The sequence below is a fragment of the Euprymna scolopes genome, chromosome 45 (assembly GCF_053919585.1).
Source record: "Euprymna scolopes isolate OS-2025 chromosome 45, ASM5391958v1, whole genome shotgun sequence".
Classification (NCBI taxonomy): domain Eukaryota; kingdom Metazoa; phylum Mollusca; class Cephalopoda; order Sepiida; family Sepiolidae; genus Euprymna; species Euprymna scolopes.
Window position 1 is genome coordinate 47,125,538 of NC_136526.1, and position 72,089 is coordinate 47,197,626.

Sequence of the window (72,089 nt, forward strand, 5' to 3'; positions counted from 1 at the left end):
TTGATTGTTTATCCAAAGGAGATGAAGCCATATATCATGAATATACTAGTGATAACTACTCCAGAACAATAACTTGAAGGAGAAAAACAAACAAAATACACATTCTAAATGATTCATTTAAAGGCGCTATTCTTTAGCACCCATATCTGTTGAGCAGGAAAGTTTCATACCTTTACAAAGATCAATAGTGTATACATGAAAGTATTAAATCATACGAGGTTGGGGTACATCTAGGTGTATCAGAATTTTCTGAGAATTTTTGACACCCCTAACATGAAACTCCGAAGAAAATATAAAAAACTCGAATTTCTCTGTTAAAAGTGGGTTTTTTATTTGATTTATGGATTATACTTCCAAAATAAACTATTAAAGTTGTATAAAAAGTAATAGAAATATTTTTTTTTATAAAACATTTTTTTTACGTCATGAAATCAATTGAATTTTACGAGTTAAATATTTTTCAATTTTTAAACTTCAAAAATCTATCAAAATTTTTCTATTGATTCAATTTTTACGATATTTTCAGGGTCAATGTGAAATTTTATACTCTTTCCAATAAACCGAATATAATATTTTAGCCAAACGTTTTTTTTTAAATTCACGCCCCCCCCCAGTTTGAAATTTCTATTAAAAAATAAATAATTAATTTACTCACCAAAGTTTTATATATATCACAAATTGAAGATAAAAGATCAATAAATAATATATTCAAATTTAAGACAAAAAAAAGAAGTGTTTTTTAGAAATTTACCTGTAAAGTCCAAAGTTTAAAACCTTTTTTTTAAAACCACGTTGATTTTTTTAAAATGAAACCTTGCTCCTTTAATTGAAAATAAATAGGGTTTGAATTACATTTTTCGAGTAGTTACAATCTTGGAAAGACGGGGTTGAATTATTCAATATTTTTTCACGCATTCGTAAGGTCAGTTTCTGGCACACCTAGGGTACATCGTGCAGATACTAAGATCTGTGTGGATAACAACTTGCACTTTTTTGAAGTAGTTATGTTCCTTTGCTATAACTCTGAACTTGAAAAGAGTTATTGCCCTTAGTTATTGTTAATTATTTTCTTGTAATGGCGTCTTCAATAAAGCATGTGTTTACCTAGCTCTCATCTTATCTGTTTATTTCCGCAACCAACCTATCCAATGAATCTCATAATGTAACACCCTTCCCACATGACTTGACGCAATTTGTTTTTGTTCCTCGCTGTCTTTGTTTATGAATAAGCAAAGCAGCAGCAGGTTTTAATATAAAATGATAATGACAAGCTCTGATTATTTAACAAGTTTCAACATACATCACCACTTTGAAAAAATAGTGAGAGTATCTTACAATTACCTCCCCTTAGATAACTCTAAAAAAAAAAAGAGGTCTAGAAAGGAATCTTTGCCTTGGACACGATAATGAAATGATTTCGTTTTGGTGTTCTTCCCTCCTAAATAACAGATCATATTTCATGGTGGATGTGAATGTAAATTAAAAAAGTCTACAAAAGATGACACTCCAATATATATATATATATATTATAAGGTAAAATTAAAAGCCAAGAACAATGCGAGATTTTTTTTTTATATAGAGTAAAATTAAATGAAAAAAAAAGAAATAAATTTCTTTTTTTTGTTGTTTGTTTTTTCTTTTTCACACAAATTTTAACTCTAAACAACAGTCATTTTTTTTCTGTTGTATTCAATGGTGTTATAAATCTCAATAAATACAACAGAAAAAAAATGACTGTTGTTTATAGTTAAAATTTGTGTGAAAAAGAAAAAACAAACAACAAAAAAAAAGAAATTTATATCTTTTGTTTTCATTTAATTTTACTCTATATAAAAAAAATCTCGCATTGTTCTTGGCTTTTAATTTTACCTTATAATTTTCTTCAACAATGCTTCAAGCAAACTACAATGGTAATTAGTAAAAACCTGAAGAGAGTGTTCAATAATATTGCAGAGCAAATTTGTTTTATTTTTTATTACCGTTTTATCTGTTTACTTACACATGTTTCGGATGCTGAACCATATCTATGATCCAGCAGCCTCGCCAGACCTTACAGAAAAATTTATATATATATATATTGATTGAGATTGTCAATTACCGTTTTATCTGTTTACTTACACATGTTTCGGATGCTGGACCATATCTATGATCCAGCAGCCTCGCCAGACCTTACAGAAAAATTTATATATATATATATTGATTGAGATTGTCAATTACCGTTTTATCTGTTTACTTACACATGTTTCGGCTGCTGGACCATATCTATGATCCAGCAGCCTCGCCAGACCTTACAGAAAAATTTATATATATATATATATATTGATTGAGATTGTCGGACTGACTTCCTCATCTTGGTTGTTATCGTCACAACGTTTCGGCCGTTTTGCCTTCTGGCCTTCATCAGGTGTTTTGTATCGAACTGGGGAACCGAGACTCCTAACAAACGGTTCCCCAGTTCGATACAAAACACTGGATGAAGGCCGGAGGGCAAAACGGCCGAAACGTTGTGACAATAACAACCAAGATGAGGAAGTCAGTCCGACAATCTCAATCAATGATGAAAACACTTCATCTAAAAAATACAGACAATATATATATATATATATATATATATATATATATATATATATATATACACACACACACACGAGGTGCCTTTAATAAGTTTCCTGCTTTGTTTTCATACGGGCACTTTTATTGATTTTACCCACATGAAACTTGAGACCCCTTCGATGTAATCTCTGATTCCAATGCACTTGTACCATTCCAACATCTTCTGGAATGCCTCATGAAAGTTCTCTTGTGTGAACATGTCAATGAACCTCACCACAGCCTCTTTCATCTCCTGAATATATAACGATAGCCTCTAAGATTTGCCTTGAGCTTAGGGTGTAACCAAAAGTCACAGGGAACAAGGTCTGGACTATAGGGAGGGTGAGGAACTGTCTTAATCCCAATCTTGGTCAAATAGTCTGTGACAAGGATGGAGCTTTAGACTGTTGCCTTGGGACAAACCTTGCACAAATCTTCTGCATGTTAATGTTAATAATTGTGTCTACAAATTCCCATCAAATTGTGCACTTATTGTCTCTACAGACACACGACATTCTTTATCCATGAAATTCTTTATTTAGCCAATAAAATCGTGTGTTCTGACCTCCTTACTCCTCCCATACCTCTTATAATCCCTCATAAAATTCCTTCCTTCAATCTCTTATACCAGTCAAAGACTGATGCTCAATTCATACAAGATGGTCCAAAATACGTTTCTGTGGCATTTTTCCAAATTTGGAACAGAATTTTATTGCATTTCGTTCTTCTAAATTGTCCTAATGTCCAGACTGCATTTTTGAAATTCACCAGCTGCGACAATCGAGTTTTAGTACGGTGTATTCCAATTCCTGTTGTAGCTGTTCATTTAAACCTGAAATCATAAAATTGGCCAGTTATATCATCAGACTAGTGATGGTCCCTGGCACTGTCTGCATGAAGAGGTTATGTAGTAAGGAACCCCGAGGTTGGAGAGAGGTTAAAAAAATGGTAGTAGTGGAGGGGGGGGGAGATAAAAACAGTAGGCAGCCCGGGTGGAGAGGGGTGTTAAAACAAAAGCGGTAGTAGGCTAGAACCCCTAATGCAAAAGAGAAAATGATGAAAAAAACTAACATTTTAGCTGATGCGCCCACTGCGAAACCAGAAATTGTTAGCATTGGAATTAAGGGTAGTCAATCTAACGGAGATGATGACTTGCAAAAATGTCGACCAAAAAACTGAATCCCTCCTTGTAGAAAAGTGTGAAAGTTGAGAGTGAAGGAATTAATGTTTTGGGCCAATTTTTAGATATTTGTCCTCCAAGAGACTGAACTTTAAAATAATACCAATTTTGTCACATTCTGATGTAGTTGTCGAAATTTTTTACAAGACATACAAACACACACACACACACACATTTTGCCTTTCATATATTTGATGTATAGCGATAACATACAACATTTCCAAGAATCTACAACAATTTTAAATGCCTATTCCAAAAAATCTGGAAACTTATTTAAGGTACCTAGTATATATATGTATGTATGTATATACAATTCAGAATAATGAATACCTTTAGCAAATTAGGTGCAAACCTTTTATAATATTTGCTTATAGTTTTCCTCCGAGGAGATGTATAAACATCGAAAACTCATGGGTTAAGGAAATATATTTTACTATACTGTATTCTTTGTTTTACACACAATAAAATTTCTATATTTGAAATTTAACTTTTTCAAATCACAAATTTTAAATTCCTAAATTATGATATATATATATATATATATATATATATATATATATATATATATATATATATATGTATATATATATATATATGTATATATATATATATTCGCGCATATTTTATTGAAGAGGATCTTCGTTATTCTTTTTATGATCTTTCTTTCGAATTTTTCTTGTTTTCGTACAAGTATTTTTGTTGTGGGATCCAAAGTTCTTATAAAGTCCCCTAGTTTACCGAACGTTTTCGGTCTCGATTGACCATCGTCAAGGTTGTTCTTCCTGTGCATCCTACTTATTGATTGATTTGTTCTCTGTCGTTTTACTGCTTTTATTACTAATTTACTATGTGTAGTTTCGCCTTATTTGAAATTTTTTTAAATATATATATAAATATATATACATATATATGTGTGTGTATTAAATGAAAGATGAATAAAATTCATAATTATTTCTTAATTATTTTTTTATTTTTTACCATTATCATATTCCTTCATACTCATTTCTTATCTAAATGTTATTAAAGTTTTTATCTGTATTTGCATTTTGTATGATTCTGGTCAATTCTCTTTTTCTGATGAGAAGCATTTAGCTTCGAAATGCCATGGCTTAAGGAGGTTCCTTTTTTTTTCTTAAATTTTCCCTGTATTTTTCCTTATTGTTCTCATGATATAAGAAAGTTATACATAACTTTTATTCCTCACCTCTCATTTATTATTGATTGTTCTATTTAATAGTGTTGAGCATTTCTTATCTTGATGAGTTTTACTTTTTAAATATTGAAGCTTCACTATTTCTTGTATAAGCTAGTATGTGGATTAGCTACACCAAAGAGAAATTATTTGGGCAACGAATACAATATTTTAATATATGGTCAGGGTTTACTTGTAAGAAAACGTGTCCTCCTGTCAGATTGTCCTGACAAATACCCACAGAGAGACCTTTGGTACTCGATGATATTGTCTAGTAGGTATACAAGTTCTCTCTTGTAGGTATTTACGTTCTCCATGTAGGAATCTAAGTTTTTTCCTGGAGGCATTTAAGTTCTCCTCAGTAAGCATTAAAGTTTTCTACTAGAGATATTCAAGTTCTTGCCAGTAAGCATTAAACTTTTCTAATGTAGGCATTCAAGTTCTTCCTAGTAGGAATTAAAGTTTTCTGCTGTAGGCATTCAAGTTTTTCTTTATCGCATTAACCTTTTCTCCTGCAGGCATTCAAGTTCTCCTTAGTAGGCATTCAAGTTTTCTCCTGTAGGTATTCAAACTCTTCTAGTAGGTTATTAAATTTTCTGCTGGAGGCTTTCAGGTTCTTCCTAGTAGACATTCAAATTCTCATGAGAAAACATTAAAGTTCTCTCCTGTAGGCATTCAATTTCTCCAAGTAGGCATTCAAGTTTTCTCTTGTATACATTTAACATATCTCCATGCAATCACCTGTGTGCAATTGCAGATGGCGCTTCAGATTGGCACTCTGAGAAAAAGCATTTCCACAAACTTGACAAGAATATGGTTTCTCTCCTGTGTGTGTTCGTGAATGACGTTTTAGATTAGCACCATGTGAAAATGCAACTCCACAAACTCGGCAAAAAAACGGTTTTTCGTCTGTATGGGTCCGGATATGGCTTTCCAGATCGGCATTCCGTGAACATGAAAATCCACAAACTTCACAAGAATATGGTTTCTCTCCAGTGTGTGTTCTCACATGATTATTCAAGTGACTTCTCTGAGAAAACGCATTTCCACAGACTTGACAAGAATATGGTTTCTCACCGGTGTGTATCCGCATGTGGTTTTTAAGACTGGTACGCTGTGAGAATGCATTTCCACAAACTTCACAAGAATACGGTCTCTCACTTGTGTGTTTCTGCACATGAGTTTTCCACTGAGCAATCGTGGAGAATGCAGTGGCACAAAACGTACAAGAATACGGCTTTTCACCCGTGTGTTTTCGCATATGAGTTTTGAGATTGGCACTTTGTGTAAATGCCGCTCCACAAACTTCACAAGAATATGGCTTTTCTCCTGTGTGTATTACCATGTGATTTTTCAGGTGGGTACACCGAGAAAATGATGATCTACAGACTTTACAAGAATATGGTTTCTCGCCAGTGTGAATTCGCATGTGATTTTTGAGATTAGTACTCTGGAAGAATGCTGTTCCACAAACTTTACAAGAATATGGTTTCTCATCCGTTTGTCTTTGCATATTAGTTTTTGATTTGGACATTCATTGAAAATGTGGTTTCATTATATGTACAAATATATGCTTTCTAATGATGTGCATTCAAGTCTAGAGATTAGCCATCTGTAAACAAGCAGTTCAACACTCAAAATTCACAAAAATCTGTTGCACATTAGTTTATAAAATAGGCCTTCATTAAAAATGCTGTTTCACCACATGTACAAAAATATGATGTATATTAGTTTTTAATTGGGCATTTAATAAAAATGCAGTTTAACTATATGTACAAAAATATGTTGTATATTAGTTTTTAATTAAAATTCACTAAAAATGCAATTTTACTCTATGTACAAAAATATGTTGTATATATTAGTTTTTAACTGGGCATTCATTAAAAACGCAGTTTCACTCTATGTACAAAAAAATGTTTTCTAAGCATGTGGGTATTTGCATTTCAGTTTTGAAAGTGGCCCTCTGTGTATAGGGAATTCTACAAACTTTACACTAGTAGTTCAACCTGATGTATTATCATGTGTCCATTTGCCAACCTAGACCAGAGAGAAAATGCAGTTCCACACAGTTTACAAGTCTTTTCTGAGCTGTGCGTCTCTGTAGGTGAGATGTCCAATTGAAACTCTGAAAATATAGATTGAGAAACTTCAAAAGAATAGCGTTATTATTCTGTATATTCACATACACATGTTCAGAAAAAAATACCCTGAGAATGCAGATCTAAAAGTTTTACGGAAGTACGATTTTTACCTTTTGATCTGATTTTCCGGAGAAGGCCATTGTATCATACTCTGTAAAAAGCCTTAGATATATCTAGGGCTACCACTCTATTTTTACCTGCTTTGTTCAGTGTATGGTTTATTCGTTGAGAGATTACAGTTAGGATATCTGCTGTAGAACGGGCTTGTCTAAATTCATATTGTAGGTCAGTCTGAAGTTTAGCAGCTAAAAGGTGATTGACTATAGCTTGGTTAATTATAGACTCAAATATTTTGGTGAAAGGTGTGAGGAGGGTAATGGGCCGATAATTTATTTAATGGGTCAGTTCTTTTGCCAGAATTCTTGTAAAGTGGTTCCACAGAAGCAGTTTCCAATTAATTTATGTAAATGTTACAAGAATATGGTTTCTCGTAAATTCTCAAACTGAAGTGCTTTAAACTTCATAAACTTGATGACAAGAATAGGGCATTTACTTATGGGTTGGTAACTATGATTAAGCTGGTGTGTGAGATGACGTCACAACAGAAGAAGCAAAAGGGAAAAAAATAGAGCAAAAAATGGAACTATGTGGGCAGCAAAAGAGAGTTAAGATCAGGTGTGAGTGCAAAAGAAAAATTTAAAACAAGATGCAATCTGAAATTCGAACAAAATATGGTCAAACAAGCTTAGAGCAAGTTGCGATCGTAACAACAGAAAGAAAAGCAGAGATTAAAAAAAACCTGCATGGCAAGACAATGAAGGCTGATGTAGATTTGAAACCTGAATGTTGAAGTGGAAAGAGAAAGGGGTGTGTTTGAGACTGCAGAGTTATGTAAGCCACATAGTTAACGAAGACACTTATAAAATCCAGTTGCAAGTGTAGTTTGGAAAGTACCATGATTAAATACCTTTTATTTCAACTAAAAAAGCTAAGTCGAATATTTTTCTTGTCTTTTTTTTTGTTTCTTTGCAATCTGAAATTTGAACAAAATATGGTCAAACAAGCTTAGAGCAAGCTGCAGACGTAGCAACAAAAAGAAAAGCAGAGATTAAAAAAAAACCCGCATGGCCAGATAATGAAGGCAAAGAAAGGCTGATGATGTAGGATATTTGAAACCTGAATGTTGAAGTGGAAAGAGAAAGGGGTGTGTTTGAGACTGCAGAGTTATGTAAGCCACATAGTTAACGAAGACACTTATAAAATCCAGTTGGTGTAGTTTGGAAAGTACCATGATTAAATACCTTTTTATTTCAACTAAAAAAAGCTAAGTCAAATATTTTTCTTTCCCTTTTTTTTGTTTCTTTGCAACTGTCTCAGATACAATGTGTTGAACCCATTAAAATGTTATGGAAGGTTATTCAGAACTGTTAGGAAAGTTTGGACTAAGTTACAGGAGGTTTGCTCAGAATTTGAAAATATGGATTGACAAATCTTGCAAGGATAGAGAATCTTTTTTGTGCATTCATATATGACTTTTTAAATGAGCACGCGGAAAATGCAGAACTACAAATTTAACAATAATACGATCATTAACTTGCAGGCATTTATTTGCAAGTAGGTTTTCAGACTGGTATTCTTAAGAAAAAATGATATCCAACATCTTTATGATAATATGGTTGATGTGTCAATACTACAAACGATTAAACAAATTTTAAAGCTGACATTAAGTTGATTCTTTTTGTTTTTTCCTAGATATTTTTCTATAATGTACATTCCTAAACTTAACCGAGTCCTGCTGCCACACGCAGAGACTGCCAGCGGCCATCTAATTGCACTAGAGGATCAGCACACCCTTCAACACATCCAGCTATACTTTGGTGTTGACTTTCAAGCCAATCTCAAAGATGTGAGGTGGCATGATGTGGCCATCATTTAAAACCATAACAAAGACTATAACTGTGGCTTTGCATTTTGAGGGTGCTGGCAATGGTCCTGTTGTCATAACTATGATCAGTAGAGAGCATGAGTTGTACAGTGGCACATCTCCGATCTCGCTCGTTCAACATTGTGTCACTTTCAGACATAATAGAAGGTTCCTATTGCTCTTGGATTTGTACATAACTGGCCCACTAATAGATAGTCTGTAACAAAAAAGGAAACTGATTTTTATCAAACAGAAATGGAATCATGCCGTCTTTTCTATGGCGACAATTTTTATTGTTCATTTATAAACTAGATGGCGGTTATTATATTATTATTGCAGACCTTCTGTTTAATTAAATACAAGTTATCCTTTCTAATAATTTCAATCTGAAAATAACGAAAAGATGTTATTAATACAGTGGAACATACTTTGTATTTTCTTTCTGAATTTGTGAGATTTGAATCGACAATTTTTATTATTTGGATTAATCGGACTACTGCTCCTATCTTAAGTGTTATTTGCACAATGTAACCACTAACATTCTTTAAGCATATCTTGTCAAACTCAGTATTCTTTCTGTTAAACTCTGGAAACTGCAAGAAATTTGAAGTGGAATTCTTTTGTTTAATCCATGGGGATAGTATGCTTCTGTTGCATCCAACATGGCAGGGTAGAGCTTGTAAGTAATTCACAATTATCTTCTTAGTATTGCTTCCTCTGTGGCGTAACAGAGTAAAATACTAAGTAAAATTCAGTTCTAAGCAACACTGTTCTTGACGTTGAAGGTTCAATCTTCAATGCAGGCGATACTGAGAATATAAATCTAAAGTATTAAAAACTTCTACCTTGTCATGGCTGACGGAGCAAGAGTGTGCTACTCCAATGGGTTAAAGAAACGGTTTCATGCAAAAATAAATATAGATTCCCAAGTTCGACAGAAAGATTCCAGAGCTAGACAAGATACACCTGAAGGTCAGAAATTGCTATATTTTTTCTTTATTCCGTTTCATTAAACGATTTTATCATTTATGATTAACTAGCGGGGGTATCTGGCGTTGCCTGGGTGTTTGAAGGTGTAAAAGAAAAAAAGTTTTGGTAGGAAGGTAGACTTGACCCCGAAGCCTTGACGCGAAGGTCGAAACGAAAGGGAAAAAAAGACACCTAACTATCTCGGCCACGAGGGGAGAGGAATTGATAAGCGTGTTAAGTTAAGGGTTTTAAAGTGAAATATACAGGTGCGAGGAAGTTGTGGCGTAATGTTTGACCTAGTTTTGTGCTGCAAGCCAGTTACTGTTTCCCCTGCCACATCATTCGCTTTTGAAGATGCGGCAAGCTGGTAAAAGTCGGGCAAATTAAATGCACACGCGACCCCCAATTTCTTAAATCGTAGATATTATGATTTAGATGTGATATAAAAATTTTAAGGAGCGAGCCGACTGAGAAGGCTGACGAAAAAAGCCTTTTGCAGACATACACAAAAAGCGCACATACATACATACATTTTTGCTTTTATATATATATATAGATAAGAAATAAAATCTTGATAGTAATTTTCAATAATTTGTAGAAATTAATTGAGACACAAAGTTTTAGTTACACCTTTTCCCGTTGAGTATTCAGGCTTTGCTATATAATTTTTTTTTATCAATTTCTGTGATAACTTGCACCCTTAACTTGTTAAAACATCGTCTGATCTCATTGAAAATTTAGGCGCTTCTACACTATTCGGACGAAATTTTGTAGTCAATAAATGGAGGTTTTCAGATAAAAAACAATGGTTTCTACTTATTTTTTTTTTCAATTCTAATAAATTACTATAGTAGCTTCCACATTATGCAGTCGAAATTATCTGAATATGACGGAATTATAAAAATAAAAACAACAACTTTAATCGTGTTGGCAGGTGAAAAATTTCGGCCATTTTGTTTAAATCGAAACGGAAAATTACCTCTCTGTTGAAATCTCTTGTGTTTTACGATCGTTTTCATCAAATTCTATTTTTGGGTTTGTATTACTGTACACATAGATTCGAAAAATTGTCAAAAGACAAATATATAACAAATAAATGTTATCAAAGGCAAGATAAGTTACTTTTCTGCCAAACTGGATACATCTTTTGTGATTTTATTCAATGTAACATATTTATTCAGCTCGAAATTCATACAGTGTTTACCGATGTATTCGAAAATTCAAGATGGCGTCTCACACCCTCTTTAACACCGTAAGTATGGAAAAAGGTATTATAAATAAAAAACTATACAAAATACTATTAAAAACCCGCCGAATATATGTCAACCTATGTCACGGTAACATATATTGAGCGAGTTTGTAACAGTATTTTATCCGGTTTTTTATTTATAACATCTTTTCCCACACTTACCGTGTTAAAGAGAGAATAAGACGCCATCTTGAATTTTCCAATACATCGGTAAACACTGTATGGTTTTCGAGCTGAATAAACATGTTACATTGAATAAAAACACGAATGATATATCCAGTTTGGTAGAAAAGTAACTTATCTTGCCTTTGATAACATTTATTTATTATATATTTGTTTTTTGACAGCTTTTTCAAATCTATGTGTACAGTAATACAAACCCCTATTTTTATTTTCTTCAATAAATAATTTTCTACCTTATCGATTTTCGTAATTTTTGGATATAATCATCTTAAAAAATATGGGGAATGCGTAGATACCATTATTTTCATGTGAAAATGAGTTTTACGATTTCCAAAATTTCGTCCCAGTAGTGTAGAAGCGATAATAATTTAAAACTGCAAATAATTAAAATATAATTATTACAGAAAAAGGGGAAGTAATTATTACAACTATTATTATACAAAAGGTCTGATTTTTGTCATTGTCGCAAAATTTAACATTTTTTTAATACATTTTATCGATGGTAAGTTTTACATTTCACTGGATCTAATTTGGCAAAAAAAAGGGGGGGGCGTTTTCTTACCTTTGTTTTCATATAGACTAAGAAATTGGACTGCTGGCAACAGCCGGCCAATCTACTGAAATTGTGTGAAAAAAAAAAAAAAAAATGGCGTCTGTTCTTTAACGAAACCTTACATTTACGTTATTATTGATGACACGTTCAATATGATAAGTTTCTTATAATTTTCACTCGTAAATTATTTCTATTTTATCCCACATATCTTTTAATAAACCGTTGTTCCACTCTTATTTTAAGCTCTTCTTTCTTCCCCCCCTCCTTTTTTTATTTTTAAACATTATAAACTAAGGGTCTAATATGTTTTGGCGTAATATTTCGGTAAAATCCATTGAAAAATATTTCTTAGGAGTGACTTGGTCTAAAGTTACTGTAAAACCTAAATTGAATACCCGAAACGAAGCTAAATAAAAATAGAATCTGGCACCACGTACAGTTGGTAGTTTATTTGTTATATATTTATTTATTTTAAGTCTCTGATAATTGTTTACTAATTTTAAAATAATCAAACGGACTTCTCTGGTTTTTTTTCTTTCTTTCTTTTTTCTCAGAAACAACATTTTAACACTGGGAAACATTAATAAGAAGGGACTTTTCCAAGTAATTCATCGAGAAGCAGAACGGTCAGCAGAAACCGGAAGTGGAAAAACATGCGAAACTTGGGGATTATTAAGTAAATGCTTATTCTAATTTTAACAGTAACACAGCATTGACCATTCTAGTTTGTGTTTTTTAGGGATTATCGAAGTCGCTGAAAACGAATCTGGCATTTTAACCCGGATTCTTACACCAAAGCTAGCGAGGATAATCAAAGAGTCACTTAGATGGAAAGCACCTGGCATAGGATGTTTGCTGAGCCGAGCAGAACTGACTTCTGGAGTACGATGATGTTGTATCTGATACCCAAAGAGTTCAGCTGTTTCATAAGATTATCAGGAATTGAACCAAGCGCACCTATGATGATTGGCACGATGGAAGTTTTCTTATTCCACAATCTAGCAATCTCCACCCTCAGTTTCTGATAGTTCCTTAGTTTCTCATTCTTCTTGCCTGTTAAGTTGATGTCGTTTGGGCAAACCACATCAATAATTTGGCATTCATTAGTCTTTTTGTTCACAACTACAATATCTGGCTTTCCTGTGAGTTATCTCTTGGTCACACTGAATCATGAAATCTCAGAGAATCTTAACATCCTCATTTTCCACTACCTTTATGGGTGATGTTGGTATCATTTGTCTGTCATTTGGATTCGAAACTTTTGGCACAAACTCCAGTGCAGATTTGTACAAACTTTGTCACGACGACGTTTGTATTATTTTTGAGCAGTTATAGAACACGCACTAACAATATGTGACACTGTTTGAAGAGATATACCACACAGCCTGCACTTATCAGAATAGTCCTTCCTATAGATGTTTTTTATTTATTGCATTTGTATTTAGTGCCTGTTCCTTAGCAGCAAATATAAGATTTTCTATTTCTCTTTTCAAGTTACCTTTTGGCAGAAAATTCCATGTGTCCTGACATTTTTGTGTCTTAGCAGTTCACCCAAACTGACTATGAAGTTTCATTCTTACCAACTCAGTCAACTTTTCTGCTTCACTTCTTTCCTGTACTTCTGCTTATCTTTCAATGAATCTTTATCCAGCTCTTCTTCTTTCACCACTGCTGCAAATAACACTTCATGATTGTAAGCCAATTAGTGATGAACACTTCTAAGCTCTCTCTTTACACATTCTTCAATCTGAAGCAGTCTTCTTCCCCACCCCCTTTTCCCTTGAGTTATACAGCCTGACTACATTAGAATTTGACTGATGTGTTCCATACTTGACCATCAGTTTCCATGCGTCTCTATCCAGTTTCTTCATTTCTTCCTGGGTCCATCTTACAAAAGCTGCACTGTATCAGATTACAGCAGCTATCCACAAATTGATGGGCGCGAAAATGGGTTCCTACCATTCAGTCTAGATTTCAAGTGAAGTTTGAGTCTTCACTTTTACTTTATTGCAAAGCATCATATCAAGTTCAAGCACCCCCAGGTACTTGTAGCCTTCTGCAATCTTTTACATTTGACAAAATGATGTATTTCCCTCGTTTAAGATTTACAATTGCTGTTGTATAGGGGTCCATATTGGGGATCATACTAACGGTAATGATGGGGGAGACAAAACATTTATAACACAGTGAGAGGATGATGAAAATTCCTTATTGAATGAATGTGTATTACTGTTCTTTTACATCAGAGGGGGGATCATTACTTATGATGGAGAAGGGGACACATTATTTGGAAGGGGGTTACACAAGGGTCATTTAAGATGATGATAGAAAAACACATTTTCCTTTCAGATGTTGAATGACGACACGAAGACAAACAGTTACAAAATATCGATGATGATTCTTTATTTCATTTGAACGGTCGAATGATGATGACGTCAGGAATTCAAATTCGGGATCTACATAGTTTAATGTTCTATCCTTCGCTTCCAAAGGACTCTTACTCCAACTCTCTCTCTGACTGACTAGCAGACTCAACTGTTCTGCCTCCTCTGCTCGACTGCTCTAATCTGACTAATTCTAGCTCCTATATTTAGAATTCCCTTTTTGCTATGCCGTCAGATGTGTGGTTCCAAAACGTGACCAACTCACGTGGCTAAGCATACGTTTGTCCAAAACACACTTCTGCAAACAAAGAATTCTCATATAACCTTTTTTTTTAACCTAACCTATTTTTTTACAATATATTTTTAATTTGTATTGTTCATTCTTTTTAACTAACATTTTAAATTCAGTTTTCATAAAAGAACGAACAATCAGGTTCTTTTTACAACACAAACAATATCTATTTTATATAGAATTTAACAACAGCTAATATCTAACATTCCAATTTCTAAATCTATTTCTGAACCTTGCTTACAAGGTTCGAGTCTCGGCTAATCCTAACCTCATTTTCCACTTATCTAATGTCCTTCTTATTTACAGGAAAAGGGGACAACCCTTTTTCCTGTAACAATGCACATTTGGAAATTCCAAACTCCATTTTTATGACCTCACTCCACCGTTGTACAGTTTGAATCCGACAGACAAATTTCTTTTCTGATGTACCAAACAATTTCAAGTCCTCCATAAATAACATGTGGTTGATCTTTGGTTCATTCTTCTCCAATTGGTATCCCATCTTTCTCTCTCTTAGTACGTGTCAATGATATGACTGCTATTATGAATAGAAGTGGCAAAAAGGAATTTCCTTGGAAGATAATGCGTCGGATGTTAACTTTCCCTAATAGACTATCATCTGAAAAAAAAAAAAAATGGTTGATTTTCCAACTACGCATACATTTCCCTAAGAACTCAATTATATTTTCAGACACTCCTATTATTTTCATCGTCCTGAGTACCCATGAATGCGGCACCATATCATAAGCTTTCTTGTAATCTAACCAAGCTACATTCGTTTGTTTTTCTCCTTTTGCAGTTCTTTAAAATACATTTATCAACCGATAGTTGGTCTTTTGTTCCTAAACACCTTTTCCTCCCATCTTTTTGTTCCACTGATAGTGAACCATTTACTTCAAGATGGCCGTATACTCTTAAACTGATTATCGCTGTCAGTGTCTTCCAAAGCAAGTTCAAGCAAGCAATTGGTATATGATTTTCAACATTCGGCCCTTTAGTAGGATCTTTCATTATTAAAATAGTCCTTCCCAGTACAAGCCATTCTTGTATTTGGTACAATCTGATACAATCATCCAGAGAAACTACAAATCAATTATTTTTGGCTCACAGAGAGCTTTCTTTCACAAAGGTCATCAAAGATCTCATTGAATACAGCCTGTGGTGTCCCTTGGAAGCTGAGTGACAACGAGTCTCGCCAGATTTTCCAGTACTCTCCACCTCTTTTGATAGCATTTGCAAATAAATTTGCATTATCACAACAGCTGCTTACCGCTGATTTCTTGTTGGCAGCGGCTATTGATCTTTACTGGAATTTAAGTGGCAATAATTCTCACCAAGGTCTCAGTTCTATTCGCACTTATACAGCGAAGGTCTGGTCAGTTCTCACTCCTCATTCTTTCCTTTTTCCTTGACTTCTTGGCTATTCGTTCTCAGTCGTTTTTTGGTAGTGGTGGTGGGGGGGGGGGGGCAGTGATGTGGTAATTGGGGAGGAGGGGTTAGAGAACTTAATGTTCTTGGTTCCATGTAGCGATTCATGTTTTGTCTCTGTGGCAGTTTGTCTGGTCTGCGATTGTAGTCTGTGTGTGTTAGTCTGCACATTCACGGGTTTTTCTTAATATTTCAGCTGTTTTCATTATTGTTGTTCATTGTATTTTTCAGTCATTCCTCTGATTTCAATTTTCCCCATTCTTTTTTCAAAGATTTCAGGATTGTTCCTTGTGCTCCTACTATTATAGGTATTATTTTCTTCATCTTCCATACCCCTTTTAGCTTTCTGGCTAGTTCTGTATATTTGCTCCGTTTCTCCTTTTCTTTGATATTCACCCTGTCGTCAGCTGCAACAGCAAAATCTATGATTTGACAAAATTTTTCTTTCTTGTTAATTATTACGACATCTGGCCTTCTTTCTTGGATGGGTTTTATCAGTTTGTATCTCCATGTTCCGTAGGATTTTGTGATTTTCGTTTTCAAGTACTGTTGCTGGCTTGTGTATGTACCACTTTTCTGTGCGTTCGAGATGCAGGTGTTTGCATAATCGCCAATATACTCCTTTTGGGCCAGTTTGCTGCAGTCACTTACTATATGGTTTATCATTTCGTCTCTTTGTCCACAGAGTCTGCATTTGCTGTTTTCTTGTGTTTGATCGATCTTTGCATTGATGTGGTTGGTTCTCATCGCATTATCCTGTGCAGCAGTTATTAGGGATTCAGTTTCTCGGCTTATGAATCCTTTTCACATCCATGCCCAAGTATTTTCGTTTTTCTCATCTTTTGTAATCCTTATGAATTTTCCATATAGTTGTTTTTCTTCCTATTTTCTTTTCTTATCTTTATCTATCTGTTTTCTGTTTTGTCAATTTTCTTAGTGTCCTTCCTTGCCATGATTATCCTTTCTGTCTTCTATGTTATGTATTTTTCAAATTATTTTCTTGTATCATGTATACAGTCTTCTATTCAAACTAATCCTTTCCCGCCTTCTTGTTTTTTCACGTAAAGTCGGTCAACATCGTCCTTTGGGTTTAGTGCATTGTGCATCGTCATGAGTTTCCTAGTCTTCTGATCGAGCTGTCTAAGTTCTTCTTTGGTCCATCCTATGAACGGTCCTGAGTATCTTACTTGTGATATTGCCCATGTATTTATATAGGCACCGCCAAAAATGGCCGCAAAATCAAGTTGTTGTTGTTTTTTAAAACGAAATTACATTTATTAAAATCCATTATTTCTGAGTAACTTTTTTTTTTCCAGAAAGATAAAACCCTGAATTTTATCATATAGAAAACAGAATAATGTAAAACTTTTTCTACTATTTTTAATTCAATTTTAAATGTTAAATTTTCCCAAAAAGTTAACAATTGACATTTTTTGTCTTGCACAAAAAACGTACTTAAATATTAAAAAAAAAGTGTTTTTGAAATAATTAATTAATTTATTTATTGTCTAACTAAGATTTAGGATGATTTTCTAAGAGAATATGCAAAAATATTATAATATAAGTACCTGAATTTCAAATAATTCCACTTATTCATATAGGTAACCAGATATTTCGCGTTAACGTAGAGTTCAGATCGACTCTGTGTTTACGTTTTCGTTTGATAAACAGCAAACTATGGAAGACCAAACAGGCCAAAAAAACTTATTTTTCAGTGACGAAAAATTTCAATGTATTATTAAGCTGAGGCTGGCCAGTACCAGATGGGTGACCATTTGTATGCGTTTGGTTTTTAATGTGTATGTGTGTGGGGGCCAGGCTCCCCAAAATGGGGGGGGGGCAATTTAAAGCAGAATAAAAAAAAATTATTTCAGCGCGTTTGGTCCACCGTAGTCGAAAGGCGGCAAACGTTTTCAAACGGGATCGAAAAAAATGATGCTATTTTTAACACAAAGGGCACAATATTTATCGAATTTTTTTTTTTGGTATCGATTATTCAAAGCATGCCCTGTTTAATAATGGCCATGCATTATTCGGCTCGCTAAAAAAAAATTGTTAATTTATTTATCAAAAATTTTAAAATAGCTTTTTTCGTATAAATATAAAAAAAATTTTTTTTTTGTTTTGCTTAACTTAAATTAATTATTTTACTTAACATATTCACCAAATTTCACACTTCAAAACTCAAAAGCGGGATAATTAAACACAATCGAAGTTCTGATATTCAGACGTCAAAATAAGGTATGCCAACAATTTTTTTTTTTTTTTTTTTTTAATCTATAATTCTGTCCCTTACAACAACACAATATGTTGATTTCAGTTTCAGATGATTATTTTAAGCATATTTGTTCCCACTTCAAAACAAGGGGGGGTTTTGTAAGCAAAAAAATATATATATATAAATATCGTTTATGAAAAATAAGTACACTGTTATAAAGTTCATTCTTCTCTTAATAATCGCTGAAAATTTCGTATTGATCGGATAATTACCTGATTTTTGGTAGATTTTTAAAAAGACGGTCCGTCAAAAAGTACTTACCTGCCCCCCCAGTTTTGGCGGTGCCTATATTTATACCTTTTATTATGTTTCTGCTATATAATTTAGTTTCTAGAAGTTTTCTTGTTCTCCTGAGGTATTCCTTTCCAATTCTCTCTTTCATTATTATTATTATTATTATTATTATTATTATTATTATTATTTACTGACTTTTTCATAACTCTCACTTAATAATTCTACTTTACTTCATGATTTTTAACATTCGTTTGTTATGCAATATTTCTATTGTTTTTAAAAACTAAGGGTCTATCGACAGTTATTAAAAATAATGGACAGAAACAATAAAAAATAAATGAATAAAAAATAACAAAAATTACGGACAGAAACAACAACAAAAAAAAATAAAAAAAATAAATAAAGGACAGTGAAATCGAAAGGAAATGAAACTGAAGAAAAAACAAAGGAAAAAAAAAGAAAAAAAAGGAAAAAAAAGGAAAAAAAAAGGAAAAAAAAAAGAAATATGCTACCCAAAACTTTTGATTTAATTGTTCGTTTCACTATACCTTTAGTTGAATTTTAAACACTAGATTAGATTTTGAATGTTTAAAATTCAATTAAACATTTATTGTAACGTACGATGGATAAAATCTTACTTTTTGGCACCGTAATATCTTTTATTTATTTATTTATTTATTTATTTATTTTTTTATAAAGATCATCAGTTTCGTTTTAGTTTCACTGTCCATATTTTCGTATCTACTCTTGACTAAGTCACGTCACGTTTATAAAAACCACCGAAACAAAATTAGACCCTTAGTTTATAATGATTACAAGACAAAATAAAACGAGTATATGATTTATATTAACAATAGAATAATTCATTAAAAAATATGCGGGGTAAAATAGAAATAATTAATGAAAAGGATGAAAAAGTTATATTGAAGGTTTCAGAAATGGTCAGTTTTGGCGTAAACAAGAATTCGTTTGAGACAAAGACTCTATGAATGAAAACTGTTTTTCGTTCGATTCCAGTAAATTCGTCGTCTTTTGTGAGCAATCCAATTGCTTAGATCTGCACTTTGTGCCAACAAGGTAAGGATACTTTCTTTTTTTTTTTTTTGTTGTTGTTGTTGTTGTTGTTGTTATTGTTTGTTTGTTTTTTTTAACAAATTATATTCAGTTAAATGTTAAATGCAAAACTGGGTTTGTTTTATTACTACGAAAAAGTGATTACTACGTATTACTACGAAAAAGTGATCAAAAACAAAGGCGTGGCAATTTTTACTTACCGGAACTCGATGTGATGATGATGGGGGGGGGGGGGCAATGAAATTCTGTGTGGCAGTCGTTCAAGCAAGAAGTTTGCCAATAGTGTGGAAATATTGGCTGTCAAGGAGGAATCTGAATCATTAACTAAATTATTTTAGGCTTATTTTAGATTTAAGAGAGTAGTGTGCGACTGCGTGCGACGCCGACTGAGAGCGTTACGAGGAGTCAATGAGGGAAATACTTCAGAGGTCCCTATGATTAATGATTAATAATATGATAGACATTTGTATATTAAATATCAAATACGGTTTTACGAGTGTTCATTTGGTTAACTACCGGCTTCCATACTTTTGTTCGGTAAAAAGAGACAAACAAAATATGAGGGTGGTATATAAAATGTCTAATATTTGTGCAATAATATTTTTTAATCGGTTTTAATTTGACGATAACATAGCTGTCAAGAGTCATGTTTATATTAAAACTTAATATTAAAAAAAAATTTTTTTAACACAATTTATAAAAAATCTATGTTGTAATGGAACATTTTGAAATAATGGGATTTTAATCGTCTTAATCTTTTAAAAATTAATTAATTTTTAGGAAGCAACTGATTATAGTACATATTAATTAGAAAAAAACGTTTTTAAAAAAAAACAAAAAACAACATAATATTAAATTGATAACATTTTTTTCATTGCAACTTCAAGGTATTTTTTTTTGTTCAATACGTGTATTTAAATTTAAAAATATATTTTTGTTACTTATTCGAACTCTTATGTTTCATAATAAATAGACATGTCGATAGATTTTAATATATTTTGTTCAAATTTCGAAAAAATTAATGTGGGGGGGGGCACGCACTAAAAAAAAAAATTCCCCTCGTATATTTTGTGGAAACTGCATTTTATGTGTAATTTCATTCTAAAATGGATAAGTATCGAAAAGTTCACGAAAATCTGACAATTAGTTGAATTTTGCTAGGTTTATTAAACACAGGTATGTTTTCACGTTCGGGGTGCCTACTACATGAAAACGTTATTTTTAAAGCACAATTATGTAAACAAGATTTTCATCTCGCAATTTCATTATTTTTATACAATGAAAAAAATTTTTTTTAAATCCTTACTAGTTTATTTTGCCCTTCTTCAACTCGAATTTAATTTGAAAATACAATTTAAAAAATAGCATGGTAACATAAGTGCATAAAGCACCAAAATTTCGTAACAAATGAATAATGTTCGTTAATATTTATAAATAATTTTGAACAGTCACTATTGGGAAACATATGACGTTTATTTTGCTTTGCAAACAAACTTTTCTTTCTTTTTTTTTTTTTTTTACAGTATTTACCCTTTCGTAAGAACTTCTTCAATTGTCTATCTTCATGTTTCAAGCAGAAGTTTTTAAAAAACAATGTGCAAAAATAGATAAAATCAATAAATAAATAAATAAATTGTACTCAAAACAAGACAAAAAAAAAATGACCAATGACCAAAACGTTTTATCATGTACAAACAGGAGTAGCTGGCATTTCTCAGGGTCAAAAGGTGAAATTTCGTGTAATATCTTTATATTAAGATATTGATCTCTCCCTTTCTCTTTAGCCATCCATTTATGTTTCTCTCCTTTTCTGTCCTCGTTTTACCCTCTTTTCCCGTCAACCTTTTTGTATCTTTCGCCTAATTCATCCCCTCTCTTGCTCTACTATGTTGAAACAAAATGTAATTCAGATACTGGATCTACCCTTTTTAAATAAATTACTGTATTCTCATTTCTATTACTTATGTGCAACGCTAGGTGTGTCAGAAACTGACCTTACTAATGCGTGAAATATAGTGAATAATTCGACCCCTTGTCTTTCCAAGCTTATAACTACTCGAAAAATGTAATTCAAACCCTATTTTTTTTTTCAATTAAAGGAGCAAGGACCAAGGTTTCATTTAAAATAAACAACGTGGTTTAAAAAAAAAGGTTTTAGACTTCGGACTTTACAGGTAAATGTCAACACCTTTTCTTTGTTTTAAATTTGAATATATTATTTATTGATCTTTTATCTTCAATCTGTGATATATAAAACTTTGGTGAGTAAATTAATTATTTACTGTTTAATAGACATTTCAAAGTGGGGGGGGCGTGAATTAAAAAAAAAACTTTTGTCTAAAATATTATATTCGGGTTATTGGAAAGAGCATAAAATTTCACATTGACCCTGAAAATATCGTAAAAATTGAATCAATAGAAAAATTTTGATAGATTTTTTAAGTTTAAAAATTGAAAAATACTGAACTCGTAAAATTTAGTTGATTTCATTACTGTTTTTTAATAGTTTATTTTGGAAGTATAATCCATAAAGAAAATAAACAACCTACTTTTAAAAGAGAAATTACGAGTTTTTTTTTAAATATTTTATTCACAGTTTCGTGTTAGGGGTGTCAAAAATTTCCCCAAAATTCTGATACACCTAGTGCGACACCAAATAGAACAAAACAATGTCATTCTTGAATACAGATAATTCCTTTCCATCTGCACGATTTCACAATCACGCTTGAAACGGTATTTAATTAGTAGGACTGTGACAACAGCATATTCTTTATATTCTTTTGACTCTCGGGTATATATCCGACACAGATACACTTAATCAACCGAGAACCACATCTGTCTATATAAAAATATATAAGATATTAACGGATATATACTCAAGAGTCAAAACAATGGAAAGAATATGCTGTTGTCACAGCCCTATTATGCAGATTTGGTAAGTATTTTAAATGAAAAGAAAACAGATTTTAACAGCGAAATTTCTCATCAGCCATTTTCATCCAACAGCTATAAACAAAGTTTTTGTGCAATTTTTTTGTTTTTATATATTGAGGTAAAACTGGAAAAGTACCCCCACATCTTTCTCTGATTTTATTTTTCTTTAATAAAAAGAAATAACTAATCTTTCGATGTACCACAATCATAATGTCAGTATTCCTTTTTAATTACGAATATCCTTCTCGGAAATAAGCGAAAGATATTTAAGAAATTTCATTGCTTATTATAAATTGGCTCTTACGGCAGCAATTAAACGTAAAAGAAAAAAAAAGAAAAAAGATCTGTATGATTTATGTACTCATTACTGAACAAATATGTCATATTCCAAAAAATATGTAATTTGGTCACGTAGTTAATTTTTATTCAAGAACATCAAATTTTACGACTAAGAAAGCCATAGTGTTTCGTCGGGCATGATGAAATTTGGTGAAAATAAAGAGTGACAACTCATATCGAAATATTGAGGAAAAAATCAGCCTTATGTTCAATACAGTTTCCAACTATCACACATATTTAATACCATTACATTTTTCCTGCAGGATCAAAGCCATATTTTATATTTTTCATGATTTGTATCTTTTGAAAGTATTCTTGTCTAGAATTCACTCCACATTAAAAAAAAAAAAAACAACTAAAGTAAAGAAAAAAGTCTGTATGTGCTCATGACAGAAAGGAAAATATTGTACATAAAAATCACAAATTGATCAAGTGGTTTTATTCTGAAATGGAACATGTACATCAAGTCTGTTGCCAAGGTCACTGGAAAGACGGTGGGATCCTTCTACCGCTCCAGAAGATATCTCACTACTGATGCAATTCTCTATCTATATAAAAGCCAAGTACGTCCGAGGATGGAATACTGTTGCCATATCTGGGCAGGAGCTGCCAAAAACGGCCTATCATGCCTTGACAGAGTACAAAATAGACTTCGTGGCTTAGTGGGGGATGCCCTTTTCTCTACCCTGCAACCCCTCTCCCACAGAAGAGACGTTGCGAGCCTATCCTTGTTTTATCGTTATTTTCATGGCAGGTGCTCGTCTGAACTCCAATCCCTGGTCCCCCTCGCCAATCTTTCACAAAAAACACCCGTCTAGCTGAATCCACTGTGAAAAATTTCCCCCGCTCTATATCTGTGCCTAAATCAAAACGCGGATTCCATGAACAAAGCTTCTTTCTTAGAACTGCACGCCTGTGGAACTCTGTTCCGTCTGCCTGCTTCCCTCCGAACTACAACTTGGATGTCTTCAAGTCCAATGTTAACAAATTCCTAATGAACCGCCCCCTTAAGTAAACACTTCATCAAATCTCCACACTAACGTAATGTACTTGCAATAACCCTTATCCCTGAGTGGCTTCCGGGCCTTGATAAGTGGTGATCACTGTGTAAAAAAAAAAAAAAAAGCTAAGTAAACAGTGATGTCTACTGTTGCAATGCAATGTTAAAAACAAGCTGATAACAAGGGAGAGAACTTAATAATTCAAACTTGCAGACTTGCAAAATTTGAAAGACCATTTTTTTTTTTTACATGCGAACATTGAAAACTCAAATCCTCTTAGAATAATTTTCTTTATAAAAATAAAACTAAATGAATTTATTTGAAGTACAATATTTTCTTTACGTTATGGATCTGCCCTAAATACAAATTTTTTTGTTGTTTTTGCTTTTTTTTTCGTATAGAGTAAAATAGTAATATTTGAAGTCTTCAGACTACTGTTCTCATCTTGAGTGTCATTTTCACAATGTTTCGATTGATGTAACCTTTGACCTTCCACAGGTGTATTTTGCTGAACTCTGGAATCTGGACAGAATTTCAAACGGAACCTTTTATTTACTTCATGGCGGTAGCATGTTCTTGTTCCATCAGTTATCCATATATATATGACAAAGGGCGAATGAACTCTTTTTCTGGGTCAATGGCCAACTAGCACCGTGTATATTTGTGTGTGTGTGTGTGTGTATATATGTGTATTGGGGTAGAGAGGGCTCCCGTAAGCCGTGGTGAAGGCAACCTTTCTAGGAGAAGCAAATCTCTGATTTAAAAAACCATACAGCGGAAGACCAGTGCCCGCATTAAGCTGGTCTGCAGTTTAATTTGTTGCTGGCTATCTTGCTCTTGCTTGTTGCTGGATCTCAACATTTTGAACCGAGAGAGAGACTTAGCTGTCGTACAAAGCTAAGACTCTGTAACATCATATTTGTATAGATATTCCCTCAGACATTTGGAATCATGGATTTTAAATGTCTGAGGGAGTGGCACTCGTTTGACAAGACATTGCAATCATCATATATACATATATATATATATATATATATATATATATATATATATATATATATATATATATTATTACTCTGCAGATTCCTGAGTGGAACATATTACATCGAACCGAAACGTGAAAATGACACTCAAGATGAGATCAGTAATCCATAGCATCCAAATAATCCGAATAACCAATCCTCTTTTAAAAATCCAGAAAGAGTAAAATAAGATGAATTCAGGATTTTGTTGAAAACTACTATCAAAATTTCCGAACATAGATAAGAAAAAATTTTAATGAAACTGATAAGGAAAAAATATGAAGTATATTAAATTATTTGTTCTCGTTGTGAGATGTTCTCAGCATAATTGTTATTTGCATAGATGTCCAAAGTATTTTGCAATAGTACTCTTCAGTTACCCATGCTGAGTATTGAACCGCCAACCTTTATCTTCTTATGTGACGGATCATCAGTGCAGATGATACTGGGTATACCATTGCAATTTATTTAAGATTTACGACCATGACTGACAGATCAAGATTCTAGCTCCGTAGATGAAATAAAGAATTCTGTTTGAAATTCTATGTAGATTCCACAGTCTAACATAAAGTTTCCCGAGTTCAATGACAAGGAACACTTGAATTTACAGGAAGTTACTAGAAACATTGGCTAAAACCTTCACGAGATGAGAACAATAGTCAGAAAAACAAAATAATTGTTGTCTCAAAAATTCAGAATCAAAATACAAAGTATATTTAAATTTGTTGATTTGCATAATTTTATTTAAGACTTACAACCATGACTGTCAGATCAAGATGCTAGCTCCATAGATTTAATAAAGAATTCTGTTTGAAATTCTATGGAGATTCCACAGTCTACCATAAGATTCCTGAGTTCAGTGAGAAGGTTCATTTGAATTTACAGGCAGTTACATCACTCAAACATTGGGCAAAACATTCACAAGATGAGAACAGTAGTTTGAATGATCAGAATAATGCAAATTGTCATCTTAATAATTCAGAATAAAAATACAAAGTATGTTTAAATTTGTTGATAACATCTTTTCTTTATTTCCAGACTGACATTACATGAAAGGATAACTTGTATTTTATTACACAATCCAGAAACTCTGCATCAATGATAACTGCCATTTTATTTCTGTAAATTGAACTTTATTTACAAATAAATCATGTATGGGAAGCCGTATAGATGCATATTGTAATTTGCATTAAGTGTTCAAATTTATATTCTCTTCATATCTTTTGATAAGACATATATGCATACACGCATGTTCATTTGAAGAATTTACTTACAATACACACAATATTAAAATTTATTTTTAAATAAAAAATAAATACACACAAGTTAATAAGTTTATTGAAATTTCGTGTTTGACCAAGGAAGAGGATCCTTTGAAATTTTAGATCTATGACTGTAGTAAAATGAAACGAAGTATTTATACAACAATTTTTGACCAAACTGAGTTAATATAAAAAAAATGTGAGACTGTATTTATACTAAATGCTCAATAAGAAAAATCACAAGAAAATGTATACAGATGCCACAGGGCTTATGAACAAGAACCTGAAGTCCTACCTAACTGATATTCCTGGTGAAGCAAGTGCAAAATGGATTCAGACAATTGCACTTAAGAGAACAACGGAGATACTAAAAAGAACTCCCGGCTTGTTTCAATAAAAATCAGGGCAATGTTGGCAGCTGGTTTGGCTGCCCCATACCCAACATTACAATCTTCTAAGGAAGAAAATTTAAAAAATAAAAAAGTGTTTGTGAAATTTTATGATCTATATTTTTCAGTGATTTTTTTTCAAGAATTCCTATTCACAGGGTGTCAATCTCAAAACTTAAATATAATACCCACAGGTGGGAAACCATATCTCCAGAGTAATCATTTGAAAATAGACACAGATGATTCATCATTTGCAAATAGAAGATACAGGTTAGGAACTTAACTTATGATAAAGAATTTCAAACATGACTTGAAAAATGTACCCACTGAGCCAGGTGCAAAAGAGATTCAAACAATTGCCCTTAAGAGACGGAATCATAAAAAGATCTCTCGATTGGAATATATGAGATAGCAGGTGAATGTCCTAAACAAACTCATAAGTAAATTGAAAAAAAAAGTGAGATGGCAGGTGAATGTATGGCACCTGAAAAGATGCCCCATCCCCAATTGAAACAAAATAAAAATAAAATTGAAAAGGACAAAAACGAGAAACCATATTCATGTCAAGTTTGTGGACGTGCATTTTCATTTCGAGCTAAACTAAAAAGTCACATGAGAGTACACACAGGTGAGAAGCCATTTTCTTGTCAAGTCTGTGGGTCTGCCTTTTCACAGAAGGTCCATCTGAAAATTCATACGCGAATACACACAGGTGAGAAACCATATTCTTGTACATTATGCGGAACTGCATTTTCGATATATGCTCAATGGCGAATTCATATTCAGAAACACACAGGTGTTAAACCTTATTCTTGCAAAGTTTGTAAAAATGCATTTTCTCAGCATTCGACTCTAAAGAATCACATGCGAATACACACCGGTGAGAGGCCATATTCTTGTGAAATTTGTGGAAATTCATTTTCTCAGAGAAGTCACTTGAATAACCATATGCGAACGCATACAGGAGAGAAACCATATTCTTGTAAAATTTGTGGATTTTCATTCTCACGGAAAGCCAATCTGGAAAGCCACGTCCAAACGCACACAGATGAAAAACCATATTCTTGTCAAGTTTGTGGAGTTAAATTCTCACAGAGTTCTTATCTGAAAGTACACCTGCGAATACATACAGGAGAGAAACCATATTCTTGTGAAATTTGTGGAAGTACATTCTCCTTGCTTGCACAATGGAAGGCACATTTCCAGAAACACACTGGCATTAGACCTCATTCATGTGAAGTTTGCAAAAGTACATTTTCCCAGCATGCTAACCTAAAAGCACACATGCAAATACACACTGGAGAAAAACCATATTCCTGTGAAATTTGTGGATATTCATGTTCATGTAAAGCTCATCTGAAACGCCACATTCGAATACATGTGGGTGAAAAACCATTTTCCTGTCAGATTTGTGATACTGCGTTTTCAGATAGATCAACTCGAAAACGTCACATGCGTATACACACAGCTGAAAAACCATATTCTTGTCAAGTTTGTGGAGTTGCATTTTCAATTAGATCAAATCTTAAGCGTCACTCACGGACACACACAGGTGAAAAACCATATTCTTGTCCAGTTTGTGGAAATGCATTTTCAATTAGTTCTAATCTTAAACGTCACATGCAATCGCACACAAGTGACAACCCTCAAACCCAAAATGAGTGAAATTCAACACTCTAGTAATACAAACTCGTGTACATTCTCACTATGACGTACAAACTTTTCACTGTCCTGGTTGCAGACAGCATCCATAAACACCTCTGATCTGAAGCTTACATTAACAAAAGCAACATACAGGAGGAACTGTTTAGGCACCAAGAACCAGTTGTTGATTAATAAGACCATTTTTGAGGACTAGAAAGAGGAAGAGGAACCTCAGCATGGCTTGGATCTTTTTTGTTTTTTTTTACAAAGGAATACCCACCTATCAAGGCCTGGAGGCAACTCAAGGATAAGGGTTAATAAGCGTACAGTGGTCAATGGGACAATATAACAATTGTTAGTACTGGAAATTTGGTAAATTGAATTATTTAAGGGGAACGGTTCATCAAGAACTTGTTTACATTGGACTTGAAGACACCCATATTATAGTCAGTTGGAAAGCAGGCAAAAAGAAGGGAGTTTCACAGGTGTGCAGTTCTAAGAAAGAAGCTTTGTTCATGGAATCTACAATTAGGTTTAGGCACAGATAAAAAGTGAGGGAAATTATTGATAGTTTTTAGCTAGAAGAGTGTTTCTCATGAAAGTTTGGTGAGGGGGACTATAGCTTGGAGCTCAGACGAGCACTTGCCATGAAAATAATGATAAAGCAGAGACAGGCTCGCTACGTCTCTTCTGTGAGATATAGGTTGCAGGGAAGAGAAAAGAGATTACCCCCCACTAGGCTACAAAGTCTGTTTTGAACTCTGTCAAGGCAGGATAAGATATTTCTAGCAGTTCCTGCCCAGATTTGGCAAGAGTATTTTATCCTTGGACGTACCTGGCTCTTATGTAGGTAAAGAATTGCATTAGCAGTCAGATATCTACTGGATCGATAGAAGAATCCCACCATTTTCCCAGCATCCTTGGCAACAGATTTGATGTATGTGTTCCATTTCAGATCAGGAGTAACAGTCAATCCCAGGAGCTTGTCATAACATTGAGCCTCCTTAAGATGAGAGTCATTCATTTTAGTTGATGCCAGATGGGGATCAGAACGCTGATGATGTAAAGACAGAAGTTTGGTTTTAGATGCATTAAAAGTAACCAGCCACTTTTTCCCCATTGTACCACATGCTCAAGATCAGAGGAGATAGAATCAGATTGATTACCAAATTGCATATGATCTACTGCAGTGTCGTAATCTATATAATATTTATCTAGTAATCTACAAGACCATGACCGTAAATTTAAATATGTGGCACACAACCATGGCATGGGGACTTGTCTAAGCATATTTGCATGCACATTATTGAGCTAGAGAGAACTTCAATGCCTACTAGACACTCATCCTCCCGTGTCTAAGGTTTCTGTGTACACGGGTTTGCTGGAACAACCTGGCATGAGGATACTTTTCCCTAGAAGTAAACCCTAACTAAATATTCAAAATCACATAGTATTCGCTGCCCAAATAAGATCTTCTCACTATGGTTAACCCACATTAGCTTTTCCGAGGAATAATGCACCTTCTACAAGTGATGTTACCTCAAGTAATAGCACGAAGCTGAATACTCCACTATACTAGATAAGTTCTTGTTCTGGAATCCAGTAAGACCAAGAGACCAAAACAAAAGATATACTACAGCGTATGAAAACGGTTAATTGGGGAGAGGAAAATTATGTTCTCAATTTCTTTACTCAGTGTTTGAGAGATAAAGAACTTTAATGGAACATCCAAATATCTATGTAGCTCATATAGTGTTCAAGTGTTAACCCCAGGTCGTGGGTCCCTTGATTTCTGAGAACTTCGACTGAAGTAAAATAAAACAAAAAGGAGTTGAACTTGTCCTTCATCAGTCAAGTGAAGCGACTGCTATAATGAATATGGTGTGTTGTAAGTTTTTAAACCAGAAATTAGATAAGTTATCAAGTCCAGGTTTTTTGTTATTCTGGAATCTGTCCAACTGTTGAACGATATATATATATATATATATATATATATATATATATATATATATATATATATATATATAATCATATATTACGCCCATGTAATCCCTACAGCCACCTATATTGAAAATGCTGCTGTGGAACCTTACATAATTATATGGAATAAGTCAGAGAGAGTTGCAACCTTGGTTGAAGTGAGTATCCCTAATGATGTAGGTCTGAACAAAGCTGAAAGGGAGAAACAGACCAAATATCAAGGTCTCATATATGATATGAAAAGAAACTGGAATCTTAGGGAGATATCAATCATACCAGTTATTATAGGTGCCACAGGGCTTATGAAGAAGAACCTGAAGTCCTACCTAACTAATATTCCTGGTGAACCAAGTGCAAAAGAGATCCAGACAATTGCACTTAAGGGAATAACGAGGATACTAAAAAGAACTCTCGATTGGTTTCAATAAAAAGCAGGGGAATGTTGGCAGCTGATTTGGCTGCCCCATACCCAGCATTATAAACTTTCAAAAAAAGAAAATTGAACTTCATTTTCCATGGGTTCAAGTTTGAAAAATAGCATTAATATATGCATAAGAGGATTTTGATAGAATTTGATGATTTGCATTTTTGAATTGATACAATTATTGTAATCGCAAGTAAATACACACAATTGGTGAGCAGTTTTTTTCTGTGTTATGTTATTATTTTAAATTTGAATTTTGCACATGTATCGTAAATATTGCCTACTTAGTGTGGGGTATATGGTTAGAAAAGAAGAAGAAAAAAAAGAAACGTATCGGGCGTATCTGCATCACTCTTTGGGAAAGAAGAAGGAAAGAATGGCCAGCGCATTTGTATATGCGAAGGGCATTTTGGGAAGGCAGAACATGATGGGAGAAGCTATTTTTTCCCCTGTCTCTTCCTTTTTTTTCTAGATACGAGGATATAAAAGCAGGGAAAAGTTCCCTGGGGGAGCAGAGAGAAAAGAGTCGTGAACATCTTCTCTTGAAAAGAATTTTGTATTCTGCGGTGACATTGGTGGCTAGAGGCCAGGTGTGGTCGATTGGAAAAGAAGAGGGCAGAAACGTGCTGTTGTTGAGAGAGTGACTCACTCCTTCCGAACCCCAGAACCGAATTCTGATTATAACCCTGATTGAACTTTACAACCTTTTTATATCTGTATTATATTTCTCTTTGTCCATTACACTTTTTCTAAGAATCAACTGGGCTGATCTGATTGTATTTACCTTTCTTATAAGGTGCAGCGAATGAAGTGTTGTGGTATTCATTCAATACTCATCTTAAAATCCAGAAACATAGTTTTATTAAAAATTATTAAAATGTTTTAGTAAATGTTTTATTTGATAAATAATGTATGCCAAGTGGAATTAAAATATTTATAAAACACTTTGTGATAAGATAATAAAAATATAGCTGAATAAATCGAACTCATAAGATAAGTGCTTCCGTTGTTTTATATAATACTAGCAGGAAGACCTGACGATGCCCGGGGATGAATTATGATCAACGAATGTTTCACACTGCCAGTACTTTTAATTGTAATCGAAATCAATGGAATTGACAATTTTTCAATCAAATTGATTGATTGCCTGCTCTAGCCAGGGACTTACCACGATGCACCAAGAAGAAGCTGTATATACTGCCATACAGTGAAAAACCCCAATACATTGTAGTCTACATTGCACTGTAAAGAACCTATTGTTTATTTAATAAAATTATTTTTGTATAATGGCTTGAATTTAAGTTTAAAAATGCAAAAGTTAAATATAATTCAAGTGTGCTATAAACAGAACCATTTGTTTCAAATATGCCTCTGTCTTATCAAATAATCTACTGTTGATTTTATGTCGGACCTTTCTGCTTATGTGATGATATAACTTTTAAAATGCAGTTTTTATGTCAGGCTGTATCAGAGCATTAACTTTGATCGAAATCAAATTGTTCCTTCTTTAATCAGATTTTTTTTTCAATTATCGATTTTTGCTACTTATCAAGAGCATTCTAATACAATTATCGATTTTGGCTACTTATCAAGAGCATTCTAATACAATTATCGATTTTGGCTACTTATCAAGAGCATTCTAATACAATTATCGATTTTGGCTACTTATCAAGAGCATTCTAATTATCGACTTTTGGCTACTTATCAAGAGCATTCTAATACAATTATCGATTTTTGCTACTTATCAAGAGCATTTTAATACAATTATCGATTTTGGCTACTTATCAAGAGCATTCTAATACAATTATCGATTTTGGCTACTTATCAAGAGCATTCTGATACAATTATTGATTTTGGCTACTTATCAAGAGCATTCTAATACAATTATCGATTTTGGCTACTTATCAAGAGCATTCTAATACAATTATCGATTTTGGCTACTTATCAAGAGCATTCTAATTATCGACTTTTGCTACTTATCAAGAGCATTCTAATACAATTATCGATTTTTGCTACTTATCAAGAGCATTCTAATACAATGATCGATTTTGGCTACTTATCAAGAGCATTCTGATACAATTATTGATTTTGGCTACTTATCAAGAGCATTCTAATACAATTATCGATTTTGGCTACTTATCAAGAGCATTCTAATACAATTATCGATTTTGGCTACTTATCAAGAGCATTCTAATTATCGACTTTTGCTACTTATCAAGAGCATTCTAATACAATTATCGATTTTTGCTACTTATCAAGAGCATTCTAATACAATTATCGATTTTGGCTACTTATCAAGAGCATTCTAATACAATGATCGATTTTGGCTACTTATCAAGAGCATTCTGATACAATTATTGATTTTGGCTACTTATCAAGAGCATTCTAATACAATTATCGATTTTGGCTACTTATCAAGAGCATTCTAATACAATTATCGATTTTGGCTACTTATCAAGAGCATTCTAATACAATTATCGATTTTGGCTACTTATCAAGAGCATTCTAATACAATTATCGATTTTGGCTTCTTATCAAGAGCATTCTAATACAATTATCGACTTTTGCTACTTATCAAGAGCATTCTAATACAATTATCGATTTTGGCTACTTATCAAGCATTCTAATACAATTATCGATTTTGGCTACTTATCAAGAGCATTCTAATACAATTATCGATTTTGGCTACTTATCAAGAGCATTCTAATACAATTATCGATTTTGGCTACTTATAAAGAGCATTCTAATTATCGACTTTTGCTACTTATCAAGAGCATTCTAATACAATTATCGATTTTGGCTACTTATCAAGAGCATTCTAATACAATTATCGATTTTGGCTACTTATCAAGAGCATTCTAATACAATTATCGATTTTGGCTACTTATCAACAGCATTCTAATGCAATTCTCGATTTTGGCTACTTATCAAGAGCATTCTAATACAATTATCGACTTTTGCTACTTATCAAGAGCATTCTAATACAATTATCGATTTTGGCTACTTATCAAGAGCATTCTAATACAATTATCGATTTTGGCTACTTATCAAGAGCATTCTAATACAATTATCGATTTTGGCTACTTATCAAGAGCATTTGGATATAAAACCTATCTAAGAGCACTGCCTAACATATAAGTGTATTTGCGTGAAATTTCAATAAAAGGCGTTTCGAAGTCCATATGGAACGAACTCACTGACATAGTGCTTTTTATATATAAATAGATTTGTCTTAACTGGTTGAAATGGTAATAATGATGCAAGATCAGAACGCTTAATTTGTCTGCAGTAAACCATTTTTGCTTCATAATTTTTGTACTTTTTCCAAACAAAAAGATAACATAATCAATGAAGGTGTGTAGCAATTAAAGTTTATAGAAAATTATCAATAAATAATACTTAATTGTGATTTCGTAGGGATTAATCACTACAATAACACCATTACTCCAGAGGTATTTTTCCAAAACTACTGGACCGATCTGAATTAAATTTTCTATGCACCTTTTATTTAATATTTACAATAAACAGAATTTTGAACTTAATGAGTCACAAGCATTCTAAATATTTGAAAGAACTAGGCTTTATTGAACTGTTTTAATGACTTATTCAATTTGTGCCTCTATGAATTTTTCATTTACCATAGTTTCTAATTTTATCTCAATTATTTGTATGAATTTACACTGCCGAATGGATTAAGTTCTTGCTAATGGAGTCGAAGATGGCTTTGTTGCTAGGTTCGAATCTCTCTACCGGCGTTATGATCTGCACTGATGATCTCAGAAAGGATGAAACACTAGTGTCTGTAGGTATTTTATAATTATAACAGTAAATAATTATGTACACCCCTTCGAGAAACTTGTTTTTTATCATTTAGCACTGTATATATGTATAGTTGAAATAAAACTGGTCACTTTAGTTTGCATGTACAGATCATCATATAATGATTAGATCACTCTGAAAGACGTTAAAAAAAACATTTAGAAATAAACGTTTAAAATTCAACAATATTTCTCACAGTTGAAGGTGGCTGAATGGATTTGGTCCTTGCTAATGGAGTCAGGTGGCTTCGTTGCCGGGTTCAAATCTCTCAACCAGTGTTAATCGTGACATATAAAAGCCAAGTACGTCCAAGGATGGAATACTGCTGCCATATCTGGGCAGGAGCTGCTAAAAACAGCCTATCATGCCTTGACAGAGTACAAAATAGACTTCGTGGCTTAGTGGGGGATGCCCTTTTCTCTACCCTGCAACCTCTCTCCCACAGAAGAGACGTTGCGAGCCTATCCTTGTTTTATCGTTATTTCCATAGCAGGTGCTCGTCTGAACTCCAATCTCTGGTTCCCCCTCCCCAATCTTTCACGAAAAACACCCGTCTAGCTGGATCCACTGTGAAAAATTTCCCCCGCTCTTTATCTGTGCCTAAATCAAAACGTGGATTCCATGAACAAAGCTTCTTTCTTATAACTGCACGCCTGTGGAACTCTGTTCCGTCTGCCTGCTTCCCACCTGACTACAACTTGGATGTCTTCAAGTCTAATGTTAACAAATTCCTAATGAACCGCCCCCTTAAGTAAACACTTCATCAAATCTCCACACTAAAGTACTGTACTTGCAATAACCCTTATCCCTGAGTGGCTTCCAGGCCTTGATAAGGGGTGACCACTGTGTAAAAAAAAAAATAATAATTCCCGAAAGGATGAAGCACTAGTGTCTGTAGGTATTTAATAATTATCATAGTAATTCAGGTTCAGCAGAATAACAAAGAATTAGTTTGAAAAATCTTACGATACGAGCAATACTTGAAATTATTATTTCAAAATTTACTAAATGTAACCTTCAACATTTCAAAGGAAAAAATTAATATAAAAATTTTTTAATTGCACAAATAAAATACAACATTAAGTTTAGAATAAAATGTATTTTCTAACTTTAATAAAATATAATTATTTACATATAAAACATACAAGTTAAATTAGAATAATTTTTAAAAAATGTTTACGTTTTTTTTAAAACTTTATTTCAAAATGATTTTTTAAAGATAAATTCCTGGCACAACTTCACTATAATACTACTTAATTGTCATGTTACAGCCCAAAAATCGCGAACAACGATGAGACAGAAAAAATTATTGAAGAAAACATTTTTTGACGAAAATTAGCAAAAACAAAATGTTTGACTAAACAAAACACCAGAGAGTTCGAAGAGAAGGTAAATAGCGTATAAGTATTGACAATTAAAAAAAAGAAACAAAAAATACATTGTGTATTAACAACCATAAATATTATTTGTCTTGTTTTTAGCATAACTGAGTTATTTCCCTTTTTATTATGTCACATCTTCCCAAAGAAATATGGCAATGTTTTTTTTTTTACAATAAAGATTGAAAACGCATGTTTTTTTTTAGTCTACCCTACACATGGCTACCGCAGTGTCGTAATCTATATAATATCTATCTAGTAATCTTAGTAATCTACAAGACCATGACCGTAAATTAATTATGTGCCACACAACCATGGCATGGGAACTTGTCTAAGCATATTTGCATGCACATTATTGAACTAGAGAGAACTTCAATGCCTACTAGACACCCTCCTCCAGTGTCTAAGGTTTCTCTGTAAGGAGTTTTTTTTTTTGTTTTTTTTAAATAATGTGGTAATATCTAAGTACTTCTGACATGTAAATTAAATCCTCGAAAAATGTAATTCAAGCTCTAATTTTTTTTTCAATTAAAGGTTTCATAAAAAAAAAACGTGTTTTTTTTTGTTTTTTTTTTTAAAGGTTTCAAACTTCGGACTTTACAGGTAAATTTCTAAAAAACACTACTTTTTGTTGTTTTAAATTTGAATATATTATTTATTGACCTTTTCTCTTCAATGTGTGATATATAACACTTTGGTGAGTAAATTAATTATTTACTTTTTAATAGACATTTCAAAATTGGGAGGCGTGAATTAATTCGACCCCCTGTCTTTCCAAGCTTAACTACTCGAAAAATATAATTCAAGCCCTATTTTTTTTTTTCAATTAAAGAAGCAAGGACCAAGGTTTCATTAAAAAAAAAAAAAAAAAAAAAAGCAAACAACGTGGTTTAAAAAAAAAAGGAAAAAAAAGAAGGTTTTAAACTTCGGATTTTACAGGTAAATTTCTAAAAAACACTACTGTTTTTTGGTTTTGAATTTGAATGTATTATTTATTGATCTTTCATCTTCAATTTGTGATATATAAAACTTTGGTGAGTAAATTAATTATATTTACTTTTTAATAGACATTTGAAAATAGGGGAGCGTGAATAAAAAAAAACAAACCTTTGTGTAAAATATTATATTCGGTTTATTGGAAAGAGCATAAAATTTCCCATTGACCCTGAAAATATCGTAAAAATTGAATCAATAGGAAAATTTTGAAGTTTTAAAGTTTAAAAATTGAAAAATACTGAGCTCGTAAAATACAATTAATTTCATTACTGTTAAAAAAAAAAAATTACTTTTTATACAACTTTAATAGTTTATTTTGGAAGTATAACCCATAAAGAAAATAAACAACCCACTTTTAAAAGAGAAATTACGATTTTTTTTATATTTTATTCGCAGTTTCGTGTTAGGGGTGTCAAAAATTCCTACAAAAATTCTGATGAATGCGCTCATAGACAACCAGAACTTATGACTCCGACCGAAGAAATCACGAGCAAATTCGAGTCGTTAAAAAACAGATGAACTGGACGACAAGCGCACTATAAACTATAAATAGATATAAAATCCTGGGAAAGGAAGTGAAGCCGACACACTAAGCAGGGTTCGCTCGCTGACAGACGCGAAAATTTTGAAAATGGGCAAACAATATAAGCTAAGTAATTTAACAAATCCTAATATTACCAAAATGGCAATTGCTTTTTTTTTTTTTTTTTTTTTTTTTTTTCTCTAAATTTTGACTAATGTATTTTAACTATATGCGCATATATTGTCTTTAACTCTTTGCTTCCATGCGAGTCGTTTCTTATTACTTTATTTTTTATTTATTTATTCACCTTGTTTATTTATTTCTCTTTTTGCTTTTACCAACTGTGTATACCTTCTCTTTAAATGTATTTATTTAATGCATTTTAATTACATATGCGTAAAAATGGTCTCTAACACTTAGTCCCACGCGAGCCGTTTTTAAGGTCAGAAGAACTCTACTCGAAAACGAATATCCTATGCAAGAATATAGAAGAGCTAGGACCACCTTTCTTTCTACTATAGAAGACAGAAGAACTTTATTTAAGTAGTATACTTAATATATGCAATCACCGTACGCTTGCTTGTATGTAAGTGTCCTCCATGATACCCATACCATACCAAACCACTGCACGTGGCTCATAATTTGACTGGCACTATATTTTTAACTGCAATATACATAATTCCAGCTGTGATACTAGGGCTAATTTTCTGAATAGATGCAACACTCTGCGCCTGACCTTAATGACTACAATTCCAAATCCCATTAATTAGCTGTCCCTATAACTGGGAGGGAAAAACCTAATAGCTAGCTACGAAATCCTATACATTTTACCTCCAAGACGATTGCGTTTGTCTTACCTGCATGCATAAAAAAAAAAAAAAAAAAAAAAAAAAATTTCCTCCCTTCTTCAGACTAAACCTTACCTGTAACTCAAAAATCCTAATGGAAATCCATCTGTAAATAAATAACCCCTCTTCTCTTGAACGCTAACAATCTACTCCTTCCAACCTATCCGCCACTAAACTCCCACATTGCTCCGCATCTGTAGTTGAATCGCTAACTTCCAGCCCCTAATCCCTCACATGCAAACTGTTTTAATAACCATCACTAAACATCTATACATTTCTACCTCTAAGGCATGCATTACAGCTCATTCCTATCCAGTAAGGGACTTAACAGCCTATGCACACAAAGGCAGGTACTTAACAGCCAAAGTACCCAGAAACAAAGCGATATGCACTACACAACTGTCTCGAGTTTTGCAACGATTAATTACGTTATTGAAACGACACTCCTTGTTATGCAAAACGCCCCATGACTCTTACTAAAAAATACCTACAACTCCAACTCTATTCGCACCTACTGAAAACCTGCCTATATATATCTATTCACCTAATTACGCATGACTCAATACTTGCTGTCTTATCCATGCTATATTGCACTTACATCTTAACCCTCCTATCATCTAAAATAGCTCGGGCACAACTCGTAGCTCAATTCTTAATACCTACTCATACTGTAACACTATACTAGACCTAAGCTAACATTAATAAAATAAAAAAAAAAGGGTACGACTAAAATCACATTATCTCCTCCCTAACAAGCCCTCTTACAAACATAGACGCTTACACTGCATGAACTTCACCCACCCCCTTTATCCATTAACAAGTAAATAGCATGTCCCTAAATCACTTTGAGGAGTGTAACTAATCAGTAGATATAATCCCCAACAAACTAACCCAGTAACACTAACAACGCGGGGTCGCAGAAATACCTGGATTAGAACCTAGGCGCGGAGAAAACCCTCTCAGGGCTGACGGACCCAGTAGGTCTTCCCAGATCATCCGTCTAGGAGAAGGAAAACTCTGAAACTAAACCAAAGGGGAGAGAGGCCTCTTCAGTCTTGGATGACAACCTTCCTAGAGCTGGTGACTCAAACAAATTCACCGGTTTGCAAACCTAAATTGCTTAAGGAGTAGATAGGCTCTGTCTATCGCCGGCTTCCATACTCCTTCTTTGCCTATTAGTCAAGCGCAGAGACACTATCTCAGTGATTCGACAGAAACACCCAGCGGTAGATCTTGTTTCCTGGCTAGGGCAATGAACGCCGTTCTTCCCCATTCCCAGCATGCCCCACCCCTAAAACTGAACATTTGGGAGTGCTTGAGTATAAGATATGCCTGAGCGGTTAGATTGGGTTGACCTTCTTCTAAAGGGTTGAGGGTACCGGATTGACAGTTCCTGGCTGCTGTTCCCGACTGGTAGTACAGGAGCCCTAACTCTTTGGTAGCGCTTAGAGCGGCTGCTCCATCAACAGTTGAATAATATCGGGTTGTTTGCAGTGCCATGACGCGCATGGAAAGGGACCCTGCACTCATCCCCGGTGGGCTTTCCTGAGGCCACACTCCTAATTGGAGAAAGGTCAGCTGATGGTCTACTTGTGATGCATGTCTGAAGCTCCGCATAACCTCTTGTTTAGCTCCCCCTTACCGAAACTCTTAAAAAAAAATATGACGACAGTACAATCTAAAAATAAGCTTAAACCAGGATTAGGGACAAACAAATTCAACTTGCCTCCTCCCTTGAGGCTCTCATTCACAAATATCCGTGGGCTTAGAACTAACTTAGCTGATGTTGAAGCATTTCTCTTAACAAATACCCCGGATATCTTAGCACTAAGTGAGACTAACCTACACTCCTCCATTCCCTCTAACCACTTTAACATGCCTGGATATCTCCCACTCTGCCGTAAGGACTCTGACAGACATATGCACGGACTTGGAGTTTACATTCGTAATACCCTTCCCTTGACTAGAGAAACGAACCTAGAAACAGATGATCAAGCCTTTATGTGCTTTAGACTAAACGTGCAACACAGTATTAGCTACTATTATTTTCTCTACCGCTCTCCCTCGACTCAGGACTGCTCCATAATAAACAAAGTATCTGACAGCATAGACACGGCACTGTCCCTCGACACTAGCGCACAAATACATGTGTTTGGTGAGTTTAATGTCCACCACAAAAACTGGCTTGGATTCTCTACTCACACAGATGCAGCGGGCAGCACAACCCATAGCTTCGCTATATCTCACTCCCTATCACAAATTGTTACGTTTCCAACCCGTTTCCCTGACCAGGAAGAACAACACGCATCACTTCTAGATCTGTTTTTGACCACAGTTCCCGATGACTGCATAGCGAAGGCCCACAGCCCACTCGGGAACGCTGATCATGCAGTGATAATGGTTGAAATCGCCCTAAACTCTAGTCCCAAAACTGAAGAGCCAGTGCTCAAAACAACGAGATATTATAATAAGACTGACTGGGAAGCCATCAGGGAACTAATTAGAGATGCTCCATGGAAAAATATTTTCTCTCTCCCTGCTGAACAGTGTGCAAACGAGACCACTGACTGGTTCAAAACTGCAATCGAAGCGCATGTTCCCATGCGGAAATTTTATAGTAAGCCCCACTCTCCCCAATGGTTTACGTCGACTTGTGCAACTGCCATTACTCAAAAGCAGCATGCATACCGTAGGTTTAACCGACATAAGTCCAGTTCAAACAGACTGAAGTATATAGAAGCTAGAAATAACGTTAAGAAAGAAATAGCGACAGCTAAGAGAGAATTTACGGAAACCACTAAAAAGCGCATCGAAGCACAAAAACTAGGAACTCGAGACTTCTGGAAAATCTACAACAGTGTAGTAAATAATGGGCAATCAACAATTCCCCCACTAACCAACAATCACGAGGTTGTCTCCTCAGCAACCGACAAGGCTAACATGCTTGCCAGTCGGTTTGCCTCAAACTCCACACTGGACCCTTCCAACCACCCCCTACCTGACTTTCCTATGCGGACAGACGCCACACTAGACGATCTGAAAACCACCCCTGCTCAGGTGCATGCTATCATAAAAAACCTTGACACCTCAAAAGCATGTGGACCCGATCTTATCCCAGCTGTGCTATTAAAAAAGTGCTCAGCCGAAGTAGCTCCAGTTCTCTCCAAACTCTACAACAAATGTCTTAATGAAGCTTGCTTTCCGGGCTGTTGGAAAACTGCTTCTGTTGTACCAGTATTCAAGAATTCTGGCGAAAGGACAGACCCATTAAATTATCGCCCCATTAGCCTCCTCCCACTTTTTGCCAAAATATTTGAGACCATAATTAACCATGCTCTAGTCCATCATCTTACAGATGCTAAACTACTGACTGACAAACAATATGGATTTAGACAAGCCCGTTCCACAGCAGACATCCTCACCGTGATCTCTGAACGTATATACCAATCACTGGACAAAGCGGGGGAAGGCAGAGCGGTAGCTCTAGATATATCTAAGGCTTTTGACAGGGTATGGCATGAGGGTCTCCTCAGGAAGATTAGATCTTACGGTATCACTGGTAGAATACTTAACATAATTAAATCCTTCTTAGATAAGAGAAAAATCCAGGTAGTCCTCGACGGTCGCACATCTAAACAATATGATATAAATGCGGGAGTGCCCCAGGGTTCTATCCTTGGACCTCTATTGTTCCTGATATTCATAAATGACCTCCCCGACAACATTGCCTCTGAGATGGGTATATATGCTGATGACACTACACTCTATGGCAGACACGACAGGAAGACGAATGAACACATTTCTAAAGAAATGGCAGAAACACTAGAGGAAGACCTCCAATCTGTAGTGGAATGGGGACAAAAGTGGTTGGTCGCGTTCAATGCTGCCAAGACTAAACTAGTTTCATTCAATAATTACAAGAAACCCTCTCTACCGCCAATAGCAATGGCCAACGACTCTTTATCTGAGAGTCCATCTTTCAAACTCCTTGGCCTAACGTTCACAGGAAACATGAGTTGGAACAATTACATTGAAGGCATTGCCAGGGCCGCTGCAAGAAAGGTAGGCTCTCTCTACCGTGCTAGAAAACTACTAACACCCGAAAGTATCCTGTACCTCTATAAGGCCACCATTCGCCCATGTATGGAGTATTGCTGCCACATCTGGGCTGGTGCATCTGCTACTAGTCTCTCGCTCCTTGACAGGGTTCAAAAGAGAGTCGCAAATCTGATAGGCCCTGAACTGGCATCTAAGCTTCAGCCTCTGTCCCATCGACGAAATGTTGCATCCCTCTGCCTGTTCTACAAGTATTTTAGTGGTGAATGCTCTGATGAACTGCAATCACTTGTGCCCCCACGACGCGAGCACCCTCGACAAACCCGACAGGCTACTAGATCCCACCCCCACACTGTAGAGGTCACTAGATGTAAAAGATCTTTTTACTCCAATAGTTTCTTCCCCAGAACCGCAAGACTCTGGAATTCCATTCCAGGTCCCTGCTTCCCCAACAGTACTGACGTGCAGAAGTTCAAGTGTAACGTGAACCGACACCTTGCTGCCCAAATCCCTACATAGTACCCCAGTAGTTGTTGCCCCTGATAGTAGCCCCCTACACCAAAGTGGCAATTTGCCTTGTTTGGGGTGAAAATGTAATAAAAAAAATAAAATAAAAAAAAAAATAAAAAACAATTACTTTAATCAAAAGGGAGATAAACCAGAAAACATAGAGTTATTCCCCTTGCTCTGTTACGATTGTAAAAAAACAAAAACTTACCCGCAATTTGTTCTTTCTACTTTGTTTTTTTTTTTTTTTTGTAATAAAATTTCTTTTTCAAATTATCCTTTTTTTTTTTCACTCTTTTTATTTTTAATTAATATAATTGCGACGTTCTGTTAACCCTAGACAAGGGCACAAAAAAACGTAACAGTGTGCTTTAATGTCGGTCGGTGCAATAATTTGTCCTAGCAAGAGATACAACTCCGTGGCCAGTCGCGTACGTCCTTGTAAATAGCTGTCCATATGAAACGTAATGTAACCAATTTCTGTGTTGCTCGGACGCCTGGGTGTGATAAATTGTGTAACCTTGAAAAAAAAAAACAAAAAAAAAACAACAAAAAAAACTGCTTGTCTGTGTTGGAGACGTACGTATAGACGTTCGTGTTCAGTCGACAAATAAGATAAAATTGTTTAAGAAAGACATGGGACCTTGTTGAAAATCGAAACTGGGAGATCGTCGTAAGTTGTTTAATTTGTCGGAATTAGCATACCGACGAGTAGGGGGGAGGGGAAGAAAAGACGGTTTAAGTCTTGCAACGAAATGTCGACGTCGCTTACAAGCAGTCTTTCCTTGTAAAAGTAACAAATGGGTAACGATGGTCGAAGTGTAATTTGTCTAAAAGACAGCAACAACTACTACAACAACAGTAGAGCGGCCACCCCTTTTTATCTACCCCCAACTCTCAGTCAACGAGATTCACGCGTGACTGGAATGTCTATTTAACTTGTAAGGAATAGGCACTCAGGTTCTTTGATTAACGGACCCCACCGGCCGTGTTGGTCACAGCTACCAGCACTCCCTTCTTCCCCACCGACCTACCCTCGGCAAGTCAACCAATTCAAGATTCTCACAAATTCTAACGGAGCTGCTAAACATGATATAGTCATACGGGACAAGAACAAGTAACAATCCTCCATTATCTGATGAGCTCCCAGAATCCAAACCTTATGATGGTTTGTCAACAGCAGGAAACAAGGGCCAGCAGAACAACTCCATCATGATCCATTTGGGCAGAATAGAAAATATACTTGTTAAGTACCTAAAGCAGCAGGTTTAAAGAAGGGTTTTATTGGACAGGTTGCTACTCTGATCTAGTGTTAGTCATAGGATAACGTTATTAAATTTTCAGCATCAAAATATCTCCTTATACTTGTTGTAACCTTATTTAAAGTGTTGTTGTAGTAACATTTGTGCTGTCAACGACATAAATAAATACCGAGTTAATTTATTTACAAGTGTACACTTTATTTCAAACGAGTAAAAACACATTTTTTATACAGACAGTACGTTTTGGTGGAAAATGTATAAGGCCTGTGATCATGAATGGACTGAAGTTAACATATTTTGTTTAATGTGGTTACATAGTTTTAGTGATTGTACAGTTTAATTTAAAAAAAAATTTATTTCGGACTATTAGTCTCATCTTTATTAGTCGTTGTTTTTTTTTTTTAAATCTTTTTATTGGTTTGTTTATTCACAACGTTTCGGCCAACTATTCCTCTGGCCTTCGTCAGGTGGTAACTGCGACGGATAGGAACTTCGAATCTCCTAACTGCATTCTCAGCCATCACTGCCACCTAATAAACAACTAATAAAGATGAGACTAATAGTCCGAAATAAAAAAAAAATTTAAAAAAAAAATAAATTAATATATAATGCTCATCTCAAAAAATGAATTCCAATTAAGGAATAATATATATATATTGTACAGTTTGTTGTTTAGAATTTTTCAAAGTTTAACTTAACTCTATAAGGTTGTTTGATGTGCATAGATCGTTTCATTAACAAGTCTGTTAGCATGTGTAACCAAACATGGAGTGCGTGAGTGCTGTCCCTTCCTGTTTCTGCCACGGAAAAAAAGAAAGAGAGAGATGGAAGAAGTTGATATCGTTAACTATCAGTTAGAACATTTAATTGCTGGAAAAACGGGCGATAACCATATATGTCTCAAACTGAAAGTGTTATGCATTGTGTCCATGTGTTATGTGCAAATCTACAGACTAACGTGTCTCTACAATTCTCTCCCCAAACAGCCGGAGACTACATAAAAGGGAAATGAAATGAGCATGCACATGCCGATGTGGGGGTAGCATATGTGTGCACAAAAAAGTTAAGCATGTGTTAAAGTCTGCATATTTTCACAGGAAAATTAAACGATGCCCACTACGAGTAGTGGGGTGAATTGAAAGAGCTTGTAGATGTTATAGTCATCATGAAGTGTGTGGAAAGCAGGTATAACAATGGGATCTGAATCAGGTGTGACGACTGGATCGAGGTCAGGCCCGATGATGGATTCCAAATTAGAGAAACTGGTTACAGGAAATGCTAAATCAGCCAAACTTTTCAAGAAGGCTAATTTGAGATGATCTATTGGGATTCAGTCATGTTTGTCATTGCGGTCAATAAAAATATATTTGTTGGAGTGTTCCAACACTAGATATGGTCCATTGTAAAGTGGCCGGAGTGATCTGCATATCAAGTCGATATGGAAAAAAATGTGCATACATGAATAAAGATGAGCTGGGTAGTATGGTTTGGAATTAACAGAGCATGATGGAGTATATATCACTCGAGACATTGTGGGTTTAAGACAGGTTGCATAACTGGAGATAGTTGGGGTATGAATCGTACGACTGTGAAAAATTCACTGGGAAGACAAAGGGTGGTTCTAAAAACAAATTCCGCTAGTGTAGCGGTTAAGTCTTTAATAATGGATTGAAGTCCTAGAAGAACGAGTGGAAAATCTTTACTCCAGCGATGCAGTTTTTGCTAGTTAATTAGGGCAGCTTTGAGTTGATGATAGAAGTGTTTGAGCATACCGTTAGCAGAAGGGTGATAGGCAGTTTTGCAATGTGAGAATTTTGTTCATGTAAATTGATAGTTGAGATTTTCAACAGTTTGAATTTGGTGGTATAGCTGTATAAGAGCTTTGCTTTGGGTTTAGGAAAACGCATTGTGTTGTCATGTTTGGTAACATAAGTGAGAGAGCTTACCCAGTTTGTAGGTTCTTCAATGTGGCGATGACTGATTTTGTGATTAAGACAGGGTTTAAGAGCAACTCAACACTCTGAAAATACCTGATGCATGTAAAACCCCTGGCTGAAAAACTCATGACAAAAATTTTTTATGAGATTTTATGTAAATGTAGGAAACTTTAGAAAAGGTGAAACATGCCACCCTTCAAAGTAAGGCTAGAAGAACACTGAAAAGCTGTCACATGGAGAAATAAAAAAAAATTAGCATTAGCTGAACATGTGTGGAAGAAAGGAAGCAACCATTCCTCAATGTGGCATAATGTCAAAATACTGAGTACAGAATAAAAATGGCGGATTAGAAAACTTAAAGAGACAGCACATGTGATAGAAAATAATAACATCATTAATCATCCCAGCATAGAACTAAACTGCATTTGGAAGCCCCTAATAACAAAGTCATTGAAAAAGAAAGCATGACATATGGCCAGCCCAAGGGAGGTAATTTCAGAAAAACCAAAAGCAACTCTTTTTTTCCTCGGTGTTGCCCCCACCTTGAATTAAAAAAAAAAAATGCATGGGTATCGATCCTCTGTGTCGTAAAACATTTTTTCACTAATATTATTAGTATAGATATCCCGAAAAATTGAGTCATAGAAAAACCTTTATAAAAGTATCTTAGTGACCCCTGAAGATTAAACCTTCCTTATGATCTATGGACCCACCCTCAAATCCACAGTTCTAATTCTTGTAATGCAGAACCCACCCTCTTTTCCTTAGTAGAAAAAAGAAGCATGTTTCTACACTAGAAGAAGGTCGCAGGTTTCAGCGACCGAAACATTGTGCTAATAACACTCAAGATGAGAATAATAGTTCGATTAATCAAGATAACACAAGCACTTTATTGGTTACCTTCATTAGTAGCACGTATAAGAGAGAAACAGAAAATAAATTAATCAAATCTTGTAGCCATCTTTAAAAATCTGAAATGCGTTTTTGATCTTAAAATAATAAAATAATAATTAGAAAATATGCATACCTGAAAAATGCATTTCATAAGCTTAATTCATGAAGTATTGGTTAAACCAATCATTGTTTTTACTTTACAATAGTTATGTACTTTTATGCCTACAATTCTTCCCTTTGTTGAGTTGGGAACAAATGTCACAAGAAAAGAACATAATCTATTAAATAGTGGTGTGTATATATAGTGTGTATATATCAGGGATATTATATAACAGGATATCAGATGACGGGGATTACATTTATAACAAAGGGGTGCATTTATATTCTGGGTACATCATGACTGTGGTGATAATTCTTTTATCATATTATGAATACGGACTGGGAGAGGCATTTATACAGTTCTGTACACATCAGAGGTGTCTACTTCTTTATAATGAAGGAGGGGACAGACAGTTAACACTTGAAGGATGTTGCAGAAAGTTCGTTGACAAAATGATAGATAATAACGTTTACCTTTCTTTGTTGGAATGAAGACACAAAGACAATCAGTTTACAAATATAAATGATGATCCTTTTATTCGTACCAGCTGGTGATGATGATGGTCAGGGATTCAAGCCTTTTCGATTTTGGGCAAGATCAAAGTGTAGTATCTGTTCTTCAGATGCTGCACTTCTATTTCTTGTTCTCTTTCAGTGGAGGAGAAATCCTTCACGACTGAGACAATTTTTATTTTTGTACCTTTTCTCCACGTTAAAAAACGACCCTGGTGTCTAACTCTGTCCCGTGGGGAGGCATAGTAAATAGGTACATTGTCCTATCTTCCCTCTACTCTCGCCTCCAAGAGGACGTCAGCCCCTCATTGTAACTGACTCGACTCTGAGTCTCCTCTCTAGCTCTGGCTCTCTCTAATTTCAAACCCTGTCCCAATATATTGGGAATCTCCTTTCTTTATGACGTCAAAGCGTGCTTTGCCATGTGAAATTCATTCAGGTGGATTTTACCTATGTATATCCAAACACGCTTTTGGCAAACAAAGAAATTCATAATTTGAATTGTTTCATTTATAACCTATTCATTTCATCATTATTTCTAAACTGTATTATTCATATCTAACTCTGACATAAACAATATTTAGTTATTTCCAAGAACAATGACAATTGTTCTACATTCCTAGGATTTCAATATGTATTTTTTTAAAACTTTTCTTACTGGGTTCGATTATAACCTTTTCCAAATATCATTTTCAAACTTATCTAGTTTATTCTTTTATTTACTGGGGTCTTTCTCTTTTCATGTAACAAATCAATGAAAAAAAAAAAAGGAAAAATATATTTTGGAAATTTTATTTTCTTTACCGCTTTTTGATTTGCTGGGAGTGGTGGGGAGATCAGCGTTTGTCCCTGTCTTGTGTATAGTTTTATAGAATAAAGACAACGAAAGGAAGTCTCATTCTAATATTTAAAAGTAACTTTATTGGTTATCTTCGTTTGTAGCATGTATAAGAGAGAAATGGGTTAGTAGCTTAAGGTGTTCTTGCATGTAAAGATTAGATTGTAATGTTGGGACAATTAACCGAATCAGGAATCAGAAAAATTGGAATATTTGAGGGTATCAGAATCGAAAAAAATTGTACCGATTTTTCAATTCCAAAACGAGTCTTTTAATTGCCTTTTTTCTTTGATTCTGTTTAAAGTAAAATCTTCCATTACTGGTAATAATAATAAAATAATAAATATTTATTGATTTTAAACCACCAGTGAAGCTAAAATCGATAGATCGTCCCCCCCGCAAGTATATTTTTATGTTTATGAAAATATTTGAACATTAAACAGGTGTGTTTTTATGGTAATCAGAGAAAAAATACAACTATATAGTTAAATATTTAGAGATTTATAAAGAATCGGAATCAGAATCGGTGATTGCATCAGAATCGGGAAAAATATTGGAATCGTCTCATCACTATATTATACCAGCTTGTTGAAGGAGAGAATAGTTCATTGTACACGTGTTGTAATCAGTAATAGTCGGGGCAAAGGATTAGACAGTCCTGAAACAGAGATTAGAAAGGCCGGTAAATGGAGAAAGAAAGAGAAAAGTATTCAGTGTGTCTACGTGTTGTAGTGGTTAGTAGGAGGGTGCAGTAGAAGTGTGCATCTATGCATCGGCACGAGCAGTCTTGTAGTTTGATAAGCAAAGTTTGTGTGTGTATCGCGTGTGGATAAAGGATTAAAGAATCCCGTAGCTTGAGAAAGAATGTCGTATGTGACAATAGCCATGTTGGCTTATGGTACTAACTTAAGCCTGAGGCCAAAGCCCCAGTCGATGTCTGCTGAGAGAGAGAGAGAGAGAGAGAGAGAGAGAGAGAGAGAGAGAGAGAGAGAGAGAGAGAGAGAGAGAGAGCTTGTTGCCAATTTCACGTTTTACACACTCGGTCATGTGACTAAGAGCTGGCCTCTGATTAGATAAGCCAGGAAGAAAATGAAGAAAATGGATGCCAAAGTCTCGAGCCATGAGAATTAGCTCCTGCTTGTGCTTGTTACAATTTCGACGGCTACAGTTTTACTTATGCCTGGGGATGGGTGGAGTTATGTTGTGGTCAGATTGTACTAAGGGATCCCCTTCTTTCAAATGATCTATCATTACTCCCGCTTCTGTCAGCTCTTTGGCAGGCTATTGCAAGTTTTTTTTTTTTAAACTTCATTATGTAGAAGCAGTTCATAGAGAAAAGACCTAGTTTCATACTTGATAATCAACACTGAAAGTTTATCTTTTAAAAGAGAAAAACAAATCTCTAAAGGAAGGCAGCTGTTGAACCGTCTGCTTAATTCTTTCACATTCCCTTTGGAAAGAACAAAATATTCTAAAAGGAGAAAGAAAAGGAAAATGGATTATTTCCTGAGCAAAGGATATTTCTCGTAAAGGAAACTTCAACAAAAAAATCATATCTAGCCCAAAAGAAGAAAGAAACATAATCTTCTCGAAGTTGTTATTTTCAAATGACAAGCTGCCAAACAATGCGAATAAAATTTAGAGAAAGTCAAGAAAAGTGTTTTGAGTAATTGTCATGTTTTGAGTAATTGTCATGTTTTGAGTAATTGTCATGTTTTGAGTAATTGTCATGTTCTGAGTAATTGTCATGTTCTGAGTAATTGTCATGTTCTGAGTAATTGTCATGTGTTGAGTCATTGTCATGCTGGAACACTGCTCTGCGACCCAGTTTCTGGAGAGATGGGATCATGCTCTGCTGCAGTATTTGACAGTACATGTTGGAGTTCATGTTTCCCTGAATAAAATGTAACTCTCGAATAGCCGCAGCACTCATGCAGCCCCAGACCATGACATTCCCACCACCATGATTGACTGTATGCATGACACACTTATCTTTGTACTCCTCAAATTGAGCATTCCAGTGATTACATGTAAAGCTATGGTAAACTCCATGCCTAGGAGAGTAAAGGCAGTTTTGGGTAATGGTAGTGGCTACACAAAATATTGAGAGTTGACATGTTGTATGTTAATATTGCAAACTTTTCATAAGGGGTGTACTCACTTTTGTTGCCAGGGATTTAGCTTTTAATAGCTATATTTTGAGTTATTTTGAGGGAAAAATAAATTAACTCTGTTATATATGCTGCAGACAGACTACTTTTCATTATGCTAAAAAATAAATTTTACAATGTTGTCCCATGAAGAGATATGCCATAAAACCAATATTTATTATAATAAACAAAAGTTTCAGACATTAAAATACTGAGAACAAATATAGAAACGTATTCAAATTATTGGAAATTGTGGCTCATGAACAGCTTACAATGATCACTGATTGAATCAAAAACGTTCCTAATCAGTTCAATTGGTATGTTGACATATCTTCTTTCAATGGTTTTTTTTACATAAGCATCACCACATTATCAAGGCCAAGAGGCTACTCAAGGATAAGGGTTAAAGAGTGTACAGTAGAAATTGGACATTATAGTAATCATTAGTAATGAAAATTTGGTAAAGTTGATAACTTATATGGAACGGCTCATCAAGAACTTATTTACGTTAGACTTGAAGACAACCATATTGTAGTCAGCCGGAAAGCAGGAAAACGGAAGACAATTCCACAGGCGTGCAGTTCTAATAAAAAAGCTTTGTTCATGGAATCTACGTTTAGGTTTAGGCACAGATAAAGAGTGGGGGGAATTATTGATAGTGTTTACAGCTAGACGAGTGTTTCTTGTGAAAGTTTGGCGAGGGGGGACCATAGATTGAAGCTCATTCGAACACTTTCCATGAAAATAATGATACATCAGAGACAAACTCGCAACATCTCTTCTGTGAGATAAAGGTTGTAAGGAAGAGAAAAGGACATCTCCTACGAGGCTACGAAGTCTATTTTGAACTCTATCAAGGCAGGCCAAGTCCTTTCTAGCAGCTCCTGCCCAGATGTGGCAAGAGTATTCCATCCTTGGACGTACCTGGCTCTTATATAGATAGAGAATAGCATCAGCAGTGAGATATCTACCGGATCGATAGAAAGATCCCACCATTTTTCCAGCGGCCTTGGCAACAGATTTGATGTACGTGTTCCATTTAAGATCAGGAGTAATGGTCAAGCCAAGAAGTTTGTCAAAATTGAGGCCTCCTGAAGACGAGAGCCATTCATTTCAATTGATGTCAGATGTGGATCAGAATGTTGATGATGTAAAGAGAGAAGCTTGGTTTTAGATGCATTAAAAGTAACCAGCCATTCTTTACCCCATTGTACTACGTGCTCAAGATCAGAGGAGAGACAATTGGAGAGAACTTGGTCGTTTAGTCTCTTAGATGTGCTACCATAAATGGTAGTGTCGTCAGCATAGATTTCTACAAATGATGTAAGGATGTGATTTGGAAGATCATTAATGTAGATCAGGAAGAGAGTTGGGCCCAGGATGGACCCCTGAGGGACACCGGCATTAATACTGTGAGCTTCTGATTTTTGCCCCTCAACTACTACTCTTATGAACCTATCAGAAAGAAATGATTTAATAATTGAGAAGACATTTCCAGCAATACCATAGCTAGAGATCTTATGAAGTAAACCTTTATGCCATACCCTATCAAAGGCCTTAGATATGTCAAGAGCAATTGCCCTAGAAAGGTTGCCTCCGTCGAGAGATTTGCTAATCCTATGAGATATAACTGTAAGCACATCTGCTGTAGATCTAGCAGAACGGAAACCATATTGAGTGTCACTAAGAAGGTTATTTTTGTTGAGATGGTTAATTACTTCTGTATTTAATACAGATTCCAGCAACTTACTCATGACGCACAGGAGACTTATTGGCCTGTACTGAGAGGGGGATGAGCGATCACCTGAATTCTTAAATACAGGGCATACTGATGAAATTTTCCAGGGAGATGGGAAACTATTCTCCTTAAGACAACGTTTAAACAGTTTTGTAAGTATGGGCGCTAGTTCAGGTTGAAGTTTTTTGAGTACTATAATTGGATATACACAAAAAGCGAACATACATAGACACAGTTTCGCTTTTATATATATAGACTAACGCGTTGCTCGGGTGTTTGGAAATAAAAAAAGTGGAAGTAGGCTCGAAACCATGACGTGAAGGCAGAAAAAAAAGTGAAAGAAAAGCTGAGATCTTACCGCTATGCTAAGACGTGAGAGGAAGTGAAAAGCGTTCAAATTTAGTGATGTCAATCAAAAAGTTGACTTGAAGTGAATAAGTTAAGAATCACGAAGGTGCAGAAATGAACATTGGCTGAAGGCCAGATAATCTGTCAGCTTTCTGCTGTATTTTGCTTCCCCACGATGCTGCGGAAAACCAGCTCCCCCTAAAAAGAGGGAGCTTTTAAAATGAATAGCAATTGTTTGATATGAAGGGTTTCCTCAACATTGATCAAAGCTAATTGCCTTTCTGGAGGTTCCGACTGGAAAGCCAAGTGATCTACTTTGTTTCGCTTTATTTGAAAAAGACAAACACGCGAAAGGATGAAATAAGTCGATCAAAATAAATGAAGAGATGACATCCGTTTGCAAATCATAAATATTATAATCTAGAAAGTGTAAGGAAACTTCTAAATGAATATATTGTCTAGTGCGGGTGACCGGGGTCTTTGGAGATGTAAAAGGATTTTTAAAAATGTTAGTAGGAAGGCAGGTTTGAACCCGTGACGCAAAGGCGGAAAACCTGAGAACTTACCGTTGTACTACGATGACAAAGGAAGTGAAAACGTTTAAATTTAGCGATGTCAATCTAAAGCTATTGACTCGCTGATAATTGGATCAGGAGTCGGTGAAGAAATGAAAGTCCCCGGGGGCCAGTCTTTCCTGGTATTTGTTTTCTCCACCACGAGGTCGTTCCCAGTTCCCAAATGAATAGCTATTGTCTGATATGAGGGGTTTTCAACACAGTGATCAAAGCTAATTGCTTTCTGGATGTCTCCGGCACACAGCTGGAAAACTGCCTTCACTTTTGTTAGTTTCGCTTTTTATATTCACAACATGCACAAACATGCGAGAAGACAGAATAACGGGAATTTTATAAAATAAAATTCGCTCAAATAAAAGATAGAGACGACCTCCTTTTGTAAATCGGAGATATTATAATCTAGGGAGTATATAAAAAGTTGTAAGAATGAGTGACCTCTCCCCCCCCCCGCCGAGCATTCCCCCCAAAAAAACCTTTGCTGGACATACAAAAAAAAGCATGCACACACACACACATTTTCGATTTTACATAATAGATGCCTGTCACATATTTTATCAGATAACTTTATCATAAATAATGTATCGTAAAACAAGGTATCAACCTTTTAATTGAATTATAATTATGAAACCAAAACTTCCTCAACTAATAAAAATTGTCATTCTTTTTTTTTTGTTTAACGACAACACAAGTATTAAAACAAAAAAAATATTTATAGAATTGTAAAACTAAATTTATTATATTTTTTTGTTTCATAACAGCATGTGTTTAAACTTAAATAAATTTAGAAATAAATTATTTCCTTGTTTTTTTTTTTTTTTTCTTTTCATGACTTCTGTTCTGTTTCATATTTTAGCTAAATTGTGTCTACGTTGTTGTAACTTTAGGAACAGAATTGTTAGATTTTATCAAAATATTTGAGTGTTCTACTTTACCTTTCACACGTTCAGATAGTAAAGAAGAAAGAAGTGAGAAACATTAATTTTTCTCTACACAAATCCAACAGTTAACACTTCTTAACTTCTGGTCTTACCATATTCCAGGACAAGAATTCAACTAGTTTCTTTGCTTATTTAGCTTTGTGCTTTTACTATATGCAGCAACGTCACTTCAAGAAGTGCACCTTTCCTCATAATGCCAGATTTTATAGTCATGCCGAAATCTTATTAAGGTTTTGACTACTTTGTTATTTTGAATATTTAGCCACGGTTTACCTATTACTAAAGGCAATTTTGGTAAAAGTGTACTATAAGGTGGAAGTTTGCTGATGGCTTAATGGTTGCTAAAACAGACTGAAATTACCATTTGAATATTTTATTATGAATCATATAAATTCAATTTTTAATATCTTACTTCACTCCAGCTCTTATTAAAATAATAATCATATCAAACTAATTTCATGCTCACAGCAACTATTCCTCTTACCTCTTTGATTGACAGCCAGCTGTGTCTAGTGCTGTGTATTGACAGCCAGCTGTGTCTGGTGCTGTGTATTGACAGCCAGCTGTGTCTGGTGCTGTGTATTGATAGCCAGCTGTCTGGTGCTGTGTACTGACAACCAGCTGTGTCTGGTGCTGTGTATTGATAGCCAGCTGTGTCTGGTGCTGTGTATTGACAGCCCACTGTGTCTGGTGCTGTGTATTGACAGCCAGCTGTGTCTGGCGTTGTCTATTGACAGCCAGCTGTCAGGTACTGTGTATTAATAGCTAGTCAATATGTGGTCAGAAAGAGAGAACATACTAGTGTTAAATATGACTGCTATTAGAGACAACGGTATTTGAGAAAAATGCACTATAAGCGAGTGTGTTGTGATTTTCAAGGGATTTTATTTGGACTATGTGTCATGACTAATTTAGGAATAGTTGTTTCTATCCAAAATGAAATGTTTACTTCTGTGTGATTATATATACACACACATATACATATATATTGTATAAATAGAGAGACTATATATATGTGTGTGTGTGTGTGTGTGTGTGCTATTCCAGCGGAGCACGTTGCAAGACTAGTTTCTCACCTGTGTATAGTCACATATTTTCACAAACTAAAGAATGTAATTCCATGTTTTTCGAAGTGGAACACATGTCAAATGCAGTTTCTCAAACTTTACAAGTATAGAGTTCCTTGTATTTTAAACTGTTTTTTTCTCTTTGTTTTGCTGGGAATTCGGGAGTCTACAAGATGCCAGACATTTACCTGCTTTTTCAGCAAATCCAACCGAGAAATCTTTTTATGATTCTAAACGTCTCTTTAAGGCTTTTTACTTGGTTTATTAGCTGCATTGATTAGTTTTGTTAGTACTTTTTTATGAACTCATTGCTCCCCTTTCTCTTTTTATTTTTTCATTAGCCTAGAAACGAATACGAAATAATCGCCTGCTGTTTATAGATATTAACTGCTCTTAAGCAATTTGTCCATTCCCTTAAGTGTAATTATTTGGATTTCTTTCATACTTTGTTTTCCAGTAATACTTTCAAAATACTTTTTTAAAATTTGTCCTTATTTAGCTCCTTTAACTCTAAATATAACTGGAAACATGTTGATTTTTTTTTTAATGAAATTTCAATTTTAATTCATATCATTGTGTGTATTCGAAAGTGATTTCTTTCAGTAATACTTTAAAGGAGTCTAACAAATACCAAACAATCACCTGCTTTTCACAAACTCCAACAGATGCCTTTTTAAGAATTCTGTCTGTTCCTTTTGATTTCTTTCACACTTGGTTTTCCAGTAATATTTTCAAGATATTTTTTAAAGTTCTGGTTTATGGGGCTTTAGCTCCTGTTGGTAGTCCATCATGCTTGAAGATGTTTCGTTTTGACAACTCATCTATGTTTTCAGAGCTGGCTGCATAACCTCAGGCTAAAGCCACAGGATCTGGCACAGTAAAGGCGCTGAGAGTCAGTAGTTTGTATCACTGCTATTGATGTTTTGTGGTGCTTATCTCTGTCGGCAGTGAGCTTATGGCAACGATCATCATCAAAGATGACAGTAGCCTTGTGGATGGTGGCTCTCTAATTCCTTTGGTTCAAGTTAGCACCACTGTAAATTAGCCTTGACTATGCTTTTGTAGCATTGTTTTGGACGACCATGTTTCCTCTGGCCTTTCTGAAGTCCTCCATACAACAAGGGCCTTGACATCTGGTATTCTTTCATGTAGATGACATGACCTACACACTGCAACAAGACACTGCTGAGCATACATTATGTTAGATGAGTTGGCTTGGTCCATGATCTGAAGATTAGTAATGTGGTCCTGCCAATAGATTCCAGGGATTAAATGTAGAGTATACATGTGAAATGGAGAGTATACATGTTAAATTTAGAGTATAAATGTGAAATGTAGAGTATACATGTGAAATTCATCAAAGTTTTTATAGCTTTCATTATAAGTTTTTTTTTAGTTTCAGTTTTACTTCAGGGAACTGAATAAATACTAAACAATCGTCTGCTGTTCAAAGTCTCCAACTGAATAATCTGTTAAGAATTTTGTCCATTTCCTTCAATGCAGTTATTTTCTCACTTGACCGTTTGTTAATACATTCAATATACTTTTTAACGTTCTTTATGAAGATTTAGCTCCTATTATAATTGGAAACCTGTTGACGTTTTATAAAGTTTCACTTCCACTTATCGTCCATATATGCATGATTGTATCATATATCACATTTATATCAGACTAGCCCGGGTGCCCGGCATTACCCAGGTGTTCTGAGGTGTGTGTTGAGCAACAAAACAGGTGGTAGTAGGCAGGCAGGCTCGAACCTGTGATGCAAAAGCACAAAAGAAAGTTAAAGAAAATCTGACATCTGCTACTCCATGACGTGATTGGAAGTTCTGAACATAAAAATTAAGCAAAGTCAATCCAACCGATACGATGACTTGCAAAAATGGCTCGCCAAAAATCAACCCTTGGTTGTAGAAGACTGTCCAGTTGAGGATGAAGGAATTAATGTTTTTGGCTAATTTTTCGATATTTGTCATCCAAGACACCAAGCTTCAAAATGATACCAATCGCATGAAAATTCATTGCCTCTGTCGAAAGCTTTATGCAGACATACAAACATACATATATTTACACAGACAGGTGAGATTTATATAATAGATTAGTGTATCATGTCATATCATATACATCTCATATCCTCTCATACATGAATGTATCACATTATATCAAACATGAATGTATCACATTATATCAAACATGAATGTATCACATTATATCAAACATGAGGCATTGTAATCAATGACTATAAATGCATTTTACAAAATTTACAAATATATGGCTTTTCACCTACGTGTATTCAAACATTCCAGATTGTCACTGAAGAACATCCACAAAGTTTACATTTTTTCAAAGTAGCAAAAATGTATTTCCACAAACTATACATGCAAACTGAAACTTATTTCGAATTTCTCAAACTTTATACGTATAGGATTTCTCTATTTATTAAAGTTCTTTTTCTCTTTGTACTGATCGAAATCTGTGTTTCTGAGAGTTCTTTTAACGATTCTAACTGAACATTTTTATCGGTGTTGTACTTGGTTCATTAGATACATTAATAAATAAGTTTTCTGAGTCCTTTTTCATGAACCCAGTAGCTACTCTTTCTCTTTTTATTTTTATGCATAAGGATAGAACAGCATTCCAAATACTAAGTAATCGTCTATGTTGACATTCTTTTTAAGTTCCAGTTCCGCTTCATGTCATGTAAAAACATACATGTGCATATTATATTATATATATATGATATATATATTATATATTATACATGAGAGCATCATATATAATATAAATCTTGTACTTCATTCATCAAGTACATTCAACAGTTCATTTTGTATGTTCTTTTTCATTAAGTGACTCCTTTTATTTTTTGATCAGCATAATTACAGGGAATTCTTTAAAATAGCAAATAATCGTCTTCTGGTGATAGACTCAACTAAATTTTATGAATTTTGTTTGTTCCTTGCAATTATTTGGATTTGCTTCACATTTGGTTTTCAGTAATACTTTCAAGATACTTTTTAACATTCTTTTTTCCTTTCTCCATAAAACAAGTGCTTTGGCATATAGTATTCTTCCATGTAAAAGACATGACCTACCCACCAAAGTGAGACATTGATGTGTATATGCTATGTTTGGTGATTTTGGCTTGGTCCAGGATCTCATGATTAGTAATGCGGTGTTGCCAATAGATTCCAAGTAAAAACGTAGAGTATACATGCAGAATCTATAAAAAAAATTTTATTTTATTTTCTGTTATAAATGGAAATATATTGACGTTCTTTTTTTAAGTTCCAATTTCACTTCAGGGAACTTAAAAAATACCAAACAATCGACTTCTGTTCAAAGACTCCAACTGAATAATCTATTAAGAATTTTGTGTTTCTTCCAATGCAATTATTTTCACACTTCTATAAATACATTGATTGTACTTTTTAATATTGTTCTTTCTGATGATTTAGTTCCTATCATGACTGGAAATCCGCTGCCAATAGATTCCAAGAACAAAACATAGAGCATACATGTGGAATTTATCAAAAATAATTTTTTTTAGTTCCTATTATAAATGGAAATATGTTGAGGTTTTTTTTTTTCAAAGTTCCAATTTCACTTTGGAGAACCTAACAAATACCAAACAATCGTCTGCTGTTAAAAGATTCCAACTGAATGATATTATTTTCGTACTTGACCTTCTATAAATACGTTTTTGATATTGTTCTTTCTGAGGATTTAGTTCCTATTATAACTGAAAATCTGTTGACGTTTCATAACATTCCAGTTTCACTTATCATATATATCATATAATATACAGGAGTGAATCATATATAATGTATATTATATTATACTAGTGTATCATGCCATATTCTTACTCATGAAGCATTGTATTCACTTGTCCTTTCGTTAATACATTTAATGATTTAGTAAGAATGTTGTCCATTCTCTTATTATAACTGTGAAAACTGTTGATGTTTTATAAAGTTTCAGTTTCATTTCCATTCATACATCATGAGGCATTTGCATGAATTTTCATATGAGTTTTCAAACGAGAACTAACTGTAAAAGCAGTCCCGCAAACCTTACAAACATATGGTTTCTCGCCTGTGTGTATTCGGACATGCTGTTCCAGATTGGCACTCTGCGTGCATGCATAGCCACAAACTTTACAAGAATATGGTTTATCACCTGTGTGGATACGCATATGTTTTTTCAGACTGGAACTTAACGAAAACACATTTCCACAAACGTTGCAGGAATATGGTTTCTCACCTGTGTGTATTCGCATATGATTGTTCAGATTCGAACTCTGTGAAAACGCTGTTCCACAAACCTGGCACAGATACGGTTTCTCCCCTGTGTGAATACGCATATGTGTCTGCAAGTAGAAACTACGAGAAAACGTTGTATCACAAAGTTTACAAGAAAAAGGTTTCTTATCTGCATGTATCTGCATGTGAGTCTCCAGACTTGTATATTTCGAACATGTAAATTTACACACATTACAAGAGTACGCTTTATCGGCTGTGTGTGTTTTCATGTGTTTCTTGCGGCTGGAGTTCTGGGAAAACGCAGTCCCGCAAACTATACACACGTATGGTTTCTCAGCTGTGTGTACACGCATGTGGGTCTTGAGGCCCGTGTGGTACGAAAATGCTGAGCCGCAAATCTGGCAAGAGTACGGTTTTTCTCCTGTGTGTACTCTCACGTGAGTTTTCAGTGACGAACTCTGAGAGCATGCAAACCCACAAACTTTGCAAATAAATGGCTTCTCACCTGTGTGTATGCGAATATGTCGATTCAGGTTAAACCTTTTTGAGAATGTAAGTTCACAAACTTTGCATGAATATGGTTTTTTGCTTTCTTTTTTGTTAATTTTGTTTTCTGTTTGTTTTTGAAAAGTAGAAGACATTTTGCCAAATGACAGGTATTCACCTGTTACTTCCCAAACTCTAATCGAGATATTTTAGAATTTTTACATGCAATGGTTTGCACTTGGTTCACTTTTATTTATGTTCTTTTACCTGGTCTCAATTGTTCTTATGATTATGACAATGGAAGACATTTAAGGATTCTTACCATCCCTTTTTAGTTGCACTTGGTCCACTGGGTATATTTACAAGGAATTTTTTTGTAAGTTCTTTCATATGAGCTCATTGGTTGTTAGAATTAGGTTCAGGGTTAACATTAATCCATACTGGAATGCAAGGTTAGTATTGCCTGCTATTTTTCATGCAATGGCTTTAATTCTTTTATATGAGCTCAGTAGGGTTAGTTTCAGTGTAAACATTAATCCTTACTTGAATTAAATGTTTGTACTGGATGCTTTATTTCAGATTAAAATGCAGACCAAGATCAAGCATTTAAATTAAACTCTTTTGAAAATCTAAGTCTAAAAATTTGCATAAATAGGGTTTCTTGATTTCTTTTTTGTTAATTCTGTTTTCTATTTGTTTTTGCTAGGGAGAGGACATCGGGCCAGATGCCAGATATTCATGTGCTATTTCCCAGTATTTATTTTATATATATTAGAATCCTTATATGGAATGATTAGAATGTCTCTTGCATTTAATTCACTCTTTGTTGTAAAGTTCTTTTACATAACCTCTTTAGTTATTATGATCATAGCAATAAAAGTCACTTTAGGATTTTTACCATCCTCTTTCAGTCGCACTTGGTTCAGTGGGTATATTCGCAAAGTAGTTATTTTAGTTCTTTGCTATAAGCTCAGTGGTTGTAAGGGTTAGGTTTAAGATAAACATTAATCTTTACTGGAATGAAAGGTTTGTATTGCCTGCTATTTTTCATGCAATGGTTTGGATGTCTCTTATATTTGGTTCCCTGGGTATATTCGACAAGTATGTTTTTAGTTCTTTTCTATGAGCTCAGTGGATGTAAGGGTTAGATTTAGCATACACATTGATCCTTACTGGAATGAAAGGTTTGTATTTTCTACTATTTTTCAGATGAAAATGCAGATCAACAAAAATAAGTTTAGATTAAATTTCTTTGAAAATGTAAGACTACAAATTTGCATTTTCCAATTGTTTTTGCTGTTTGCATCTTCACTGCACTTAGTTTATTGGGTATATCTACCAGGTAGTTATTTTAAACTTAATTTGAATGAATTCAGCGATTCTTGTGGACTGGACTGAAAATTATTTTAGGATTTTTACTGTCTCTGTTATGTGCAATGGGGTTGGATCGCTCTTGCACTTGGTTCACTGGGTATATTTTCCAAGTATTTTGTTTGTTTTTTATTGTAATGAAAGGTTTGTATTTGCCTTTTATTTTTCATATGGAGACTTTGGGAAAATTCATAGCCAAAACAATAATTGTCATTTTAGTTTATTTTGTAAATCTTTGTTAAATAAAAGCTTTGCAAGAATACACGTTCTTAATTTTTGTTGTTTTGATTTAATTTAGTTCTTAGAGATCGAAGTGACTTTTCCAGGGACTAAAAACCTTATTAGTTCACAGAAACATTTTCTTATTTTTTCAAAACTTGAGTAAATAATTCAAGAGAACATAAGTTCCTTTACTTCCCTGTGGTGGCCTATGTTGCAGTTTCTATTCTTTATTGTTTTAACTTGAAGTTGTCAGATTCCAGAAACATATTTACCTTTATCTTGCAGATGTATAGAAGAAAATTAGTTGTTTCACAAAAAAAAATCACTTGATGTAAGTTTATAAAAAAGTAATGACAATTTATTTTATTTTCAATTCTTTCTTAATATGCTACGGAGCGAGAGAGGGATGGGGCGTGGTGGAGTGTTGTCGATGACACAAAATGACAACTGGTCGTCTTGGTGCCCTTCTCTCTGACTGACTTCTTCCTTGGCTGGCATTTATTTTTATTAAAAAAAAAAATTTAGATAGGAATTTCGTTTTTCCCTGCCGCATTCCACTGGCCCTTATTAAATTCATCCAAGGCCAAATTTCAATATGGTTGTTTTCAAAACTTGTCAGTTGAAGAATGTTGATTTCAAAGCTTCTGCACAGTTCTTGTAATTGTTATGACTTGATGACATTTCTTGGTTTGAAGATTTCCACAATCTTTATGTGTGTGCATCCAGCTCCATATTCATGTGTGCAAAACCAGCAATAAATCTGACGTTGCCCAGAATACTATTCAACACTATCCAGCTTAGTCTAGCTACTTCCACATGGACGTTTTAAAAATAATGATAAATGTATGGTGCCAGGTATTTATCAATGCAGACTTCATTCTTTGTTGAGATGTATAAGAATCAGCTTTTCCAAAAATCGTTTTAGTCTGCAAATAAATAAAACCAAAACGTTATCAACACATTCAAACATACTTTATATTATAATAATATTATAATATTATAATAATATTAATAATAATATTATAATTTTGATATTTTACTCATCTTTTTCTCATTTTCCCTGATAAATTGTTATGACAACTTAGTTCTTAGAGATCAAAGGGACTCTTCCAGTCGCACTTGGTTCACTGGGTATATTATTGCACAATCGGTTTTAATAAACAAAATAATATTTTGTAATTTATTTTTCAATAAGCGCAATCCATACTGTCTGATACACTGCTCAATTATGAGCTCTGGAAAATCTTTCTTCATCCATTAATCACACATTTTTTTCACTTTGTGTAAGTATATATTGAAAAATAAAAAAAGCTTTGTGACTCAGCCCAATAAAAAAGACCCTAAAAAGATTTAATCCCTCAAAATTGCATTTATTCTCACAACGTTTTGGTCAATGTAATCTCTGAACTTATCTTGTGGAAGTCAATAATCTTTTTGTCCAACTTGGCAATCTGCATGAAATTTCGGATGGAATGCCATATTTAATCGTCAGAAGTAGCATGCTCCCGTTCTGTCAGTCATCTCCAGGTAGAAGTGCGAAGTAATTCACAAATGTATTCCATCAGAACATTTTGAATATTATTTTGATATGAGAATTTGGCTTCACTGGGAAATGTCACAAGATATTTGAACTGATGTCCAAGTGTCACATTAAATATTCTTTCTGCATCTTTACATGCTGTGAATATTACTCTCTTTTGAACTTGGTAGCTTTCAAAATTTTGTGCTAACTAGCAAGTCTACAAAAATTTATTTTGCTAAGTACTTTCCTCTGAACAAAAAAAGGCAAATTTTTAAAACTCCATGGAATAAGAAAATTGACTATATCACGTATTCTTTGCTTATGGCATATAAATTTTGTAATTGATAATTTGCATAGGATAAATTCCCTTGTGTATATTGATATTCTATCTCAAATACTGCGCATTTTTTCAAGATATGATTCATCTATTAACATTAATATTTATATTTCCTTTCAAATTATATATATATATATACATATATATATATATATATATATATATATATATATATATATATATATATGTTATTTGTTTTTGTTTTTGCAATACATTTTGAATGAATTCAATTATTTACAAAAGTTCATTTTTTTTACCTAAATGCGAGTTGGGAATAATTTTTCCTTTTATCAATTTGGTACCCCCATATGAGGAGCGGCATATGTATTTTGAATCTTGCTAGATTCAGCTGCTCTGGTGAGTCGTAGATGATGAAACATGTGTCAATGTGTCAGTGGATAATTATGTTAAAAAAAAACTATATATATATATATATATATATATATATATATATATATATATATATAGGGCGAGTCACAGGAAACGGATGTTTTTAGAATGCTTTTTGCTCTCTTTGAGTAAGGGATAGGGAGTGAGGAAGATAGTCTGTAAACCTGCTTTATGTGCGGTTTAGTTTGTATTGTTTTTATTAAAAAATATCCGTTTCCCGTGACTCACCCTGTATATATATATATATGCATGAATGTGTATAGATAGGTAGTTATAATGAAATAGTAAAGTCGTGTGCTCTCTTGTAATGAATGCATGAATGTAGGATTGACAGAACTTCTTAAAGATAAACTAAAATGACCGAAAAATGGGTTGAAATGACTTAAATAAATAAAAAGTGAATGACTTAGAATGACTTTAATGAACTTAAGGATGAATTGAATGACCTTAAGAATAACTTGAATGCTTAAAAAATAACTGGAATCCTTCAAAAACAACTTGAATGATCTGGAGAATGACTTCAATGGCTGGTTGTAAAGTGGGTGATCATTTTACATTAAATTAATACAGAAAAGTGATCCCCACTTTATATCACAATAAGTACAGCATGTAGTAAGAACAGATACTACACTTTGATCTTGGCCAGATCTTGTATTTATTTGCTCCCCCACTGAGCAAATTAGGCACAAGGCCGATTTTTAATGTGAGGAGTGAAGGAGAAATGGGGACCAGTTCCCCGTGGAGTAGGATACTGACAATTGCTATGAAAGGTTGCCTCTACATTGACCAAGGTCTTATATGTGGGATTGCTCCCACATCTGGTCTTTGCTTGCAGTATCTGCCAGAACAGATGCTACACTGATCTTGGCCTAAAGGCCAAGAAAAGCTTAAAAAGCTAAGAACAGTATCTATTAAGAACAGACCTTTGATCTTAACCAAAAAGGCCAAGCACAAAAGTGTTACCGACTGACCGACTGATGAAGTGACTTATTTCACGTGACTAAAAAAGATTTTATTTCTTAGAGTAGTGTATCTGATTACAATTTATAATGTTAACAGTGATAACACACAGTATTAACACACAGAATGTGTGTTATTTACATTTTGTGTTCTTACGTTTTGTTCTAATGTATATTAAGACATTTTCGAAAACTGAGACAATTGTATTACTAAGGTAAAAAATGCCCACGTATGTGTTTATTTTTTCGAGTACAGCTCAAAATGTACACGTAAATCTGTGCTAAGAAAGGTTAGAAAAATTGAAGTAGTTTAAAGAACAAGCAAGAAAAAGAAAGAAAGAATGAAAGAAAATTGTAACCAGTTTGATGAATATACTACTATATATAATTGTATCTCAACTTGGCCTTCGGGCCGGGATCAAAGTGTAGTATCTGTCCGGCAGATACTGCAAGCAAAGACCATATGTGGGTGTAACCCCACATATCAGACCTTGGTCAATGTAGGGGAAACCCTTCATACCAATTGTCACTATCCAGCTGCCCTACTCCCCAGGGAGTTGGGCCCCATTTCCCCTTCACTCCTCACATTAAAAATCGGCCTTGTGCCTAATTTGCTCGGTGGGGGAGCAAATAAATACCATCTGTTCCGGCAGATACTGCAAGCAAAGCCCATATGTGGGGGCAACCCCACATATAAGACCTTGGTCAATGTAGGGGCAGCCCTTCATACCAATTGTCACTATCCAGCTCCCCTACTCCCCGGGGAGTTGGTCCCCATTTCCCCTTCACTCCTCACATTAAAAATCGGCCTTGTGCCTAATTTGCTCGGTGGGGGAGCAAATAAATACCATCTGTTCTGGCAGATACTGCAAGCAAAGACCAGATGTGGGGGCAACCCCACATACCTGACCTTTAACCAGCTCCCATTTCCCACCTCTCGGGAGCTGGTCCCCTTTTTCCCTTCCCCCTCCCTTCACTCCTCACATTAAAAATTGGCCTTGTGCCTAATTTGCTCGGTGGGGGAGCAAATAAATACCATCTGTTCCGGCAGATACTGCAAGCAAAGACCATATGTGGGGGCGACCCCACATATAAGACCTTGGTCAATGTAGGGGCAACCCTTTATACCAATTGTCACTATCCAGCTCCCTTACTCTCCGGGGAGTTGGTCCCCATTTCCCCTTAACTCCTCACATTAAAAATCGGCCTTGTGCCTAATTTGCTCGGTGGGGGAGCAAATAAATACCATCTGTTCCGGCAGATGCTGCAAGCAAAGACTAGCTATGACTAGCAAAGACCATATGTGGGGATAACCCCACATATCTGAACTTGGTCAATGTAGGGATTACCCTACAGACCACAGTTACTATCCAGCTCCCATTTCCCACCTCTCGGGAGCTGGATCCCCCTTTCCCTCCCCCCTCCCTCTCTCTCCACATTAAAAAACGGCCTTGTGCCTAATTCGCTCAGTGGGGAAGCAAATAAATCCATCAAAGTGTAGTATCTGTTCTGCAGATGCTGCACTTAAGATAATTTGTACCAGTCAATGGAGGGGAAACCCTCTATACTGGGACAATTATTATTTTTGGTAACCAGAGTGCCCCCTTTTTGCCTACTTTTAGGGGAGCTGGTTTTTACCCCACATTAAAAACGGCCTTGTGCCTAATTTGCTTTGGTGGGGAAGCAAATAAATACATCAAAGTGTAGTATCTGTTCTGGCAGATACTGCAACTCCACATATAAGACCTTGGTCAATGTAGGGGCAGCCCTTCATACCAATTGTCACTATCCAGCTCCCCTACTCCCCGGGGAGTTGGTCCCCATTTCCCCTTCACTCCTCACTTTAAAAATCGGCCTTGTGCCTAATTTGCTCAGTGGGGGAGCAAATAAATACCTCAAAGTGTAGTATCTGTTCTTCAAATGCTGCACTTCCATTTCTTGTTCTCTTTCGGTGGAGGATCAGTCCTTCACGACTGAGACAATTTTTTAGTTTTGTACCTTTTCTCCACATTAAATAACAACCCTGGTGTCTAACTCTGTCCCGTGGGGAGGCATAGTAAATAGGTACTATATATAATTGTGTGAAATACGAGTGTATTTTGTCACATATAATAAATTAAATAAAATAAATATAAAGGAAAATAAAATGTGTGTTGCCCCCCCCCAAAAAAAAATTAAACTTCATAATAAACATAGATGATTTTCCCAACAAAACAAAAACAAGAAGCGAAAAAATACACAAATAAATATTAGCAAAGGCAAGATAAGTTTTGTTTTTGTGAATAACCTATCTTCAAGCGTTTTATTTTTAATTGAAATACAAGGTATTTTGATGAATTGACAAAAGGTTAATGAATTTACTGCTAAGGATGACTTAAAGTTATAAAACATGAAGAACTTAAAATTGAAGTGACATCATTGAAAACTTTTCTCTTCAGATGTATACATTACCAACATTGCCCAATCATAAAATATGCATAAATATGTTTTAATTTATGCAGATTTCTTATTTATTACTACAGAGCCAATTCTCTAATGATTATTCTCTATTATATAAAAGGCAAAATGAATGGGCAGGAGCATTTGTGTATGTCTGCAAAAGGCTTTTTTCATCAGCCTTCTCACGTTGAAGCCCGCCTGGCCTTTCTGGCCGGGATGTCTTGAAGGCAATTAGGTTTGATCAATGTGGGGGAAGCCTTTCATATCAGACAATTGCTATTCATTTGGACACTGCCAGAGTTCCCCTTTTTGGGAGGAGCTAGTTTTCCCCCCATGTTATAAACGACCTTGTGAGGAAGCAAATAAATACCACGACAGAAAGCAGAAAGCTTAACTGGCCATCGGCCAGGTTTAAAAGCCACTTTTATTTCTGCACTAAGCCTATGAATCTTAACTTAATTATGAACTCAATGAATTCACTGTCCTCTTTGGCATAACAGTTAGCGAGATTGACTAATTACTGTACGTTTTCGAGTTCGATCCTACCTCTCTATATTTAAAATTTTTTTTTATTTCATCTTGTGCTAATACCATCCACCCGGGTAAAAGTTAATTATCAACTCTTTTTTTCACATTCTTTTCCTCCTTTGCAGTACGGGTTCAAGCCTGCCTGCCTACAACCAATTTTTTTTTTTGAACAACACACACCTCCAAACATCTGGGTAATGCCGGGCACCCCTGCTAGTTCAATATATAATAATGGTTTCAAAAGTTATAAAAAATATAACTTGGGTACCATCAGCTAGAATCAAAACCAAAACATTTAGCACTTTAGCCATAGTCATTATTTATCTCTCCACTGTTTTTAAATACCCTGGTGTCCCCTCAATATAAATACTCCCAACCAACCCAATAATAAAACAAATACCATCCCTTCACTGTTGAGGCCTCAAAAAGCCGTTTTTTTTTAAATCTAATAGTTTTTTTCCTCAAGCTGCTAGCCTTTGGAATTCTCCACATCGCTCTCTGCTTCCCTAATTGTACCTATTTACTATGCCTCCCCACGGGACAGAGTTAGACACCAGGGTCGTTTTTTAACGTGGAGAAAAGGTACAAAAATAAAAAATTGTCTCAGCGGTGAAGGACTTATCCTCCACCAAAAGAGAACAAGAAATGGAAGTGCAGCATCTGAAGAACAGATACTACACTTTGATCTTGACTAAATTGTAGCAACATGCAGAAATTTAATTTGAAGAAACATCTAACCGCACTTAGGATTCCCCAATAGAATTGGATCCGAATTCAGAGTAGCCCTCACGTTTTATTTTGAGTGAATTAAAGAAAAAAACATAATCTGGTAAAGTTGACTATTATGGTTAAAAAGAAACTGATAAAGTAGTACTATTTTAAAAGGAGCAATTCAAAAACAATGCTTGACTCAGTTGCAGTATAGGGATCATTGGAATATATCGCCTATTTTTCTGGATTTTCGCACCATTTTGGGATAAAATTTATTGTTAGTATAAAATTGTATTTCTTGAAATAAAATGTAAAATGGGCCTAAAATGAGTATTTCTTTTAAAAGTCCTCCAAATTTTACTGCAAACAATTAGAATCAAAATGAAACTGAGCAGCATGTGCATTGTGTTTTATTGCAAACGATACCTAACACTAACCCTAACACTAACCCTAACAATACTTCATTTTTCTTGAATCCAGTAATTTATGATATGTACATGCGCACTGCGAGTTTCTTCAGTTAAAACCAAAATGGCGACCACTGAAAACCATTAAAAATACATTGGATAATAAAGCTCTTAATATTATAAAAACTACTTGCCGACGATAATTGAAATGTTATATTCGTTCAAAACAGATTTGGATACCCTAAAAATCAGTTTTAAAAGCTGACTATTTAGTTATAAAATCTCATCAATTTCACTTTAAAATAAAATTTAAAAAAAAAAAATTAATTAATGTTTTTTTTTAACATTATCCAAATAAATTTTTTACATATAATAAATTAAATAAAATAAATGTAATGGAAAATAAAATGTGTTTTGTCAAAAAAAAAAAAAAAAAAATTAACCTTCATAATAAACATGGGTGATTTTTCTGATTATCCAACAAAACAAAAACAGGAGGTGAAAAAATACATAAATAAATGTTACCAAAGGAAAGATAAGTTACTATTCTGTTTTTGTGTATTAACCTATTTTAAAGTGTTTTATTTTTTTATTCAGATACAAGGTAGGTAAAGCCTGTCGAGTTAGAACGAAAAACAAAATGGTCTCTAGTTGAGCATCGATAATTGCTTAAAAATCGAAAGTTAAACAAAATACTGGTCGAACATTATATTTTCATGTGACTGATTAGTATTGTGTTTACTTTCTTTCCACCTCAACGCTCACCTTTAAAATGACGACTTTTATAGGTTTTGTGGTATGCTGAGAATGAATATCACATTTAAATTTGGGACAGACAAGTAGATTTCTGTATATTAAGACCTTTATTATCTAACGTAATTCATTATATTATCACTGGTGGCCATGTTTTTTTTCAATTGAACAGTACTAATGCACATATGTTGCAAAACACTCCCTACTTCCTGCGTAAAAAATGGTGAATGCCACTGACATTTATTAAGTAATACATTAGAAAAACATGTCTTAATATCCAGAAAACTACTTGCTTGTGCCAAATTTGAATGTAATATTCGTTTTCAGCATACCTGAAACCTTCCAAGTCGTCATTTTAAATGTGAATGCTAAGTTGGAAAGAAAATAATGACATTTTTTTTATTTTCGATATTTCAGCAATTATCGAGGTTCGACTATGACTCGAATGAAATAACAGGCTTTACACTACCGGTATTTTTTAATTAAAAAATAAATAAATAAAAAAACAAAATAAAACAAAAACATATCCAGATAAAAGTAGAATTTTGCCTTTGGTAAAATTTATTTACTATGTATTTATTTTTTCAACTCCCCCCCTTTTTTTTCTTTGTTGGCAATTCTGGAAAAGTACCCATTCGTGTAAGACAATGTTGAGTTGATCGTCTTAATTTTTTAATAAAATGTGGATTTATTTTACAAACACCAGCATGAAAAAAAAAATAGCCGTGTAACAAATACATTGCAGTCATTTTTCTTTGTGTTGCTGTACCGCTACTTATTTTTCAAGCTGAATAAACATTTTACATCAAGTAAAAACACTACAAGCTCATCTAACTATGCAGAGGAGTAACTTATCCTGCCTTTAGTAACATTTATTTATTATATATTTGTTTTCTGACCACGTTTTCAAATCAATGCAGATTGGGTGCTTCTGTATTTATTGACCCATGATTTCAAAGAAGTTACTCGATGACGGGAACAACCAGAAAAAGGCCAGGTGAGCCTTATTACAAAAAATACAAATTGTTACAACCCTTCCCCCTCCCCATGTAAAGAATGGCGATGATCACTGAAATTCATGAAGTAATACATTTGAGAAAAATATGTCAAAACCATATGTCGATCGTTTCTGGTTCTGCCGGTCATCTGTCGGGCACACCCGAGTAACTTCCTGGAAATCGCAATTTGATAATTCAGATGTTCCATGGATTGTGTAAAACAAACACTAAAATGCAAAATTTTCAGAAAAATCATAAAATGAAGGGATTTATGTTACTACGCACACAGGTTCGAAAAAGTTGTCAAAAAACAAACATATAACAGATAAATATTATCAAAGGCAAGATAAGTTACTCTTCTACCTATCTGCAAAAGTTTTTAGTGCTTTTACTCACTTCAAAACGTGTAATCGGTTCGAAAATCATACGGTGTTTATCGATATCTTTTAAAAAGAAAAATGGCGGCATGCTCGTTGTTGAACACGGTGAGTTTGGGAACATGAGTTCAAACAAACAAATTATACAAAATACTGTCAGAAACCCACCGAATATATATTCGCCTATGTCACGGTAACATATATTGAGTAAGTTTCTAACAGTATTTTGTATAATTTTTTTGTTTAAGTTCGTTTTTCCAAAACTTACCGTGTTTAAAAGCAAGCATGCCGCCATTTGCAAATTTTTCAAATACATCGGTAAACACTGTATGTTTTTCGAGCCGAATAAACACGTTCGTTACATTAAATAAAAACACTAAAAAAATTATCCAGATAGGTAGAAAAGTAACATATCTTGCCTTTGATGACATTTATTTGTTATATATGTTTTTTGACAACTTTTTAAAATCTGTGTATAGTGTAATACAAACCCCAAATGAAAAAATTTATATAATACTTACTTTTTAAAAAATATTTTTTTATAATATAATAAAGATGATAGGATTTCTAAAATTAAATATTGTTATTGTTCGCGTTAAAACAATTTAAGTGTGTATTCAAAATGGCGACTTGTGATGGAGGTCCGCAGAAAATTAAAATCGGGCGAGGGCAAACAAAGGCACTTCACAATCATACCGATGTCTGATCACAGGAAAATTATTCATTTATTTTTAATGTATGTTTTTTCGGTACTTCTGCAGTTTACGAACCGCGCTATATTTTTAGATGTGATTTTCAAGCTAAATTCAATTTTTACGGTATTTTGTTTATTAAATTTTTAGATTAAAGTACAGAATAGTTCATAATTAACAAAAAACCCCTCCTCTTCGTGTTAAGAATGACTTCTAAGTAATAACGTTGATATTTCAGCACGGTCTGTTAACTGTAAAAGTATCCTTTTTTGTTTAAATGACGTGCATTATCTTGTATACAAATATTAAATTATAATAAAAATTTTAAAAATTTTAATAATATAAATTATAAATATTTATGGAAAAAGGGGAAATGAAGGAAGAGGGCGGTTGCATAAGTAAGTAAAGTAAAAAATGTTTATTCGATTGAACGTGACGTCATTCATTTTGGTGCAAACGAGACCATTTCGAAAAGTCAGGACG

General features: G+C 34.4%; 3 protein-coding genes across 3 annotated transcripts; 1 reads left to right on the forward strand and 2 right to left on the reverse strand.

Annotated features, from left to right (window-relative positions):
* Nucleotides 1-4,720: 4,720 nt before the first annotated feature.
* On the reverse strand, nucleotides 4,721-12,797 carry LOC145269531 (uncharacterized). The gene is made up of 2 exons (XM_080125287.1): nucleotides 11,993-12,797; nucleotides 4,721-7,089 (listed from the first exon to the last, which is right to left on the reverse strand). Exon 2 carries the CDS (start codon nucleotides 6,496-6,498, stop codon nucleotides 5,683-5,685), a length of 816 nt encoding a protein of 271 aa, XP_079981413.1. The 5' UTR covers nucleotides 6,499-7,089; nucleotides 11,993-12,797; the 3' UTR covers nucleotides 4,721-5,682.
* A 5,871-nt stretch (nucleotides 12,798-18,668) lies between these two features.
* LOC145269525 (uncharacterized) lies at nucleotides 18,669-30,890 on the forward strand. Its single transcript, XM_080125278.1, has 2 exons — nucleotides 18,669-19,676; nucleotides 26,008-30,890. The coding sequence occupies exon 2, from the start codon at nucleotides 27,083-27,085 to the stop codon at nucleotides 28,283-28,285; it is 1,203 nt and encodes a 400-aa protein (XP_079981404.1). The 5' UTR covers nucleotides 18,669-19,676; nucleotides 26,008-27,082; the 3' UTR covers nucleotides 28,286-30,890.
* Nucleotides 30,891-53,660: 22,770 nt separating this feature from the next.
* On the reverse strand, nucleotides 53,661-62,426 carry LOC145269530 (uncharacterized). The gene has a single exon (XM_080125286.1). It carries the CDS (start codon nucleotides 60,053-60,055, stop codon nucleotides 59,153-59,155), a length of 903 nt encoding a protein of 300 aa, XP_079981412.1. The 5' UTR covers nucleotides 60,056-62,426; the 3' UTR covers nucleotides 53,661-59,152.
* Between the last annotated feature and the right edge of the window lie 9,663 nt (nucleotides 62,427-72,089).

Coding starts and splice junctions, on each gene's coding strand:
- LOC145269531 (XM_080125287.1), bottom strand. CDS start 6,498: ATGTCCAAATCAAAAACTAATATGCAAAGACAAACGGATGAGAAACCA.
- LOC145269525 (XM_080125278.1), top strand. CDS start 27,083: ATGGCAGGTGAATGTATGGCACCTGAAAAGATGCCCCATCCCCAATTG.
- LOC145269530 (XM_080125286.1), bottom strand. CDS start 60,055: ATGTCTTCTACTTTTCAAAAACAAACAGAAAACAAAATTAACAAAAAA.